The sequence below is a fragment of the Vulpes vulpes genome, chromosome 12 (assembly GCF_048418805.1).
Source record: "Vulpes vulpes isolate BD-2025 chromosome 12, VulVul3, whole genome shotgun sequence".
NCBI classification, from domain to species: domain Eukaryota; kingdom Metazoa; phylum Chordata; class Mammalia; order Carnivora; family Canidae; genus Vulpes; species Vulpes vulpes.
The window spans coordinates 30987727-31059815 of NC_132791.1; the positions used below are offsets into that span (position 1 = coordinate 30987727).

Sequence of the window (72089 nt, forward strand, 5' to 3'; positions counted from 1 at the left end):
ACAGTGCTTCCCAAATTTTGTCCATGATAAAAGAGAGAGAGAACTAGTGCACAAGAAAGAGTTTCTGAAGCCTTGGAAAAGAAGTAAAAGGATTTGCCTAAAATGCAACCAGAATATCAAGGGAAAGCTGAGATTCAAGTCCACATGCTCTGGCTAAAATTATCTCATTCTTCCCTTATGCCATGTTGCCACCATGAGGTAAGGGGCCGTGCAAGACCATAATGAGAAGAGACGCATAGGATACCTATGGGTTGGCAGAGGCCATCGATAAAGCTGGCTTGTATCTATGTTTGACTACAGTGAAACTTACACCATTTTAATAGAATATATTCCTTGAACAAACAAAATTCACAGGAAAATATATTTCAAAAGACTCATCATTTACTAATTACCCAATAATTTTTTAACTTTTTTTTAAGATTTTATTTTTTTTTACGAGAGAGAGAGAGAGAGAGAGAGAGAGAGAGGCAGAGACACAGGCAGAGGGAGAAGCCGGCTCCACGCAGGGAGCCTGATGTGGGACTGGATCCTGGGTCTCTAGGACCATACCCTGGGCTGAAGGTGGCGCTAAACTGCTGAGCCACCCAGGGATCCCCTACTACTTAACCAATAATTTTTAAAATATTTTTTCTAAGTGCCATTTCTACTTACTTGCACTATTGGTCAATAACTCAAAGTATTTAGAAAGCATTTTCAAGGGACACCTGTACACTACTTACAAGTTAGTGGTGCTATGCTTCTCATAAAAAAGACAGTTACCGTCTAACTTTGTGAAAATATACCATCCCAGTTTGTGGTCAAACACTTCATAAAATTGAATTTCTATGTAACAATCTTGCCATTAGTTTTGATCTATTTTCCTATTTAAAAAAAATAGTATCTTTCTTTTGATTGCCTTCTCCATATTTTTATCCCCATACTTATGCATTTCTGAAAGCAAGTATATATTTTTTATTTTAATAAGGTCAAGTCTAACTAATAAATAGAGATAAGCCCAAAAAGTAAATAACAGAGATGGTAAATTTCTGTTAATCTATCCATGTGTTTTTGAATCCTCTTTTTAGACAAAACTGGAGTGTGGAAGACATAGGTCATAAAATATTAAACACAAAAAGAAAACAAAACTGAGTAACTGGCATGTGGAAACCTTAATGGGGAAACCTGACCTCAGTGATCATGAGCTAGTCAGTTTTCTGGAGAAATGGCTATCCAGAGCAGAAGATATTCTGAAGCTTATCATACACCTAGTAAATGGTAGAATTTAAGTACCGAAAGGCGATTTCTTATCATCTGTCATTTCCATATTAATATTGTAGGTGTTAAAAATGAAGTTGTAACTATTTTTAGACACTAAATTGTTTGCCATAAATTTATTTTAATTCCACTGATATGTTGGTGGAGCCAAAAATATTCTGTTTATCCAACAGGATGAGAGTCAGACTGCTGCTTTTCAGCACTTAGTGTCTGTGTCCTCTGCTTGATCATATGTATTGGCAGATGCTCCAGTGCTACCCAGATGGAAGTCACCTAATATCTTGTAAATCTTATATCATTACCACTGACATCTGATAAATGTAGAACTGTCACTCTAGGCCAATAACAGGATTGCTACTAAAATTAATAGATACAATGGGAATAAGAAGTGTAATAAATACTTTTTTGTTTTGGAGCAAATAACATCACTGTATCATGACAATATTATAAACTATACAAAATGCTCATATGGTACACAGACTATATATCTTTATGTATATGTATAAAATGTGTATGTATAAAATATACATATGTAAAATATACATAAATGTATAAATATATATACATACATGTATAAATATAAATACATGTATAAATATATACATACATGTATAAATATAAATATATAAAATATATAAATATAAATATATAAAATATACATATGTAAAATATACATACATGTATAAATGTATAAAATGTGTATGTATAAAAATATAGATATATAAAAATGTCATATAAACTTTTTTTAATAATTAAAGCATTGGAACATCTAAAATCTATATGCTAGTATTCAGTACAGTAGGCCAAACTATGCTAAAAATTGTTGTTTTCATAGAAATATTTAGGTTTCCCTAAAAATAAAATTAGTTTTACATAACTGGCAATGATTTCCTAATATACTTCTGTGTAAATATATCTTACGCTTTTGTATTGATTGAAAACAAAATCCAGTCCTTTACATAGAGAAATCATCTAATATGAAATAGGGTGTAAAGTTTCTTAATTGCTATATGATTTATAGTAAGTTCATATTCATTATGGCTGTTATTACAGTGATAATCTCATAATATTAAATGACTTTACAGGGAAATCTAACTCATGCATATACATAGTTTCTTAACTTTTGGACAATGTTTATCACTAATTCTATTAACGATGTTTTTTTTTTATTTTCTCTATTTTATGATATCTTGACATTTGGGGCTGGGCAGACTCAGGCATGGGCTGCCCCTCTCACAGATAGCTAACTCCTAGAGATAACAAACAACTTGCCAGTAAGCCTGCCTTTTACTTTATTTTGAGAGAGCACGTGTGGGGGGCGGGAAAGGGGAAAGGGAGAGGGAAAGAGACATCTTAAGCAGTTTCACACCTGGCGCGGAGCCCAATGCAGGGTTGTTTCACCACCCTGAGATCCTGACCTGAGCTGAAATCAAGAACCGATTGCTTAACCAACTGAGCCGCTCAGGTGCCCCTCAGCAAACCAACCAATCTCAAATAACTTTCCCCAATCTGCATCCTCTTATCAGCCTCCTGCAATCCTAGGACACTACCCCCCAGCCCTAAATCTCCCCAGGGTCAGATATGGGACAATTGGCAACTGCCCATATGGTACAGACACCACTGGAATTATTCACTACTTCATCCTAATTCTGTTCAGGTGGCCTACCCTGTTTTCCCCTTTTCTTCCTTTGAAAATCATAAAAAATATCTTCGGTCACGCCATGCTCCTCTGACTCCTGCCTATTCCTGCTTCCCTCCTGCTTCCCTATGTGACCCTACGTAGTGTGGCATTCTCCTTTCTCTTGGGAATTGTAACAAATTATTCTTTTCAGTCACAATAGTCTCCTGGTTTGTTGGCCTTACCACACCGAATAAAAACAAAATTCTGAGTATATTTTAAAACACTAATCAAATCTACTTTCTTTCAATCGATTCTAAATCTACTTCTGTTCTATGCAATGGAAAGTTTGATGTACAGAATGTGAAACTTATGACTCTATGGAAGAGTTAGTAAGAAACAATGTAAAAAGCAAAGCATTCTTGAAGGGGGAGAAATATTTAGGTTCTCGTCCTGGCTCTGAAACTTATTCAGCAATTAAATATTTAGCAATATATTTATTTATTTTTTCTTTAAATTTTTATTTATTTATGATAGTCACAGAGAGAGAGAGAGAGGCAGAGACACAGGCAGAGGGAGAAGCAGGCTCCATGCACCGGGAGCCCGACGTGGGATTCGATCCCGGGTCTCCAGGATCGCGCCCTGGGCCAAAGGCAGGCGCCAAACCGCTGCGCCACCCAGGGATCCCCTTTAGCAATATATTTAATCATATATATTTTCTTACATACTTTCTCTCCTCAAAATGGTGATCTCTACTTGCAAGGAGAGCTGTTAATATACAAATTGTCAATTTACAAACACTAAGTTCTCAAAAAATGTAAATTTTTATTCCCAAGACAAGTAATTAACACTTGAAATTTGAGATTAATTTCCAATGCTCCTTAATTTTAATCACAACATTTATGTATGTTCAATTTATTGTAAGACAATAAAAATGTTATAAGGAAAAGTAAATCTTCCCCCACTCCACCCCCAGTTCATCTACCCCTCACGTTAATAGTAGGTAACAAATCCCTCAACACTTTTTTTCAAAGTAACAACTGATACTTTATATTTAAGAATCATAAAGTGTTCATCAGGAAAGGCTCTTCTTTACAGAGTAATGCCAGCAAATAAATGTAAAAAAATGACAGAATTATTAAATTACCAATATGCAACCCACTTTGTTTCAGACATGGTTCATCAGTGCATTGAAAACCATTAGATTAAAAAGATCTTGGGGGAAAAGATATTCCCACAGTGCCAAAATTGTCACCCTAGGGAATATTTGTAAACCACACAGGGAAAAAACTTCTAAAATGAGGAAACATATAGGTTGTCACTTTAAACAAGTGATCCAACTTACCATCAATAATACCATGACCACTTGACATGTGTGCCTCCTGATTTGATGCAATTATAAAATATCTCCTATGAAGAAAGTAGTATTGAGGGAGAGGAGGAATTTAAGAATGTAACGAAGTTAGTGCTATTTTTCTGTTCATAGAATATAAGGTAGGTAGAGTTATATATTACATAACACCACTGGAAATCAGACCAATCCATACTAGGGCATTCTGTAACTGCTTGGTTCCTTCAAAAGGCAATGTTGTTGGGGTCGGGGTAGGTTTTAGTTTAAAAGAGATTAAGATAAACTGATAAAATATATTTATTTGTAAAATATGTATTCTCTGTGTTTTCTGTTCAAATTTGTTATAAAACTAAAACTGGGGGATTCCTGGGTGGCTCAGCGGTTTAGTGCCTGCCATCCACCCAGGGCATGATCCTGGAGTCCCAGGAATGAGTCCCCCATCGGGCTCCCTACATGGAGCCTGCTTCTCCCTCTGCCTGTGTCTCTGCCTCTCCTCTCTCTCTCTCTCTCTCATGAATAGATAAATAAAATCTTTTAAAATAAATAAATAAAACTAAAACTCCTCTAAAATAATAAAATTTATTAATTAAAAATATAATATGTGGGCCTTGATTGAATTCTGATTCAGAAAATAAATCAAAGATAATCAAGAAATTTTGAATATTGTATAGATTTTTGGTGATTCTATCTAATTATTGTTAATTTTCTTAATTGTGTTCATTATATACCTAGTTAATTACATAGGAGAAAGTCCTTTTCCTTAGGATATACATAATGAAGTATTTAGGAATAAGTGTAATGATAGCTGCAACTTATTTTCATATAGTTCAGCAACAAAAATAACTAGCTCTGTGTGTAAGTATGGGTGTGGACAGAGATAAAAGCAAATAAGTAAGCATTCCAACTATTGTTAAATTGAAGTGGGGCATATAGGAATGTCTATAGTACTATTCTTTAAACTTTTCTGATTTCTGATTTTTTTTAAGTTTTTCTAATAAAAAGATGGGGAAAACCACCCTGCAAGTTTTCCTATCATAGTTGTTCAGACTTTGTGAGGACTGTAGCTCTACAGACTCACATCTTCAACCTGTATCTGTACTGCAAAAGTAAAAAACAAGCAAACAAAACAAATCAAAACAAAAGCAAACAGACAAAAGAAACAAACTACAGAAGATAAAAAAATAAATAAAAGAAACAAACTACAGGGGTGACTGGTTTCTCAGTCTCTGAGCTTCCAGACTCTTGATTTCAGCTCAGGTTATGATCTCAGGGTCCTGAGATCCAGCCCCATGACTCTGCTCAGGAGGGATTGTGCTGGAGATTCTCTCTTCCTCCTCTCTCTCTCTCTCTCTCTCTCTCTCTCTCTCTCTCTCTGAAATATATATATATATTTAAACCCACAACATCTGATTTCTATATATTTGGGGGCCTGGATGTTCTATATTGCTTATTTATATTTCAGTGACTTACTAATTCTCTTTTATTGCACCTACTGTTCTAAAGAAAATAGAGTCAGAGAGCTGTGGGGATGACTGAATCATCTTTGAGGGTCAGGGTATGCAACAGAAGTTGCTCTCTGCCTTGAATTCTACTAATATTTGGTTAAACTATGATAAAATAAATGTCACCAAGTTGAAATTATAAACTCTAAAAGCTGGGGACCATAGGTGTTTCCATCTTAATACAAGCGAGTACTGTTCCACTAGGTTTTTCATCTGCTTTAATAGCATGTTCAATCGCTTAGAGGAGTCTGACACATTATTTTCTGTGAGCGGTGTTTTATAAAAGTGACTATGTTTACATCCCTTAATTATGCAGAAATCCCTTCAAATTTGTGATCTCTTCCATAGAGTAGGACACTAATTGGTAGTTTTGTCAAGCAAGCGCTAGAATTTTTTTCCACTTCTTATTGAGACACAGCTCAGTTCTAGGCCAAGTTTGCATTCTTTGCTTCCTTTTCTTTTGTTTCCCTTGGATCTGGATACTGCAAGCATTAAGTCATTTGTCATTTTTACCAATTAAGACAATGATCTTTACCAAATTAAAAGGGCTGCTACACCTTTAAGTACATATTTAATAATTCATGCATGAAATCGGACTTTCCCTTCCCTGGCTGGAATGAACAAAATTTCCTCAGAGATTGCTTTAGTGTTATATCTAGATAATGCTTTAGGATTACAACCTAAATCATACTAGAATAACTGCATTAGAATTACTATGATACATCATTCTAATGTACAGGCCTACAGTATAATGTTAGTGCTGGAGTAATCCAATAAAACCAGTACGTCCCAGAACTAGAACTGCGTAAGAAAGGTCTTGAAGATTGCTGGAATATATATTGTTAGAGTGAAGAGAAGAATTTGTAGATTTGTAACCACATAAACATATAGACATTCTGCAGGGTAAATGGGAATAATTTTACAACTGGGGAGAAAAAGCAGGCTATGGTTATAAGTCCATGTCCAGAAATTGCAAATAATGCAAAAATCCTTGGTTGCTAAAAGCAAGTCATCTTGGCTTAATAAAACTGACATACATCCACTTGAATTTGAAATTTGGATCAATTATCCTTGGGTTAAATGATTCAGCTTCTCGCAATTGGCTAAGAGCATGACAGTAGGTAAGAGAAAGGTCTATATGTGGAGTTAAAGATTTGAGTTTTATATCCTGCTCACCCTGGAAACTGTGTAATGAGGGGCTACACATTATCACCCTGTAACTCGGTATTTTTACCTATAAGATGAAAATAACAAAAGTTAAATACTTTCTCAAAAAAACAGGGTTAAACAAAATAACTATAATTCTCCTGAGACTAGGCTTTCAATACATATATTTGAATTATTAATATTTGTGGGCACAATACTCCACCTACCTAAGGCAACTTCCTTAACACTCTGCTGCTTCCAAAAATGTCCATTATTTTTTTTCAGGAAATTCTTTGTTTACATGCAATACATTTCCTACTGAAAATTCTTCAATGACTGCCTATTGCCCTTAAAATTAAGTCATAGTTGGCTAACATCTTTAATATGATTTTTCAATATTGGGACTATTTATCTTTCTGGCTCTATTTTTTTTAATAATCTCTAGGGATATTCTAAACTTCTCTTTTCTATAGGATTCATACTCCTACTCAACTTCTTAATCCTTATATGACCCATGCTGTCTTTCAGCTTCAGACCTGGTCTGTCTCTCTAGAACTTTCTTGCCCACCTTATCCATTAGGCTAATGTCTACTTGTCCTTCAAATCTTTATTTAGATACAACTTAATTTGGGATCCCTTTTTTCATTCTCCAAGTCAAAATTGGGGTCCATTGCCATGATCCTCATCCATTTCAGATGTACTTAATATACTGAAATTATAATTATATGATTTATAGGTCAAGGACTTATTTCAGCATATAGTTCATCACCTAAATTTAATAAAGCATTTTCTTTGGCAAATTTAGCAAATTATTCAATGTTCCTTATTGCTTATGGTGTGTGTGTGTGTGCATGCATATGTATATTTAACCATGCTGTAACTAGTGCAGACTAACTTGCTACTTCCAAGCCAGTTGCATTCATAAGTTTTTAAAATTGAGCTTCCTTATAGACTCAGTTTCACTTATTTGCAATTAACAGGGCATGCCATTATAAATATACATGATGAAAATAAATGTTTTGTCCTTAAAATTTCTGATAATTAAAAATTTGTTGCAATCTCAAATGTTTGTATTTATATTAGGGCAATATTTTTTTTCCAGAGGCACCCAAAATCCTTAAATGAAAGTATATGGGAAATGAGTTTCCATATACATTATTTTTTTCACTGGAATTTTTCAAAAACATTCTTTAAAGTAGAAACTTAATTGTTTTCGGGCTGTCAAAACAGCTCTCTGTGGAAGCAATGTCTCCCGTTCTCTGGGAAGACTCTCCCTTTCTACATGGTCATAGGCAAACTCAGAATACTTGAATTTTTACTTTTGGGGTCCCAACTGGTTGTATATTTGATGTAAGTGTTACAACCAATGTTGGTTTGGAAATTTGCCATGTAGACTTAATTCATTCTATGCGACCACACACTTAAAGAGGAAAATTTTTAAAAAGTAAGACACTGAAAGTATCCATCTGGTCTATATGAAGAAAGAAGTATATGGTCTATAATAAAGAGAACAGGAGAGAAAGAGAGAGAGAGAGAGAGAGAGAGAGAAGGAAGAGAAGGAAGAGAAGAAAGAGATTGATTTTCCTAGGTTGCAAGCTAAAATCTGTCTCTATGGCTTAATTGTATCATGTCCCTTAGACAGATAGAGATAACTTCTTCTGTCCTAAGAAATTTAGATTTTGGGGTAAACTCCTACAATGTGTTCACTTTGAAACCAAGAGAACAAACAAAATCACTTCTAAGGCGACACATACCCATTTTGGAAGACAGGTTCTAAGTCCATCTAATTACTATGGCATTTGGTGCCCCTCCTAAGTCCCAAACTTTCATTCTGATTGTTCTATACAAGAATATCATAGAACAAAAAGGTGGCACATAAATTATTGCGTCTATAAAATACCTACAATTTTCCTGACAACTACAGATCTTGTGTAGGTCTCTCTTTATATGGAATTTTGAGTTGATAAAATTAGATAAAATGCATATTGCCTAAAAAAAAAAAAAGTGCACATTGCCTGACAATTCCCGGCACAGCCTCAGCGAAAAGTACCCCAAGAGAATAAGTTTGCAATTCAAGTAATTCCCATAAATCTTCATTGTCAACCAAGAAAAAAAAACTTGCAAAAAATAAAAAGTAATAACTAATAATTAATGCAGTTTCCTAATCTTCAAACATCTACAATTGCTCTATTAATACCTTACATCTCTCAACTCAGCATATTCTTACCATCGTCAGAGGATACTAAGTTTTACATTCACAGCTTGTGCAATACCTTTCTTCTCATTTTTATTCGTGGTTTTATTGTTGAAGATATCTGTTGAGTATTCAGTCCTCATCACTCAAACATGCACACTACTGCATATATAATAAGTATACACAGACTGCTAACATGCTTGATTTACAAACATCTTTAGTAGGCCTCTAGGTCACTGCAGAAAGCAACTACCTCCCCCCAGTGCTTCTGCTCTTTCATTTCCCATTACTTAATGGAGAAAACAGATTGATCTGTTGTCTGACAATTTGTCATCCTCCACAGCCTGCTGATGTCAATCAGGGCTAGGGGACAGACATTCATCAGAACAACCTGGACCCTGTCATTAAAAGTGGACGTGTATTTCCTGTAAAGTTAATCTAAAATTTGAGCACCCAGAAAAAGGCCATAACAGGACACCTTTAAAGGGCACTTGAAGGTAACTACCAGCTATTGAATAGCTATTAACTATTAGTAATTCTGTTCAAATCCATGGTTGTGTCTCTTTTAGATGAAAGGCAGAACAAGGAGATAAAGAAGGAAGAGGGGAGGGAAAACACATAACATCTAAGAACTGTGAACTGAAAAACTGCCAAATTCTTCAGTTTAAATATGACTATTATGGTGACATGCAGGGATGAACTGGTTATATTTCTAAATGGAAAAAAAAAATTCAGACCACTCTTATTACAAGGTTGTATTTTATGTTACTATTGCCAGATTATACTCTTTAATACAATAATATAGTAATGGTACAGGCCCAGCAAAACACCAGAAAAAAATTCCAAGGGAAAAATGAATTTAAATAGCTTAGAATTACATTTGCTTCAGAACAGAGTTGACAGTAGTTAACATTTGCAAAATATATGTAGTTGTGCATTACTTAGATCTCAAAACAGAGTTCATTAGCAATCAATTTTTTACTGCAATTACAATTACTTGGAAATTCCAATATTGCTACGAAAACAATCACTTTTCTTAAACTACATTTGGAAAATGCTTATTAAATTGATTAAATATTGTCATTGTGTAGTAGGTTTTCCAATAGTAATATATTATTCTTATTCTCCTGATTTTCTTATCTGGTTCAATGTCAATGAACAAGTCAATAACAAGATGAATTGAAAGAATACTACCCTATCATTGAGCTGGTGATTACTTGCTAAAATTGCATTTCATGTGGATGTTTCTTAATTATATAATTTATTGCCTAACCTAAAAAAAATAAACCTTGAAACTACAATGATTTTTGAAGGATTATATGATTATTTATATATGGTTAAAGTTTCATTTAGTAATTCATTGAAAAGAGAAACAGTCTCCTACCACCAATCATTCATTCATTCACACATTCATCGGCTCACCAATTCAGCAAATATTCACACACCCTTATTAACTTCTAGACACTGTACTAAGATCTGAATGCACAGTGATGAATGAAAAAGACAAGATGTCTTGGTCCTAAAGAAATTACAAACCTAAGGATCAAAACAGAAAATAAACAAGTCATAATAAATATATAATTAAATTTCACAAATTGTGGTGAATGAAGTGGAAAGGGGCTGTGAAAAACAAAAGTAATCTGGAAGAGGGGCTATTCTACATAGCAAATCAGGCTCATACCCTTTGAGATTTAAATTAAGCAGAGAGCTGAAGAATCAGAAAGATTCAGGACATAAAGAGTAAGGGAGAGCATGCCAGGTGAAAAAATAACCATGTCTGAAGACCCTGAAGCTTGGCCAGCAGTTAGTGAATAGGAGAAATAATTTCCCAAAATGACGTTAGGGAAGTGAGAAGGGTGAAGAATTCAGATTATCATTTATCTGTTATGTAAAGCAATGATAGTTGTTAAGTAAATGCCATTATCTCTCTCATACATATAGACATGCAGATATACATACCAGTGGATATATTAATTAGCACAAGCCTTTACCTGTTTTAAAAGCCAATAAAAAATGCATTATTACTAAGATAAAAATCTCTTATCTGGTAGAAAGAAAATGAAACATATCATAAAAATTCTTCCAAAGAGGGTTGTTGCAGCATTATTTATGAAGCCAGTAACTGGGAAATACAAAATCTTTCAAGTATTATTAAAAGATAATTTGAATAAAGTAAAATAAAAAGTACAATTGTTTTTTATATATTTGTATTTATTATTTATATCATAAAGTCAATAAAAATGCTTCATATTAACATTTATGAGGCATGGCCAATGTATATTCTTAAACAAATATATAGGGATAAATTATTACATTCTTTAAAACTAGAAAAAATGTGGAGTGCCTAAATGTTATTCAAATGAGACTGACCAAATAAATTATGATATATCCACCATAAAAAGTGTAATATGATATATATTTATGTTTATATTTCAAGTTTAAAAATAAAATGAAAATTTAGAAGATAAGGAGCAGCTTTTAACTGATCATGGAGAGTGGGAATTTAAAATTATGAATCCCAATAACCATTCCTGCTTCAATTTTGATTGAATTCAAATATAATTTGGGCCTCAACAAATAAAGAAGAATGACATCCAAGAACCAAAAAAATCTGTATTCAGTAGCACATGCAAGACAAAAATATAACCTCAGACTAGCTGTCCCCTTTTCTCTCTCTCTTTTGTAGATCTAGCATATTTGGATTATATAGGCAATAAAAACCTAAAATATCTTCTGAATGACAATTTCTCTTGCCTCTGTGTGTGCAGCTTTGAATTTGTGCAAGGTGTCTCATTAAAAGCTTCTACATTATAGTTGGGAGAAGAAAATGTGGTGGAATAGGATGAGTCTAGACTTGCCCATGAATACAACTAGATACCTATCAAATCACCTAATAACCCAGAAATTGATCTGAAGACTGGAAGAACAAATTCTGCAACTAAAGGTAGGGAAGATGCTGCATGAAAGAAGGTAAGAAATACAGAGATGTGGCTTGGAAGAAAGGCAAATCATGGCTGTACTAGTGGTAAGAGAGCTGTGATCATAGAAAAAACAAGAGAGACTTGTACACAGGAGAACACACAGGGATTTGTCTTCCCATAGCACTTGGCTTGGAAAACAAAAGGGCCTGAATTTTGTGAGTTCTTGCAACCAACAGGGCTTAAAGCTTGTAATTTTAAAGGTCAGTGGCCTTAGCTTGGGAGAATTAGGAGGCCATTGCACTGCTTTTGGAGAGAAGGCAGGCAAAAAGCCTGTGGACACACAGTGTGGAAACAGAGATCTGAAAAGTGCCTGGGGCACATAGTGGGGAGGTTATTTGCTTGTCCCAGAGAAGCAGTGATTGCAGAGAGACCCCTCCTAGAACAAAGAAACTGGCAGGTGTCATTTCTCTCCCCAACTCCTCCCCACAAACAGAGAGCCACCTGTGGGAATCAATGCAGCACTGACACTAACCAACTTGCTTACACCAAGCCTCACTCCCCTGCACTCTGGGAGAATGGCTTTTCCTTGTCACATTTGTCTCATTACACACTGTAGGATCCTCTCTCTGCAGACTGGCCCAAACTGCTGCTAATACTGCATCTCCCAAACTGGGAGTTTTGTACAGCCTTGAATTCTGGTGGCAGTGGTGACAGGTCTCATTTCACAAATAGACCAGGACACACCTAGTAAAAACATGCCACATTCAGGCCAAGGACCAAATACTACCTGCAACAGGCAAGGAGTGCCTCTGCAGACAACTGACCTGAAGGATAAAGTGGCCAGGCCGGGACACTCCAACAGAGTATATGTAGAATCCACTGGAAACACTGCCAGAAGCACCAGTCCCAAGGGAACAGGGGATATTATACTGCAGGGCACTACAGGACCTTTTGAAGCCATTACATTCAAGAACAGGAGATATAGTTGACTTTCCTAAAACAAATAAACAGGCACAGGAACTTAGATAAAATGAGAAGACAGAAGAATTTGTCCCAAATAAAAGAACAAACAAGGCCATGGCTGGAGATCTAAGTGAAACAGATGTAAGTAACATGCCTGATGGAGAATTTAAAGCAGTGATCATAAGGAAACTCACTGGACTTGGAAAAAAAAAAGTAGAAGACATCTGTGAGACCACTAACACAGAAATAAGGAATAACATAGCAGAGACAAACATTTTTATAAGCAAAATGACAAACATGTTTGATGGAATCAACAGAAGCCTGGAAAAAAGAAGAGGAATGAATTAACAACCTAGAAGACAGAGTAATGGAAAGTAATCAGGCTGAACAAAAGAGAAAAACATAAGTATGCAAAATGAGAATAGGGTTAGGGAATTAAGTCACTCCATCCAATGTAACAACATTTGTATTATAGGAGCCCCAGAAGAAGAAGAGAGAGGAAAGGAAGTAGATAATTTATTTGAAGAAATAATAGCTGAAAATTTCCTTAATCTGGGGAAGAAAGATCCAGGAGGCACAGAGAACTCCCAACAAAGTCAACAAAAGCAGGCCCACACCATGATATATTGTAATTAAAATAGCAGAGTATAGTGGTAAAGAAAAAATATATATTAAAAGCAGCAAGACAAAAGAAGACAGTTACATATGAAGGAAACCCCATAAGGCTATCAGCAGATTTTTCAGCAGAAAATTTTCAAGGCAGAAAGAAGTGGCATAATATATTCAAAGTGCTAAATGTAAAAAATCTGCAGCCAAGAATACTCTCTCCAGCAAGGCTATCATTCAAAATAGCAAGAGAGACATAGAGTTTCCTAAAGAAACAAAAACCAAAGAAGCTCATGACCATGAAACCAGCCCTGCAAAAAATATTAAAGGAGACTCTTTGAATGGAAAAAAGAGACCAAAAATGACACTATGAAGGTAAGAAACACGAAAGCAGTACAAATGAATATTTCTGTAAAAAATCAGTCAAGGCACGTACAAAATTAAAAAAGGATGTAAAATATGATACCATATACCTAAAATGTGGGGAAGAGAGGAGTAAAGAATGAGTTCTAAGTTAAATGACTATCAACTTAATATAGACTACTATATGCAGAAGAGGTTATATACAAACCTAATGGTAACCACAAATCAAAAACCAGTATGAAATATGCAAAGAACAAAAGAAAACCAGCAAACCACGAGAGAACAAGAAGGGATATGACAAAATCTTCAGAAACAACTACAAAATAAGTAATAAAATGGCAATAAATACATACCTACTAATAACTACTGTGAATGTAAATGGACTACATGCTCCAATCAAAAGACATAAGGTAATAGAATGAATAAAACACCAAGACCCATCTATATGCTGCCTGCAAGAAACTCATTTTAGACCTAAAGATACTCGCAGATTTAAAGTGAGGGGATGGAGAAGCATCCATCATGCAAATAGAAGTGAAAAGAAAGCTGGGTAGCAATACTTGTATTGAACAAAATAGACTTTAAAGTAAAGACTATAACAAGAGTCAAAGAACACTATATAAAAATAAAGAGGACAATCCAATAAGAAGATATAACAATTATAAATATTTGTGCAGCCAACATGAAGGACCCAAATATATAAAATGGTTAATAACAAACATAAAGATACTAATTGATAATAATTCAATAATAGGGGACTCTAACACCCCGCTTATATCAATGGGCAGATCATCTAAACAGAAAATCAACAATGGCTTTGAATGACACACTGGATGAGACAGATATTTTTTTCGGATAGATTTAATAGATACATTCAGAACATCAGAACATTCCATCCTAAAACAGCAGAATGCACATTCTTTTCATGTGCACATGGAACATTCTCAAGAATAAATCACATATTGGGCCACAAAACAAGCCTAAACAAATTTTAAAAGATCAGTGATGGCATACATCTTTTCTGACCACAACATAATGAAACTATAAGTCAATGACAAGAAAAAAATTTGAGAAGACTACTAATATATGGAGATTAAACAACATGCTATCAAACAATGAATGAGTCAACCAAGATATCAAAGAAGAAATTAAAAAGTACATCAAAGCACTGTGGTTCAAAACCTTTCCAATAGAGCAAAAACAATTCTAAGAAGGAACTTTACAGCAATACAGGCCTACCTCAAGAAGCAAAAACAAAAATACCAAAGAAATTATAGTTGGCAATCAGTCCATTGCACACAAAGGAAACTTGGCCCTAATATGTTATGAAGGGTGTTAAAAAGTTCAGGAATATGTAAGAATCTTGAAGAAGAAGGAGAAGGAGAAGAAGAAATAAATGCTAAACATGTAGTGTAATTCAATTAAGTTGAAATAAATTCAACCAATAATACCTGTAGAGATTAGGAAAATGCAATGCTCTCCACCTGATCAACCAACTTGTCCTTTAATTTCAGTTAAATGCCATCACTCTCCTAACACTCCAGTGTTACCTAAAAATGCCTTCAATTCATCCTGAACTGCTTTATATCATTTATCCTAATCACAAATTTATAAATTTTATTTGTTTTAATGGCTTTCATACTAAACTCTCACATTAGACTATGAGTAATTTAAGGGTTAATCCCATGGACATCAAGATGTTTCTTCTGATAAGTCCTTGATAACTCCTCCATACACTCCTTTTCAATTTTGCTTTTCAATTTCACTTTATATAATCCTTTTGCAGTACTTTTTTTTTTTTTTACCTCTACAGTGGAATCCAAAATTGGGTAGGTATAATTTGATGAATACTATCATACCATAGCATAGTTCCTGAACTGATGCTCTGTTCTACACGCATCTTTACCCCCAATAAAGCCTGTCAGTATAGAAACATACTAAAGTTCAACAGTACTTTAAGGTACATAATTTTCTTAATCTATTCTGCTTGAGTAGTATTCCAAGAGAAATGCATTCAGGGTGAGATGTCTAGTATTTAATGTCTCATTTGAAAACAAAAAATTAAGCACTGAAATAATAGCAGATAAGTCATCTATATGATATAAACGTGTTATCATGTCATTTGTGTCAGGTAGGCTCTTAAAACTCTTCAAATTAGTCAATGATCACTTGGTATTTTGTAGTCAGCCATGCATTGTTTAGGTTCAAGTCCTTAATAGTCCATTGCACTGTCCCTCTTACCATTCAATCAACACCCCTCAATACCCTCTGTAGGACAGTGCACTTTATGTTAAATTTACACAAATTTATAATCTCTACTTTATAAGCCTCATAGTCAATGGGTATGTTGTTCCCCTTGCTGATTTCCTGTACTGGCCTATTTTATATATTGTGATACAATCTCTAACTCACAACCTTAGTATAACCCAGCTCTTTTACTCCTACAGAGATGAGAACTCTATTTTATGCAAGAAATTGGGAACTCTACACTTTCATTGTAATAATTATCCTTTATTGTAATTTTCTTTTTTTTAAAAATTATTTATTCATGAGAGACACACACACAGAGAGAGACAGAGAGAGAGAGAGATGCAGAGGTATAGGCAGAGGAAGAAGCAGGCTCCCCACAGAAAGCCTGATGTGGGACTTGATCCCAGGACCCTAGGATCACACCCTGAACTGAAGGCAGATGCTCAACCACTGAGCCACCCAGGCATCTCTCCTTTATTGTAATTTTCATAAAAATATTTGTCCTGAGACTCTGAACACTTTTAGGTCAGGCAACATTTTATTCATTTCTTTTTTATACCCAGAGTCCAACACAATGCTTAAAAATGTTTGCTAAAGGAATAAACCCATATTTAAAAAAAAAAAATAAATATTTAGTTACTATACAAATATACTGTTCCCACTATATTATCACAGAATAGGCTATAAGCAATGAATGAATATGCATAATCTATCACTATTATGAAAGTATTGATAAACCAAAATAAAATCAAGCACTCAGAAGTTAAATAATCTTCAAATAAAATTAATCTGCACAAAAGAGTGTGCTAAGTGCATAAAAAGTAAATGTTGGGTAATATCAAATGTGAATCATGGCAATTTGAGGCATTTGTTAACTACAAACATACTTTAATAAAAACAAATCAGATGTAAAATGTTCAGAAGATTTTAACTTATTAAAAAAAACAGTACTGCCATTGTATTTATGCTTACTGAATATATATTATTTTAGATCAACTTACAGCAGATATCCCTAAATAAAGATAATTTAAAAATGCATGCAAAAACTGGAATTATTATGGGCAAAGTGATTTATAGCGGCAATAGTATACTCACAATTTATTCTCTTAAGAATACCTGCCACTAAAAAAAAAAAAGAATATCTGCCACTAAATTATTATGAGGAAATGACAAATTAGATAGTATTGAAGAAAAGTGCATTTCTATTTGCTTAACACAAATCTCCTTAAATTTTTTCATTTTTTTAAAATGTTGACTCAGGTATATATTAATTTAGGAAAAAGTAGATACATATACATACATACATACAGATACTGACTTCGGCTATTAAATGGCAAAAATTTCCTTTTTACCAGTTTAACTCCTTTTTGCCATATAAAAGGTCAATCTTGAGACATATTTATACTTCATAGTGCAAACTACAAGCCTGACTTATTGGAAAATAGCTAATTTATTGTCCTTGATTGAGCTATATAGCTGCCTGTAATTTGACAATAAATCAGTACAGTTTTTGTATTTTTTTAAAAAAAGAAAAGAAAATAGTTTAACACAGCACATTAGAATGTTAAAATGATTTCAAGGAAGATTAATAACATCCACATGATAGTTATTCTCTTGCTTTGAAAGAAAACACATTATCTATTCCATAACAATTGATTGCTTTTCTGAGGAATGTCCTTGATTTCAGTGGTATTTTTCAAGCTTTTGATACTAATCTGTAAGATGTTGTTAGGAAAGACTCTTACCTCATCAGACATTCTGTAAGAAACAAAAAATTCTGCACCTGATAAATCATCCATATTCTCAAAATGACAATTTTCACTTAAAGAACTGGTCTCCTCTGAATACTTCCAAAATAAAAAATCAGTGGTATGCTCTAGAATTAAAAAAAAAAAAAAAAAAAAAACTCTACAAAATTTATCCTCTTAAATAAGAGAAGTGTTATAAAAATAGAAAATCAAGTTGCCCTTTTCAAGTTTACTTTGTGACTTTGTGCCTTTTTCAGATGCACTTTCTATTTTTTACTGGCTTTAGGAACATGTGTTGATTTAAAAAGTGGACACAGAAAAATTTGTTGTCCATTATTAAATTTGTTCAATCTACTCAGCAAGTAAGCAACTTCGGAAATATAGGGATAGATTTCTTAACTTAAAAACAAACAGTTAACCAAACTTTTATATATTATTTATTTTATATTTGCATACACTTTTCCTGCTAAGCCATGTGCCTTTATAGGACTGCATGGTGTAGTGGAAGAAGCAAAGTTCTGCACTCAGAGATACTTGGGGGGCAAGGCTTTCTCCATTCCCCTCACAGAGGGACCTAGCATTATTAGTTAATTTGTATTCTGAATCTCATTTTACTTATTGATGAAAACTTAGTCAATAATTTGAATCACAAAGGCTGTTTGTGATGTTTAAATGAGAAACATATAAGCAGTAGGCCATATAATTTATCAATAAATATTGGTTTCCATTTTTTGGCAGTTATTTTTGACTATTTGAAAAATTTTTTTTACACTCTGATTAGCAAACTTTCCTACAGAGTTGTCAATAAATAAGTGGAAAAAATATTTTATTAAATCAATAAGTAGGCAGCCATTGCCACAACCACGATACCCAAACGAAAGAAGCAGAATCAGCAGCAGCCGCCTCCACCGCAACAGCCCCCGCTTGCAGAGCAGGAGGAGACAGGGGTGACGAGGAGGATGGGAGTCCCATCGGACCACCCAGCCCTCTGGGCCCTCCCCCCATGGCCAATGGAAAGCCTGGTGACCCCAAGTCAGCTCTTCACAGAGGTCCTCCAGGATCAAGGGGACCAATGATTCCACCTCTGCTGACCCTCCCACCTCCTCCCAGGGGCAGAGGCCCAACTCGGGGAGGCCTGGGCCCCAGGTGCAGCTCATATGGTCATGGCTGCTGGGGGGCCAATACTGAACCTCCTTTTCCTGGACCAGGCCAGGGGGGTCCTTCCAGAGGAGGCTTTCACAAAGAGCAGAGAAATCCCCGAAGGCTCAAAAGTTGGTCTCTTACCAAAAATACCTGCCCACCCAAGGATGGCCCCAAGTTATGGAAGACAAATCCAACCACCCTGTCTGCCGACATTTTGCCCAAAAGGGCTGCTGTCGATATGAGGACTTCTGTGCCTTCTACCACCCAGGTGTCAATGGACCTCCTCTGTGAGACTGTGCCTTCCCATCCAGGCTGGAAGGAGCCCTCTGATAGCGGCCATATATTTCCCTGTGGCCCTGTGACGGCCCTGTGACGGCTACTATGAGGCAGTTCCACCCACCACCCACAGTCAGTGACACCCACTCCTATCTGCCACCTCCCCCATTTGGGGTCCAGAGTTGTATCTCATCACTGGTGCCCAGCATGTGGGCTTTCTTCCGATCCAGCCTCCAGAGGCTCGCCTTCAGGACCCCACCTTTGCTCTCTTCAACTGCCTCCTGGATCCTCTACCCCTTCACCGATTGACTGATGAACAGGAAACCTCTTGGATGCTGTTTCTTGTGCATCTGTCCACCAAGCGCTCGGTACTGCCCTTGATTCCTAAGAGCCTTGGAGCAGTTTCCTACCATTCCCTTCTTCTAGCTGCTTGTTTTAAGTCCTTTTTATGTGACAAACCCTACCCCCAAAGTTGCCAGTTGCTCTGTGAAACTCACCAGGTTGACCTGGGGTCAAGTACGGATGACTGGGGCAGAGTTAATCCCTGAAAGGCCACTCTCCCTGCTTTTGGATTTTGGAGATCCTGCGTCAGTAGCATGATCCCCACCACTCTGGTCTGTGATCACTGTGCTTTGTGAAATTGTGCATCCCCTCGTATGTAGCCCTTCTCAGTGTCTGTGGCATCATTGTGACTTCCCAACACTAGAGTAAGTTTTTCTGCCAAAATGAGTAAGGCTCTTGATGCCCTCTAGACTTTCCATACCTCCCAACATGGGAGAATTTGAAACTTTCTGCAAGATTGCTTCCCAGGTCTCCCCGTTTGCCTGGTGTCAGTTTTTCGGGGTTTGACACAAGCCTATGAGATGTCCTCTAATGCCTCTTATGGGCTATCCTATCTCCTCTTCAGCCCACTTTAGTTAGAGTACATCATTGTGAGGCCACCAGCCCTTTCGTCTGAATCCTGTGAATCTTCACCTGGCCTACCCTTGGGTGGAACCTGGAAGGTACTATCGTCCTAGTCTAACCTTCTTCCCTACATCCCTGGCACTGGTTGTTTTCTGTGAAAATGGCAGTGAACAGGTTTGGTTTTGCACTGGCCCTGAGGAAATGCGTCAGGAGTTGTGGGGCAAGAGGGAAGGATGAGAGCCATTGGAGAACTGAGAATGATTTTTTTTTTCTTTTTAACATTTTTTATATTAGTAAGAAATGCAGTGGAAAAAAAATCAGTAAGTATTGTTTAAATACATATTATTGTCATACATCGTAATTGAATATACATTAAAACTTGAAAAGCACTATTCTAAAAGATTAACCATACCATATAGTAGGCTGAACTTGCTAATTAAATTAGAGAATAAATACAATTTGAAGGAATTCCAGACCCTGTGAACAATAACAGTCCTTAAATGTTGATTTTTCAGGAGGTTCTACCTAGCAACGCAGCTCAGAAAATCATAATGAGGCAATTGCCATTGTCACCAGGTATGTATTGATCTAGCATTGCTGGGTTTAACATATAGGCTAAGCTCTGTCTTCTTCCCAATAGCAGAAAAATACTATTCCTAAGTTATTAAACATATTCAACATTGTATGAATTTTAAAGTGCATATGACCATATTCAATTAAATCATTATATATTACTATCACTTAAATATACATGAGATATATATGTATATGTGTATTATCTTTTCATTTATATATCAATGGAAAACTAGAACAGAACTGAAATTCTATAACACTTATAAAATACTTTCAGAAAACTGGTTGCATGTCCATTATCTCAACTATTAATCCCTTCCTTCAACTTGAATATTTTCTGTGAGTATGGAAGATTAAGATGGCAGGAAGCTTCCTGCAATAGACCATCAGGGAGATCACAGAGACTGGTCGTGCTTGCACTATTATCAGAAGTACATGTATATAGACTTACTAAACTCAGGAGGATTAGGATTAATAAAAAGAAAACAGAGAATAGAGGATCAACAATAAAAGAACTGAAGAAAATGTAATAAGATTCAAGAACCTAAAGTATATTAATTTATGATCTAAGAATGGCCCATTTGGACTTTTATAAGTGTTGAATGTGTGTCAAACATTACATTCTTTGATAAATCAGGATGAGTACTGTTAAAAGCTATCATATTCATCATTTTTTTCTTCACTTCCCTCCCCAACTTTTTCTTCTTTTACTCCTACTTTTTTTCCCCTTCATCTTTGCCCAATTATACTTTTTTCCACTCCATTTTTATCTTAAGCAAGACTGATCCTGAATATCATTTTCTTGAGAACTAGTTTTTGAATTAAAACATTAAGTGAGGGAATATAAACAGAGCTGCTGCTATTCACTCCTGCAAAGGCAAATTTTCTGACCTTAATTTTATAGCATGAATCACAGCTGTTCCATTGATATTGGCAGTGATTGATAATAAGGGGGATGGGAGTAATTAAAGAGCATATGATGTGTTTGTTTGCATTTTGAGTGACTGCTATAGAGTATATGCAGTCAAAGGCATGGTACATTAAATAAATCAAATAGCTCAATAAATCAGTACAACCTGCCAAAAATGAGCAGAGGGAGCTTGCAATGCAGCAGGCCTACATGTCAGGCCTTAGGCAAGCTGTTTCCTCCAGGGTGAAGTCATCAAAAACAGTCTCAAACCCAGAGACATGAGTCCTTTGAAGGATTCAGAATCTAAGTAAGCTAAGCCCAACTGTAATGACAATGTTTTAACATTTGAGCAGGAATGTACAATTTGGGAACTTATATATTTTCAGTATATCTTCACATTTTATCCTCTAATAATTTTGGGAAATGCTATTTACAGATGTGAAAATGGAAGCTCACAGAGGAGAGATAATTTAGGGCCACACAGCTAAAGAAAAATCCTCCTGAAAAAAATCTTTCTCCATATTTCACATTCTTTCTTCTGTACAGAACATGTCATAAAGGATAATGCTTCTCTCCTGATATTATCACAATTGTTACAAGCTTAGCTTAAACCTCTTGAGAATTGGTGAGTCTGGGGGTGGTAGATTATTGACAAATCAGAAAAGTTCTAAAAATCCAAATGAAATAGATAAAGGGATTTAGAACATGAGCATAATGGTTTCAGTAGAGGAAAAAAACAATAATAGCACCAGGCTATATATAATGTAAACTAAAAAAGATACAAGAAAGTTTGTGTTACTTCACAGTATAAAAAGTGAAATGAAGTTAACACAATTAGAACAAGGCCTTAAGATACCCAGTCAAAGCAGAGGCTACCATAACTGGAAAACTGAAGTCTCATATTAAAATGGAGATCTAGCTCTAAGAGACATGTCAAAGTAAATTGATTGTAATTAAGATAGAATATACCTTAAAAACGACTGAGTCAATGAACCTGTATTCTACTATATGCCCTGTAAACATCTTCACTGATTTGCATCAATATAGCTATGAACTAACTTCAGAGTTGTCAGAAAGTTTAGACTCCAGGTTTTACCTAATACTTACTAAAGGAACATTCTGACTATGGACAGAGAACATTAGTGAGGTTTTGCAGATTGTTTCACCAGTGAGTGGTATTATTCACCATGATTCTGGAATTAATAAAATAATTTTCTGGCATGCAACTTTTGCTGCTGAGGTTCATAGTGGCTTGGGTGTAATGAGTATCTGAAAATGTGGAGAATTTTAAGAACTCTGTCAAGGAAAACACACATTCAACTCATGAAAACTTAATTATTATTGCATACAATTTAGAACCCCACTTGTTGACTTCCTCAGATTCCCAGGACTCCTGTTGAAAAACCCTGAAACAATAGCTCTTTCCTTTTATGAATATATGAATATACTTTTGTCTTTCTGTAAATATTGGTTCCAAATTTATTGACCATACTACCATACTATATATATATATAATATATATATATATATATTATATATATATAGCAGAACAATTAGGTTTAAAATAGTAAGCATATTGTCAAACTACCTCATATTTCTTATACTTTGCAATTTTAATGGGGCATACCTTTGGAACAAACAGAAATTCAGTGAGATTTTTAGTGTCAAGGAACATTGTGTACAAAACACACACATGTGAGTTAACATATTACAATAAACTGTCTTTTATGTCTCAGAAACTTACTCAAGAATTTACTTAAAATGCATTCAAAACAAAACAATCACTTATCATTTAGATTAAACAGTTGGAGCAGTTGGTTCTCAGTTTGACTAATCACCTATCAGCATACTTTTCAAAAATATTTGAAGAGCTAGTAAGGATTATAAGAACAGAGATTGTGCTTTGTTCTAATATATTCCCCAGAAACTGGGAAAATATTGTTTAAAATAAAAATTGGTTTTAAAAAGTCACAAGGCTTTTTTTAGCTGACACTGAATTTATAGCAAAAATAAACCACTTTTTGGAACTATCAGGAATGCAGAGTGAACAATAAACAAAGAGATTTCAAATCCTAATTACAGTTTTGAGCTCTAGTAAAAATGTAAATTTAGAACATGGGATATTGGACAGCTTTGAAACACATACATACACACACATATACAGAAGAAAATATGACTACGTCTTATTAGAGTAACTATTGTGATGAAGCTTGGAACATTCTGTAATGGCAAGTCAATGACTACAAGCATTATTAGAGCTACTACTAGCAGATATTCAAACTGAGAGGAAAGAGGCAAAAATAGAGAAATAGACAGTGTAACCCAGGAAGCTAGGTTTGGGATAAACAACCTCGTGAAATCTGTAATTCCAGAATATTGTTCCTCTTTGTATGTAGAAAAAGGGGAAGAGGAACAAATATTGTATGTAAGTGAGTATTTGTGAACTTCCACGGGGAGAGCAACTTTCTACATTCATCAAAGTAATATAGACTTTGAGTTCAATCATTTATTTACTCATTCAACAATACTCATTGGGTTTTTTTACCTACCTCTAGTCAAAGTATTGGTACTAGAATTAAAATGAAGACTAAGACTAAGATTTAGTAATTGTTCTGCAGACTCTCCAAGTTTATTGGGAGAGCAAAACATGAATGCATGTGTGGTGGGGATGGGTGATACAACACTACAACAAAAGAATAAATAATCTCCTAAGTTTAAGGGACCATCTCAAGGAGATTTTTCTTACCAAGATGACCACTGAAGTAGGTCATTATAAATAAATAGGAGATGGGCAGATATGTGAACAGGAAATCTATATACTAGCAAGGAAAATTGGGAGCTACATGGGAGAGCAAGGAAGACCTGATTTTGAGATCATGAAGTTCATTTGAACTGAGTATCTAGAATTAGATGTATAACACACATGCTGCAAATGTACCTGGTGACAGAAGCTTGCGCTTTAATATAGTATTCCAGAAAACATTGAAAATTCTGAAGGAGAAATGAGTTTACATAATTCTGTACCTCAGTACAATACTGTTAAAAGAAAAAGCAATCTAAATGTTTGTATATTTGGGGAAGAGGGAAGCAGTGTATTCAGCAAGTGCCCTCTATGCATAATTTCCTCAAATGCATAATAGATTATTAATACCACCTATGATTATTGTTGAGGATTTAATGAGATAATAGCTACAAAAGAGTGGTAGAAGGCATATAGTAATAATCAGAAGATCTAGCTGTTATTATAACCAATGCAATTAATGTGCTTTTAAATAATACACATGCATTCTAAATGCAGTGACATTATACACCATTCTGTTACCCTTCAAAAAATATAAACATGGGCATCTCTAAGGGATAGCTTATTAGAAGGGTTTTATTACTGACTCTCCAATAAAGTAGTTTTCACTCATATTTTACTGCAAATAATCTCTACCTTGCCAGGGCATTTGAAACACTAAATACCTTCGTCACTTGACATTATGAGTGAAACCTAACTTTGTATTTGCTTCCATTCTTTTTGTTCATTGCTTTGTCCAATTCTATCCAATAAGTAGATAAAAATGAGGGATCTTCAATCACTAAATGCTTTTAAAAACAGATGAAAAAATAACTTTACAGTAATATCATGATATCATGCAACATTTTATCAAAGCTCTATACAATGTGTAACTTTCAGAAAAGGCTTAGAAATAAGCAATACTGCAATGACTATTTTCAGTACTATGGGATTTGCAATTCTGTACAGTGATATTCAGGAAATGTATCTGGTAATTTCATTTAATATATCAGGTTTCATTCTAGTGAGATACATTGGTGGCAGGGAGGGGGAAAGCACAAAAACAAATTCCATTAAGTCTGCATCTTCCAAGCTGAGTATTTATAAGAGTCTACTAATTGAATATTTCCTTCTCCCCAAAGAGTTTGAAATATTATTATATGTAGAGGTTAAAAGCACTACAAACATTAAGAAAAAAATATTTTCCATTTATCAATTAGATTATATTCTCAAGTAACAAGTAAATGAGTGTGTATGCATGTGTGCATATATGTATGTGTATATGTTTAGGGAGAGAAAGAAGGAAGTACTTGTGTTATTTTACTAAGATAAAATATCTGGTTAAATGGGAGTTGAAATCTTTAGCATATGCCCAAATCAAATAACATCTATTTCCTATTTTTCACCATTAATTTTTGATTAACTGGCATGTGCCAATAAACAAATTGATAAGCACCAGGAAGGGAAGCCAGTTTTAACAGCATGGTATAACCACATAGGATATCATTCATGGGAATTAGATGTCTGAAAACTGATAAGCCATTTTCTATATTATCTCCATATATTTCACAGACTATGCAACAAATTTAAATAACCAAAACCTCCCTTGAAATAAATGCCACTCAGTTCTAGTGGATAACTACAGCCATTACTTCATATGTTAGCTGTAACCCAGAGAGAAAAATCTTTTCTCTGAAAGCAGCTTACCCAGAATAGAATCTGGCAGGCAGGTCTCATTTTGTTTGCTTGAAACTATGACATTGTACAGTTCAACAACAGCAACAATATAATGCACTGATCCACCTGTGTTTCCTCTTAATCACCAGAATTAAATAATATACAGGGCTTAATACTGTCTATCACTAGAAGACTATTATTATTCAAAAATTAAATTCAAACTTCAAAGTCCAAAAATATTGGGGTAGGAGAATATAAGAGCATATTAACAGTTATCTCCATAAGGAGACAGAAAAAGGCAAATGATAACTCACATACAGATATTTGGAAAACCTTGTTCTAGATTGAGCATAACAAATTCTAAATTCAATTAGATGCGATCTTGGGGTTGCACCATCATTTTAGTCATTTGATCCCATTAGTGAAGTGTGCTGATGCTACTTTTCCGGACCTATGATTCATTCAGGGCATCAGGAGATGAGTTAAGTGATATTTCGGGAATACTCTGTTGATTAATTGTCAACAAGGGAAATCCAGCTTGAAAGACTGGATTGACTTCCCATATGAACCACACAGGATAAAAAGCCTTTTGCTGTAGAAAAAAAAAGCCATAATAAACTTAGAATCTTTGAATGCTAATAGAAATTCTGAATCAGTACATTTTTGTGAAATTTTTAAATTATTCTTCCTTCAAAGTTTGACTTTTAAAAAAGCATGATAACATTTTATCATTTTGGAGCATCGGTGAGGCATCAGAAAGAAAAAAAAGCAAGTAACATTTATAAATGAGTCTATAATAGTAATACCCCTAATGACTGCTTAAACAATTCTACATTTCAAAAGAAAGGAAATCGATTACAAAAGCTTACAGGAAAGTATCAAACTTATGTAACATAAATATTCAGAAAAATGCTAGACTGTTTACAAAAGATAGTTTTCATATACTAGAAATTTTAGTGAATTACAGCAGAAACTTTATGGATTTTGTAATGTAAAGGAAAAAAATCTCATAAATCCTTTTCAATAGAAAACTTTTACACAGAGAACACCCAATAATTATCAGCAGTATAATCAGCTTTGGTCAGTTGTTTGAGAGGCTCAGACCCAGTTTATACCAATTCATTTTAATTCTGTTCTATGACAATATCATAAACTCCCACCCTCACCTATCTATCCCAAATGTAATTTGACAATAATGGTTAACAGTTCAATCACCAGACTATTTTGGTATAATTTGCCCTTTTCCCCCACTATCAGAGCAGTTGTTTTCATTATAAATAACAATAATCTTATTATTACCTTGTTTAGAAAAGCCCAAAGATTCCTCTTTGTCCTAGACACCAAATCAGACTACTTAACAACTGAAGAGTGCCTACCTGAGAAAAAACAACCAAACATGAAAATAAGATAGAAAAGGTATTTCCTGCCTTTTCAATGAAAATAAAGCACTAACAAGCCCATCTATGGGTTTTCTGGTTATACAAGCCCTGAAATTTTGTTCTTACTATTTATTATCAATATTATTACTTAAGGTTCAGATTACAAAGGAATGGAGATCTAAAAAATTGCTAACTTGCCACTAATTTTTGTTCACAGAGGTACAAGTTATTCTTGTTTGGTAGAAAATATTATGTTTTTATTGTTCTATAGAATTAACCAGTTCTACATTTAACGTTGCAATCTTATCCCAGTATTATTATACTGATGACAGATAGATAGATGCTAGATACAGATAGATAGATAGGTAGATGGGATGAATAGTTTTATTTTTAATTGTTTAAAAACTACAACCAAATTACAATTTGATATCTTCTATCTTTAAAGTTATCTTCCATTTTTTCACACAGAGATTTTCACATTTTCCCATGTGTGAACTTCTCTTGTGTCTCAAGAGGTCAGTGCCTACTGTACACTTTGCTTAGAATAGTTTTTTTCCCCATTAGTTCTTGCCAACTCATTTCATCTTTAAATATATAACTCACATCTCCTATGCAGCAGGGGTAGATGTACCATAAAGATAATGGAGTTTAATATTCAGAGCTCCTCACTTTCAAAGAGCCCCTTCCAAAGTCTTTGGGAGGAAGCTTAGAAGCATATTCTCAAAACCAGACAGAAGACAGACAGGTAGATAGATGATTGATTGATAGATGATAGATGATAGATAGATAGAAAAGTAAAATATTTTAACCACCTTTGGCTCAGGCTACTAGTCATTTTCACCTAAAGATATATGCCTGTACATATCCTTTTTGTTTTTGTTTTTGTTTAGTGGTTTTGAAAATAACCATCAACACTTTTAGGACCTGAATAAGGGAAAGTTGAGTTATAGAAATTTAGTGGAATATTTTTATGTGATGGGAAATTACCTTCATTTATAATGTATAATGATGCTATTGCTAGCCACCCAAATGAAAGAATAGTTTCTCACTATTCTGACTCACCCAGAAATATGAAAAATACACTCACCCATATGAGTGTATGCCAAGGTCTCCACATAGTGTGTAAGTTGTTGAAGAAAGAAAGGATGTATGGAGCTAGGCATTAACCTTGGAAACATTATTACCCAAGTTACAGAATGTGTAATTGGAATGGACATACTCAGCAAGTAGCACAACTCCACATCAAGTGGACTCAACTGAGTTGAAAACTCATGTCCATTAAAATAAAATCTTGAAGTAACCATTTGTAGAACTTCTATTAATAATCACCCAAACTGTGGAAGAAATCAGGATATCAATCAATTGCTAAATGTATAAACTGACTGGGCCACAACCATACAGTGAAATACTATTCAGCTATAGAATAAATACATATTAAATTTATTTTGCTGAGTATGAGAGAGCAGTCTAAAGAGGCTACATACTGTATGATTACATTTACATGACATTCTGAAAAAAGACAAAATAATAGAGATTGTAAACAGTTTAGTGTTTACTAAGGATTAGAAAGGAATAGAGAAGTGAATAAGTAAAATGTAGGAGATTTTTTTAGGGTAGAGTAACTACTCTGCATTATGCTATAATGGTAAATACATGACCCTATGCCTTGTCAGTATCTGTAGCAAAGTAAGTTAGTTTTATTGTGTGTATTTTTAAAACAAGTATCTAGAGGGGCTGAGGAATTCAATAATAGAATTTCAATGAATATTACAGAGGAATATAATTTTATTTCAAATATATAAGATAACCTCACTGGGGGGAGGGGGTTGCTGACCTAAGAAAATTGGAAATTATTGGATTTAATAAGATGAAAAGCAAAATTAACTGCATATCAGCACTGTACTATAGTTGCCAAAGTTGTTTCTTACAGGGATATCAATCAACAATTCAAAAACTACTATAAATGTACACTGGAATTTAAAAAACTGTAAATAGATGGTGGACTTACACGTTTACAGGTAATAGTGGCAAAAATAGAAAAATCCACATGTTAATGGACTACAGTTCAAGGTATCAGTATAAAATTATATTTGCCTTAATATAGAATCACCTGGATACATACAGAAATATTTATAGGTATGTGCATTATTATGGGCTGAATTGTGCCCTCTCAAATTCACGTGTTGAAGTCCAAACCTCCACCAACTCAAAATATTATTATATTTAGAGACAGGTCCTTTAAAGAGGTAATTACGTTCAATAGGATCATTAAAGTAGTCCTTAATCCAATAAGACCAGTGTCTTTATAAGAAGAGAATATTAGAATGTAGGGATTTGGGGAGGAAAAAGACCATGTGAAGACAGAGGAAGAAGGCAGCAATCTACAAGCCAAAAGGAGAGACCTCAGAAGAGATCAAACTTGCCAACATCTTCATCTTGGACTATAGCCTTTGGGACTTTTAAAAAATAAAGTTTCGTTGTTTAAACTACCCAGTCAGTTGTACTTTGTTATGGCAGTCCTCGCAAACCAATACATACATAAATATATATGTGTGTGTGTGTGTGTGTGTGTGTATATACATATATGTAATATATATTATATGTATAATATAACTAAATATATGGGTTAGTTATATCTCATGTACCAGCTTAGAAGACCTAAAAGCAATGACATATTTGGTAACAACAAGCACATCCAGAACGCATGCAGATCTCGGTTTCTAATATACCCCCTAATAACAAAACAGCAGGGCTTCCTGGAAAAATGGCTGATTCTAGAAAAAACATAACATAAATCTGAAATATTCATAGTGCCAGAAAGTAAAGAACTGCTCAAAAAGCACTGTGATGGAGCTATGTAGAAGAAACACAAGAGCCAACTGAAAGTATAAACAATGGCCAAATATGGACAATAAAATAAGAAGCACTGGGTCATAATCTAAAATATAAATATCCATAAGTTCATACGGATATAAATAAATTTAAATTTACAAATAAAAGAGGCAAATATCTCTTTAGTTACCACTCTGTAAGTGTGGGTTGTATGTAGTATATTCCTTCCAATAAGTATGGAAAAAATAGATAAAAAGAGTAAATTTACAGTAGAAAAATCTTACAACCATTACTTTAGCCAGGTGGTCAAGGTCAGCAACAACAGAGATAAATCATCTTAACAACATATACCCTTCATATGATGTGAGGGAAGGGATAGTTTTCCTTAAAAAAAAAAAATCACCATTTAATCATGATCAAAACATTAAAATGAACCACATAGGAACATTGTATAAAACATCTGACCAGAGATCCTCAAGCTATCAGGGCCATTAAAAATAAAGAGAAATGTGAACAACTGCCACAATTTAGAGGAGTCTAAGACTTGATGACTACATTATAATGTGTTATTCTGGGTAAGATCTTGGAACAGAAAAAGGGCATTAGGTAATGACTAAGGAAATATGAATAAAGGATGGGCGGACTTTTGTTAAAAATAACAAATCTATATTGGTTCACTAATTGTGAGAAAGTATCATAGTAACTCAAGACATTAAAAATAAGGGAATTGGATGTTGAGTTTATAGGAATTCTCTGGACTCTCTTTGAAACTTTCTATAATCTAAAACTATTCTAAAATAAAAAATTTGTATTAAAATAGATTCTCAAAAAATATATAGAAAATACAGAGAAAAATATGGTCATGTCAGGCACTGAATTAGTAAATATAAATGATAATTCACACTAATAGACAGGCTACTACCTAGAAAACCCTACCTCTATTCTTGGCTTCAATTGACATGGCTGAGTGGATCCATAAGTTCCATGTAGATTCTTTTCAAAGAATCCTCCACGTGAGGCTGGACGCTGAACTTTTGATTTTGTAGAGGCACTAGCCAGTAGTTGTCCAACCATATTCTTTTTTTTATTTATTTTTTTATTTATTTTTTTATTTATTTATTCATGAGAGACACAGATTGAGAGAGAGAGAGAGGCAGAGACACAGGCAGAGGGAGAAGCAGGCTCCATGCAAGGAGCCCGACATGGGACTCCATCCCGGGTCTCCAGGATCACACCCTGGGCTGAAGGTGGTGCTAAACCACTGAGCCACCCGGGCTGCCCTGTCCAACCATATTCTTGCAGAGCAGGCTAACCTAGCCATTAATCCCCTTAATTTCAGTGTCCTTTGCAATCTGGACAATATTCCAATTCATCAAGCCCTGGTTTATTTTTGCTTAAAAATATTCATTTAAAAATATGTCTTTCCTCTGGCATTTTACCATAAGCAGCAGGGAGGAATTGGTACTCTCCTCCATCACTTTGCTTGTAGATCTCCTCAACTAAATACCTAAGTTCCTCCCTTTAAAAGTCTGACTTCTACAAAACAGGAGGACACAATTCAGCTAAGTTTTCTACCTTCATATAAGTAGTCCCCTCTAGTTTCCAATAGCATGTTTCTTTTTTCCTTCTGATTCCTCACCAAAAGTGCCTTTAACATGCATATTTCTACATTCTGATAATACTGTACTGTCTTAGATAATATAGGCTTTCTCTACCATACTCCTCATTTTCTTCTGAGCCCTCAATGACTGAGTGATTAGCATCCATATTTCCAGGAACAATCTGTTAAAGTCAATGTAGACTTCTTAGATCATGCTGCTCAAAAGTCTTTCAGCCTCTACCCATTAGCAATTCAAAGGTCACTTCCACATTTTTCAGTATTTGTTGCAGCAGCATTCTACCTCTTAGTACAAAAATCTGTATTAGTTTCATATAGCCATAGTAACCAATCAGAATGCTGACGGTAATATAATTTAATGAAGGTCACCACAATTCTCATTATTTTGCCCCTTTTAGAGCCTGATACTAAAATCAAAACTAAATCCTATTTCTAGCAACTTGAGCCAATATCACTTTTTTTTTTAGTACTAACAGGGAACTTAAAGAGAAGGCTAATTTCAGAATAAATGACAGATTTGCACTTATGCAGATTGGATATTGAATAGAGCTTAAAATAAAAGTCAAAGGAAGGGATTCTACTGCAAAGTTAACCATTTAATTGTCTCATCAGAGCCTTAACTTTTATTCTTTCTCCCTCTTTTGAGGAACTGTGAAGTTCCTTAATCACATAGGCTATTCTCTCAGGTGTGATCACTTTTCCTGTGTCCCTGAGATATACAGGTGGCACAAAGTGGCATCTTGAAGTAACAGAAACAGTGCTGTACTGGGAATCCACAGACTTAGACTAAGCTCATTTTCTGTCATTTACTCTGTGTATGTTCTCAGGAAAGTGATAATAGTTCCAAGATAAAACGTACCATCTGTTGGACGAAAATAATAATAACTGCCTTATCTACCTCATAGAGTTACCATGAGGAAAAAACTAAAACAAATATATATTAAAGGGATTTATTAATGTGAAAGTGACAGGCAAATGAAACCTTACAAAATATTAGATAAATTAAATGTCTGTTCATTAAGAACTTCTGAGAATATAGGATGGTGAAAGTCAGATGAGCTAAAAAAAATTGAAAATTAAGAAATATGGGTCACAAAGCCTGAGAAAAGTTCTACAGTGGAATGCTTTGGCAAAAGCTTTCAATGGACAAGAACCTGGATCTCCAATAGAAAATGCCCTTGAAGTTGTACCATTAGGAAGCAGGAGAACTGAATTCATAATATCCAGGGCCATGAAATCTATGAGAACAATTTACCCAATCCATAAAAGTTGGAACAGTGGCAATTCAAATATAGGATTTTGCCTCCCATCCAAATTTCTGTATTGTCTTTAGTATAGGGACCTTATATGGAAGATGTCTCTTTTAGTGGTCAGACTAGGTCCTATATCAAACTCAATTTAGGTACAAATCGTTTCTCAAATTGTTAGCATTCTTTTTCTCTGTGATATAGAAAACTTTTAAGCAAGCCCAAAATTAAATTCACCTGAAACAATGTAAAGTAAGTTGTGAAGAATTTATCTGTATCAAGACAGTCTTGCAATGCCCCCAAATCTATAATTTTTCTCACTTTGGGCAGACTTTCAATTCTTTACTGTTATAGTGAAGTATGGCAAGTTGAAATGCATGTTCATAAAATCCATGTTTGTGCACATACATATTCATAGATTTCCCTGTACACTTTTATCCATTCTGAATGGTATGTATATTTCAAAATCTCTGAGAATGTCTTCTCTGATATATTCTAATTCTGATTAAGACTCATACTGGAGAAGGTTTTAAAATGAATTTAACCCACAATTGTTGACACTCTTCAGCATAAAGTACAAAAAAATAACAACATTTTATACTGAAGTTAGACCTCCTTATGCCCAGATTTTGTCACTCTTTGTTTTGTAAATTATATATCTTTTGCTGGTAGTACTTTGTCCAATGGACAATACTCATGGCATTGAGGAAAAGGAGCCTTGATCAACATTCAGATGCCTTGAAAGAAACCAATGAAATATAATGAAAACCCTCTGACATTGATAGATGTGTAAAAAGAAATCACTAATTTTGAGATCCAAATAGATTTTTTTTCAAAAGAAACTTGTTTTAAGGATCCTGTAATTCTGTACCTTTATGCAATGAAAATGACAATATTCTGCATACCTGATATACTTGTTCAACCAATTGATCTTCAATTTCATAGAGTGTGCAACCCCTTTAGAAAGGCTATTTGAAAAGATGGTTGTAACAATCCTGGTTCAAACATTTTTGGCCTCCCATGTGAGTGTGAGGTGAGAGTAAAGTTTATCAGAGACTTTGACTTGGGTTCTTTGAAGCTATAGCTAAAAAAGAGACTAAATGTGACAGTGTGGTCAGTAGTGGTAATTAGGAAAGAAGTGAAAGTTAATACTAAAATTTTTGAGATTTGATTTATTCATTATTTGACACTAAGCAGATCTGATCCCTGACTTCCTAAATGAGGACACCCAGAATGGCCGAATCAGAAGGCAGAAATAAACTGAGAAACATAGATTCGCAGAAAAAGTACAGAAGATATCCAAAAAAGAAAGGGATTCCTTATTTTTGTTTTTTCTATTAGTCTTTTGAACATGCCATAATATGAAATCCAAAACATCTGGAAGCAAGTTTTAAAGTTCTGTCAGTCATATAGGAATTAATTAATTTCTAAAATCTTAGTTCTGTAAAGTATATAATTCGGTGAATTTGTTGAACTTACCTTCAAATGTTTGACCTTGTTTATGTTCAAAAATATTAAACTAATTATGGCTAGTCAGAAAGGGGGGTACTATTAATAATCTGACATCAGATATTGTTTCAATGGGGCTATCCATTCCAATTCACCCTGAAAGAATCACAAATGCTCAGTCGTATAGTACTTTCATTAGCTGATCATTATTTCAGGCAGCCCTGCTGACAAAGAAAAATCTTTACCTGTTTTATTTTACAGCCTCCAAATTTTCTCTCCGCCAGATGGGTGCTTACCTAATTGCAAAGCAGATTGTGTCTGTGTCTACAAAAGCAAATTGAATTGGAGACTTGAACATTAATCTAGAGGCCATATGTGTGTGTGCTGTCCTAAGTAAATATGACAATAGCATCTAACCATCATTAAACTCTACTCATCTGACAGTAGAGCTCTATTTGCACTGATTCATCTATCCATCAGTATTTTTCTAAGTATAAAGTTAGATTACCTATATTAGAGTCACCTGGTGGCCTTAATGGCACATTTGTGGGCCACACTCAAGACCTACACTAGCAGAATTCCTGAAGTTGAACCCTGGAGAATTTGAATTTTTAACAAAGAGCTCCAGAGATTCTCTTGAACAGTGTTAGAGAAAAAAAAAAATTATTCAAGTCACTTGTTAAAGAACAGTAAGGCAGACTTTATTCATTCAGGGGACTACTGTGAAGGGATTTTGTAGTAGGGGAGAGAGCTTAATTCTGAATATAATATGGACAAGTAGAGATTTAAAGCCAAAGAGCAGGGGTGGAAGTCAGGATGGAAAATTACTAAGAGGGAACATAAAGGGTAAGAGAGATTCTGGCTAACTCACTTGACAGGATTTTTGCTGAAGGTAGGCCAGGGCAATAAGATATTGAGGGTAGAGAACTAGGAATTTGAACAAATAATTAAATTAGGAATTTGAGCAGGTATCAAGTGCAAGTTAGATACCAAGTGTGAAAGGTGGATAATTGCATCACATATCAAAGATGGAGGGTTTTCACTAAACTGAGCCAGCAAAATTCTCACTAAAGGGGCCCAAGAATGGAGCCCAGGAGTGAGATCTAGTCAGAAAGAGGATTCAGGGAAGCCGGACTCATGTTTGCTTTAGGAGAGACTCTTTATCAACAGTAAAGTCCAAAAATGAGCTAATATCTAAAACAGTGGTTCAGTGACTTTGCCCCTAAGAAAATACCTGACAATGTCATTTTCAATTGTCACAACTTTGGATGGGGGGGGGGGGGCAAGTACTGCTAGACAGAGGCCAAGGATGCTGCTAAACATAGTGCACAAGATCATCTCCACAACAAAGAATCATCTAGTCCAAATGTCAATACTGCCATGGTTGAGAAATCCTGCTCTATAGTGACCAATAGTTACTAATGGCAAACCTATAGAACAAAGTTTTGGCTTACTATCTGTCAAATACAGACCATATACCTGAATGGAACAGGGAATCAAATTTTAGCTTTAAATTCCCTGAAATTTGCCTATCGCCTCCTTCACATTTGAAGGCTTTGACTTTATTTTCTGTTTTAATAATTCTTTTATAGGTAATGGCAGGGCCAGCTTCCTGCTATACAAGAAGCTGTACAGTCGCAGAGGAACTTACCATAGAAGGGCCAGGCTCAGCCTAACAGTGTGCTGCTGTTACTCTTGGCTCTTAGTAATTGTCTAGCAAGAGGTCCCACATTTTTATTTTGTACCAGATCCTGCAGATTATGTAGCTTATTCTGAGGTGATGGTATATTTCTGTATAATTTTTTTAAATTGACTTTAAATTACTACTCTAACTGACATATATTTATATTACAAAGACCTTCTAAGAATTTATTTGCTAAGGTAAATTCAAAATTCTCTTAGAAAGCAGTCTGAAAAAATCAGATGGTGCTAAGAAAAAAAAATGTTATCAGGTGAGAAATTTGAATTCAGTTTATAAAAAACTCAACAAAGCTCAAAACTAAAATTAAATCAAAGCTAAATGGTCAAAAGAAAATAGTCTTTCTCATTCTTCTTTAAAAAAAACAATATAAGCTGGAAAATAAACTTGTCTGAGAAATATTTAGATGACTTATCCATATCTATCTGACTTTCTGTGCATGAAGAAAGAGTAAAAAGGTAAGAGAACTTTGGCAGAAATTATGTAAAAAAAACAACACAAGATATTGCCTTATGTTTTCATCTTATCATAGGTCCCCCTTTATCATATAATTGGGGGAGGCTATGAGTTACAATTCATGGCCACTTTGTGTAGAAAAATGTGAGCACTTAGACCAAGAACTTGGCTCTGCAAAATTCAAAGGGTTATTATATAGAATAAAATGTATGAGATCAGTATCAAGGGAGAAGGCAGAAGAAGTAATGGGTATGAAACACAAAAGTTACCAGAATATAACTTTACTTGGTATACATTTAATTAAAATCTACTCTAATATTTTCTTATATTTATATATAATGCTCTATGTTTGCAATACCTAAGTGATATAAATTTTTGTGTAAGAGTATTTAAAATAAGTGACAGGAATTTAACAACCTAGAAATTTAGTTTCTAGTTGTAAGTCCTACTACTATTTATAATCCTGTTTTCAACTTGTTCAAAGCTCAAAAACGTTCTGGTCTGAATGCCAACCAAATTTCCTTGATTTTTTTTTCTCTCTCTCCATTTTATTTTCTTTTCCTAGAAGAATTCTGGCATATTTGTGAGCCTATTCTGAAGATACTTTTAAAAGGACTTTCTTTCTTGGCTTATAGCTACTCTCCATTTCTACTCTGATTTTAAACTTTTGAATCACCACAATAAACTAAGAATATTTTCAGGATATTGATCTTTTCTACACTCTCAGGCCATGGACAGAGCTACATGAACAATCATGACAGCTTTCTTCTTTAGAGGGCCCAGACTCCTGCTCAAGGTCTTATGCTACTACCTACTTAAAGAATTCAAAGACTGAACATTTTACTTAAAATCTATAGGTGGCACTTACACTGGGCTTATATCTTAACAATCTACGTGAAGATTGCATGCCATTAATGCCTCACTAGCTACCAGCTGCATCTGGTGCTCCTTGCTGCATCCTCCATTTAAAATCCCAAAGAACAGGCTGCTTTTCTTGAAATTCTTGCCAATTGGCTTGATAATTAGAGAGTCACTCAGCAGTCTGCTACTGAACAGAGATAATCAATGGAAGCTTTCAGCTCTCCATCCAAAAAAGATATTTTTGGTTGCCTTTGGAACTTCTGGGTGCAAACTAAATGCTATATCACTTTTAAAACCAATTCTTATTTCTACAAAGACCTTGCCAAGTTTCCTATTATCATTGTGTCAATAGACATCCACTGAACATCTATCTACTTTGTACAAAGCACAAGAGGTAGCTATGTTTCCTAAAATACAGACAGAACACATGACATGACAAGAATGAACATATATTATTTAATATTAATGATGCAGTAGAATGACAGCAGTGAAATATTGGTAATAGAATTTAAACTGTACAATCTTTCTGAACAACAACAACAAAAAAACAATATGTATCAAATGCTTCAAAGAGCGATTCTTTTTTTTTTTTAGAGAAAAAGAGAGAGAGAACAGGGGAGAGGCAGAGGGAAAGAGAATCTTAAGCAGACTCCACACTCAGCACATAGTCTGAGGCAGGGCTAGACATGGGGCTTGGTCTCACCACCCTGAAATAATGACCTGAGCCAAAATCAAGAGTTGCCAATTAACTGACTGAGTGACCCAGGCACCCCAAGAGTTGCTCTTTGCTCTAGTGACTTTATTTCTGGATATTTGTTAAGGAAATAATCAGATATATAGACAAAAATAGTACTTGCTTTTGTAAATGTCAGCATTTTTGTTACTTATGAAAAATAGAATAATCTTACATGCCAAATATTGAAGAATAAATTAAAAGATGCCAAAGTAATTAAATATATAAACATTATTATTTTTTTAAATTTTATTTATTTGAGATGGCAAATGAGACAGAGAGAGAGAGACAGAGAGAGACAGAGAGAGACAGAGAGAGACAGAGAGAGCACAGGGAGCACAAGCCAATGAGGGGCAGAAGGAGAAGCCGACTCTCTGCTGAGCAGGGAGCCCAAAGTGGGGCTCTGTCCTGGGATGGGACCATGACCTGAGCCAAAGGCAGATGCTTAACCAACTGAGACACCCAGGTGCCCCTTTAAGAAATTACATGCGAATAATTCCTCAGCTTTACACATCCTGGAATGGTACTGCCAGAGGTGAGCACTGGCCCTCTGGGTCTCCAGGGCTAATAATAAGAATGTAGGGGAGAGCATTTAGAGGAGTCATTGAGCGATTTGCAACCTCTGATTCCTTATCTAGAAGAAAAAGGTGTTTGATTACTTGTTTTCAGATTTCTCTTCTAGCTCAAACATTCTGCGTCTCTGTGAATCCTTCACAGCCAGGAACTGGATGAAGTGCCAAATGTGGAATCACCATCTTCACTACCCCCCACCCCCACCCCTATCCCTCTTACTCTCCTCTTCCAGCTCTATCACCCTGAGGCCATATCCCAAAGCACCCTCTACTTGGGATTTTTCCAAGAGGCTTTTCTTACTGAGACTTCATCAGTTCAGTGTCTCTTCCATATCTAATATAATACATAATATGTGCTGCTGTGATGGTGTGAGCTAATGAGGTAAAGGCTTGCCAGATGGCATATTTGCATTTTAACAGGGGCCTTCTGGAAACAATGCCTTAGTACAAAGGAGTGCTATAATTGGTGAGAATGCTATCAAACAAGGTAGGCCTTTTAAGGAGAAAGACCATGTACAATAAAAGATAAGTCAATCAGAGTTTACCAAACTGAAACTGTATTCCTATTTTAAGCTCACAATACAATGACAGGGATAAGATTATTTTTAATCTTTAAGGCATTAGAATTATACCGAAATGAAAATATTTTCTCTCTTTCAGTGGCAAACGTTCACATTTTTAATGAAGCTAGTGGACACAGAGGACTATGTGAATGTCACACTCTGATTAAAGGGTAAACACAAGGCTAAGCCACTGCTAAAATAAAAGGCAACCAGTGGATATTTCCACGTGTACAAAAAGACATTTTCTGTATACTATGCTTCATTTTGATTCACTGACTAAAGTTGGTATATTATCTGAGGTGTTGCTTAAAACTTTGTGTAAAATTAACACAAGTACAAATGACAATGGTTTGGAATTCTGGTAGCATACAGTTAATTAGATACTAAAATTAAGGGGTGCCTGGGTGGTTCAGTAAGTTAAGCATCCAGCTCTTGATTTCAGCTCAGGTCATGATCTCAGGGTCCTGATATGTAGCCCCTCCTCAGGCTCTGCACTGGGAGTGAAGCCTGCTTAAGATTCTCTCCCTCTCCTTCTGTCCCTCCCCCCTGATCATGGGGGCACCTGCTCTCTCTCTCTCTCTCTCCTCTCTCTCCCTCAAAAAAGTATTGAAACTAATTTTGCATGTATATAAATGCCATCATTTATTTAGTAGCAGATATCCTCAAGTATTATATCATGAGTTAGTTTTGTTCTGAATTCTTTTCGGCAAAAATTTCTTAGAATGTGATTCTCAGGTATGCTGTAGTACTGCTCTGAGTTGGAGTGAAGATGAGCAGGATAAATATGAGGCAGTATATGAAGGTTCTGAATTCAATCTAATCCCTTCAGTCCCTGTTTTATTGTATTCTCTCTGAGCAGGTCTTTTTCTTTCCCAGAAGGGATTTTTCTTTCCTAAGTCAGGGTCTTCTACATTAACTATATGATCCGTTTCTCCTTGAAACAAAAGAACATCAACTTCATCAACCACTATAGTATGGTCAAGGCACTTGTGTTTTCCAGAGAAAAATCTCAGTTAAATGTAAGAATTGAGAAGGTCTTGAAAGAGCATGCATGAGTCAGTGTCCCTACTGCCTGAGCAGAAGGAACATTACTTTAAGGATAGTAATACTTAGCTCTAAGCCCTAATAAAGACTATAAGGGAGAACAGGTCATGCTGGCCTCCTCTGTCTAAAATAATCTATCTAAAGCCTTGCAAATCACTTATTTGTCTGTCACATTTCTTCTCAGTTATTGACTGTCCTAGAAACATTTTTTGAATAGCTTTTAGCATTATTTTAAAAAAATGGATATGATGTCTTCCTCCTATCAAATTCATAGATGGAGATTCTTTTCGAATGATGTTTATATGGTTTTCTTAATCAATAAATTCTGTTCATTCATGCACTAATAAAATCACATTAATTTTCTAATTCATTTCATAAATATGGCCCACATGGCTGAATCTGTGCCAGGCCAGTGAGTCTGAACTTTTCTTGCAATTTGTTTCAGAATTCCTCCTATGTCTCTTTAAAACTCATTGATGCTTTTAAAAAAAGTTATAAGATGATAAAAACTTAGAATATATTTTAGTTTTGAGGTAATGATAAAATAATACATAAAAGATATGTGCCTTAAACATTTTGAGTTAACTGGTTCAGTGGCTTTCCAACTATTGCGTTATTCAATATTAATCAAGAAATGAGGAACTACTTTGGGAATTGCCATAATACACTTTATAACTCCTGTTTAGACAGTTGCTAGTCTTGGTGCTGATGTAAACTGGTGACAATTCTCCCATGTCAGATACAAATTATATCTTATCCAATAAGGCAGGAATATTTTCCTCTCCTGACAGAAGCATAGATTAGTATTTCTAAAATTTTCCCAAAGAGGAGGAGGCTGAACAACTTGACTAGGGAACTCAGAGATCTTTTGAGGAGAGAATGAGGACTCATTCTAAATTATCATCATCTATCAGGTTAAAGCAGGAGATTTTAGCACAGGGAAAAGAAAAAGTAAAGTATGAAAAATCACCATGGAGGTAAAAAGCAAAACAATCATTGGTTGATTCTACCTCAAGTCTAGTTGTGAAAGAAGCACCTTTTGGGGGCCATGAAATTGCAGACTCTGAATTATATTTAGCCACAGCCTACCAAACAACATACTCTCTCCCTGATGGAGTATTCATGTGACTAAATCTATTGTGCTGCTATGAAGGAAATCCAGGATAATGTGACAACGTAAGGCAGCTAAAAAGAGAATAATGGGTTTAGACCAAATGTTCCTTCCAAGAGCCTGAAGGATTCATGGTAGCCTGAGAAGGAAACATTCAATCCCCAAAGTAGACAATTGAAACAAGCAGCTCAGGCCTACCACCAGTCCTGGGATGTAATTCCCATGGCAGTGCAATGAGCTCTTAGACAGCATTAACAGTGCCATATATCATTAAGAGTGAGATGAAGGTAGTGGCAGAAATGGCAAAAATGGGTAAGCTGAAGTTGTCTTTGAATAGTTTGGATAGTTAGCAGCAAATAGCACTCCTTCTTTGAATGTAAGGAAGCAATGAGGCTTGACATCTCAGGAGAAAAAAAGACTACTAAACGTTTTGACAGTTTTGACAGTGTTTTAGACAGTTGGGGTGGAGCATGCTACATTCTGGAATACCTTTGGGGATAGCATTTTACACACCTATACACTAAAATAGAACACTCCAGATTCCTGTATATGTAGCTATTTTGCTAGTCATAATAACAGAGTTATTAGAACAAAGCAAATACTCAAGTTTCATTAACTTAAACTTGGACTTTACCAATAATTTAAATTACAGATTTTCTACAGTGCCGTGAACAATAAATAACATCATAGGTATACTCTGAACTTTGCCTCCTTAGAGGTTTTATGAGAGAAAGAGATACCAAGCAAAGGATTCTTTGACAAGCAAATATGAGGTGACTCTCCTGCAGTGAGATAGATACTAACATTTTGGGTCATTTGGGGGGTTACTAACATATTTAGGTTCAGTGATGGACCCATATATCAAACCACCATCCCTGACAAAGTTAAAATGAAATGGATCCAATACTGTCACATCAATCACTGTGGTCAGTTCTGCATTTTTAAAACAAATACTCCTTCAAGTAAATGAAACTTAGTTAAAATATATTTTTCAGAATACTTTGTCAAAACTTCTATTTGTATTCTAATGTGTTCTTGTCGCTTATGTGCATATATTTATTGACCTCTTTTATGGAGGGGGAAAAAGCATTTACCATATTTGCTAGCAGAAAGATCAGGATCAGCTTTCTTTCTTTCTTTCTTTTTTTTTTTTTTTTCTTTTTTGCTGGGCCTTAAAACTAAAATAGAATTTTTACCCCTTTCAAAAAATGTTAGTAACTATCTCCTCATGCCAGGAGAGCCACTTCACGTTTATTTGTCAAAGGATGTTTTGCTTAGTGTCTGTTCCTCTGATAAAACCTCCAAGGAGACAAAAGTTCAAGGTGTACCTATGATGTTATTTATCATGCATGACACCACAGAAAATCTATAAATTCATTGGCAAAGTCTAAGTAGCAAGTACATGAAGATACAACATACATTTTATGATCGTGATACATTCTTCCCACAGACACAAAAATACACTCATTGCTTTTTGTAGCCAACCAAAGGCAGCTTTGGTTATCTAGGCTTCCTGAAGAAGTATGTGATATGACTGAACACATTGATTCCTTTTATATTAATCACATTTTTTTCAAAGCACAATAACTGCTCTGTGATCACTTTTTTCCTTACTCACTCTACACATATTAGTAACTTAACAGATCATGAACATCAGTTGATTCATCAAGCTGTATATACATTTTATGAAGACAAGCTTTGATAACCTAGCACAATAAATCTTGTTAACCTTATGAAGGGAACAAAGGAACAAAAGAACAAAGAATCCCTTATTCTTATCAGTGGGATTCTTTGATAAGAATCCAAGGATAACAACAAGGGATTCCACTGAAGCTTAGGCCGTGCAACTGATGTCAATAAAATTTTTAATTGCATAAAGCCTTACTGATTTTGTTGCTTGAACAAAATATATATATAATGACTGGCTTGATGTTACGAATCATTTAAGTAACAAAAAATCAAATGACCTTAAGATTCTACACTTTGCAAAACTATTAATGCTAGTGTCAAGGTCATGCCAAGTTGCACTACTAGATAGTTCCTGCCAATTTTGTAGCATATTTGATCGCTGGAGATGCATAATAACACTGTGGTCATTGAGTTGTATCATTTTTTAATATACAAGAGCAAAAGTAGTGAACATAGCTATAATTTAATTTTATATGGTTCACAGAAGTATTCTGATTGCCAGATTTTGGTGTGGAAGAACCATATAAGCAAAACTCACGTAGCAGTTAATGATTAACTATATACTATTCCTGAACTATCCTATAACACAGTGGTGCCAATTTAGACTATGATAGAACAATTCAAAACAAGCGATTTTCTACTGTGTAAAATTTGACAATGTACTAACCTATTGGCTTACATTTTTAATCACCAGGTTGTACACAAGGAAATAGAGGCATAGAAAGATTAAACTGTTTAAAGGATAACAACTGAGATTTGAGTACAGGAAGTTTAACCCTATACCACTACACCCTACTGTCTCTCAATGTACTGAGAAGTTAGATACCATCAAACTGTAATTTATAGGTTTTTTCCCTTCAAGCCATGGTTTAATCTGTGTATTTGAAGCCTTTTAAACAAGTCTAGAATAATTCATATCCCAGAAGAAAAATTTAGCAACTATTTTCAGTACACAAAGATCTATTAAAGAATGAACAGATACAGTCACTGCCTTCAGTGAATTAACATTTTAGCAGAGAAATAGACAATCAAATAATAATAAAAAAAATACAATAGAAATCAAGAGGCAGAATAGTCTGAAGGCTTTTTCCATAACTAATAACTGATAAATCTAGACTAAAATATGTCCCTACCATCTTTTAAACACTTCCTCCCAATACCTACTACTTGATCATTATATTGTCCTGTATTTATGAGCAGGGAACCCTCCATGTCTAGTCTACTTGTCCAGTATTCACCTAGGTAAGGTTTCTAATTTCTACAGCTTATATTGCATCATCAGAATTGTCCTACAATTCAGTTAAACAGAGCAATTCCTTCATCATCAAAGCTCTGCTGTACATAAAGATTACTGTTGAGTGCAGAAGCAGCTAATAAGAGTTTTAGTCGTTTTAAAACCTTCTAGTTAAATCAGGAATACACTGGGACAATTGTAGGTTGTCATTTTCGCAATTCATTACAAAAATGTTTTCAAAATTCTTCACACTATATAATGTAATAATTGGCCTTATTTTAACAGTTGTACCTTCACTTTTGCTTCTTTTGATTCAATTTTTTGCTATGTATTCACTTCATATTCTTATGGCTCTAAGGAGATAAGCAATTGATGGATGGATGAAAATTGATAAAAAAAAATTTATCTATAAAATAAAATCATATCATGGCAGGATTTTTGTAAGGATGAGTCTTCAAATAACATTGGTTTACTATCACATCTACTATGAAAATGAAATCTTTATTCAATGTTCTCTGAATTTGTAAGAGTGGTTTGTAAACTTCTCACTGCCTCCTTTTCCTTATCCCCACACCAAGTAAACAATTGGAATTTAATAAAAAAAAGTAAAAAGTGATGATTTAAAGTATTTTTTCTGAGTTTAGTATGAATTTTAGGTCACATCTCTACCTTCCAAATTAAATAAACAAGAACACATTTTCTCCTTCTCATCAACTTTGCATTTGTTGAGTTTATTGCACCATATATTGTATCATAAACACTACAGAATAATCAAATGTTTTTGATTTTATAGTTCTTAGCTCCTATAAATAAAATATGCTTAAAAAGAAAAAATATAAGAAATTATAAAATGAAGACTTTTTTCCTAGCAGTTATTCAGAAACAAGTAATAAATATCACCACAATATCATCACTATCTAGTGCATAGATAGTCTACTTATCATTAATTAGCTTCCTTGCAGAATTCAATTGAGTATGGAGCCCACTTGGAACTCTTATGAAACCTCCATAATTAAATGTGATCCTTAGAATTGTGAAAATAAAAATATTTTAGTTCTAGATAATAGGAGCATCCATCATCCATTAATTTTTGATTCACAACCCCTATGCTTTTTCCAAAAAGGCATAGCAAATGGCCACTCAAATAGAATTGTTGTAAACTCTGTGCAAGAGCATTTGAAGTAATAGGGTAAAAATGTATTTCAAAAATAAAAGAGAAGGTTTTTCTCCTTTTCATTCTTCCTTCTTTCCTCCCTCCCTCACTCTCTTCCTTTTTCCCCCTTATTTTCTTGCTTCATTCCTTCAACTTTCTTTGACCAGATTAAATTATAACAAGAAGTCAACATGAATTCAAAGATAACAGAAATTGATGTCAAGACACCTAGACTGAACATTGAAATCTTAATACTTAAAGGCATTATTCTTCAGAATACCCTAAGTTCTAGAAACTAAGTTGGAATAAATGAATTTTATAGTCACAGATGTGCTGTATAATCTTAATATAATTTATAACCTCTAACCTAAATTGCACAAATCCTCACATTTTTCTCTGACATGTATATATTTTGCACATTATTGCTATCTCACCACCAAGTATATTCAAGACAATAATTTGTTAGTCTCTTAAATTTTTGAGGAAGCAATACTGCTCTGATTGCTTATGGACAGATCACTGACTAGTAAGAGATGGGTTGTGCTCTTTAAGTAACATGTTGGATTAATTTAAGTTAGATTCAGCTGTAACTCCTAGAGCATGTTGCTTTTTTCTTGTGGTAAAGGAACTACTTAGTATCTTGACTATTATGATGAGTACATGAACCTAGACTTATAATAAAATTGCATGGATCTATAATACATCACACATAAAAACACATACACTTTCACATACACACACATATGCCTATGCAAATGCATACACACACAAATGAGTACCACTGGAGAAATCTGAATAAGATAGCTGCATTGTGTCAATGCCAATATCCCAGTTTCTATATTTTACTATAGTTTTCCAAGTCATTGCTATTAGTGGAAACTGGGTAGACCTTTGTATTATCTCTTATAACTACATGGAATCTACATTGTCTCTAAATAAAATCTTTCACTTTAAAGACATTACTTGTGATTTGGTAATTCTAGACTATATCCACACAGGTATAAAAACAAAAAAAAAGGTGAATAAAATAAAATTTATTTGGCATTGTTCAAAATAGCCAAAGATTGAAAAACAACCTAAAAATCCATCAAAAATAGGAACAGTACATTTTTGCATCTTGCACAATGGGGTTATTCACAAGTAAAAAAGTATCTCTTATGAAGGGATATGGAAAGATCTGCCAGATATGTTAAAGAACAAAAACCTTTTATATAGTGAGCCATTATTTATTTTGGCAGGAAGATGGTAAGGAGGAAAACAGTGTTAGGGAAACTGACAAGAAGAGGATTCTTTGTTGTTGTTTTACTGTGAAATTGTGACAACCATAGAAAGATGTCACTCAGATCTGTTGGAACAGGAAGCACGGTAAACCGATGGCCCCAGATGCCACCTTCTGGATATACAACTAGATTCATACACATTGTGCTTTCCCCAATTGCTCAGAGCCAATGATTGAGTGCCACAGTGGTTCTAATGGCATCTCCACTAAGGTATTACTTACTACTTGAACAATTCTGGCTACAGGACTTCCCATCAGCCTGGCTAAAATTTTCTTAAAATTACTCTGTAATCGAAATCTTAGCAAATCACCTTTCCTCTTTCATAGCTTTATCAGCCCTGCACAGTGGACTGATGTGTCTCCCTACCTACTATGGCTGTCTTCTCTATCCTTCATTGCTGTTTTGCCTCATTAATATTTTTCACAAATAATTCCATCTAAGGATCTGCTTTTTGGAGGACCCTAACTAAAATAAAATTGTTTTGCACCATAGCCATATATTAGTTGTAAGAATATTAAAGTCACATATTTCAATTTAAAGTAACCATGTATTTATTTCAGTACCTGGCTCCTAAAAAGTTTTTTTTTTTTAACATACTTGCAAAAATACCTCAGGTTTCTTAAATTTTCTTTGAGTAAACTGCTCACTTTACACCTCATACAAACTTGGTAGGATTATTAGTCAAGGTTCCCCAATCAACCACCTCTGGACCTGACTCTTTGAGAAGGGAAACTTAAAGAGGTTACCTTTTAGTTGTTGGTACTTGAATCTTTAAAGCTCCTCTCATTCTTGGGCTTCTGGAGGTTTAGCTTCCAAATTATTCTGTAAGTCTATGAGTTGCACTCATATCTTTCCAAGAACTTTATTTTTCTATGGAAAAAAATAAAGGTTTAGAAACTAAAGTTTCATGAATACCAAATTAATGTTTTTCTAGAAGAATAAGATATTACTGATTTTTTTTAACCTGCTTATTTCAGTCTATGCACATACTCATGACCACTGAATGTTCTCATAACAAAGACTATGGAGTACACAGCAATCTGTGAGGAAGCCTTACTTCAATCTAAATAAAATGTCCTTCCTCCTGTTTATTATCTAAAGGAAAAAGACTTATGTCTTTGAAAGCCAAAACCACATAAAGTGAATTTTATTAAAACATATATTCTACACGTCAAGATTCTTATATGATCTACCTCTATCCATACCACACCCACACTCAGTGGGGCATTATACCAGCATTCTTCTTTCCCTTATTTAAGGATGCTTAGCTTAATCAATGCTTCCCAGAAGTCTGATGCTGTCTAACATTCTCATTTGTTTTAAATCATTTTCTAAATTAACGAGTGCCTACTATATGCCTTCAAGGTACCTTGCCTTTTTAGTGCGATACTAATACCATGTTACTTGTAACATTGAAAATGAGATACTCTTAGTCCCATTTTAAATAGTCAGAGACTGTGGCTTATAGAAGTTAAATAGCTTAGCAAAAGTTACTGGAAAGTAAGTAGAAAAAAATGAGACTAAAATCAATCTTTAATTCCAAATTTCATTCTATTTCAACTCTAGTAGACTACATTTCATAAAATTTAGATACTTACAGGAAGGTTATTAATCCATTTAATCAACGTTTACTGACCACCAAGACTGTGGACAGTTCTATACTTTAGATTCTAAGCAAAGTATAGGGGCTCCAAAAATCTTTCCTCTTTGATAGCAGTATATCTCTAAAACTTACCGCCACTCAATAAATGTGAATTAATACTTTCTTCCCAATAACTAGCTTTGAGAATTGGAGTGTAATTGGGGAGAGGGAATAGAATACTGCTGTTACAAGGCAGGTCTATGGCAGCCAGTATTGGCAAAGAGTCTTAACAATTTATTTGGATAAAGACCAGGATAGGAGATTCCCACTGTGCTTGATGGTTGAGGAGAGAAGGTGTAAACGAGAGGAAGTGGATGAAGATGGAAATTTGTGAGAATTCTAGAAACCAAAATCCTTTAAACTAAATACATATAAGACATCTAATCATTGTTTCCTTCCTATAAAAATAAGGGGCTGGTTGTTGCCACATCTCTGAAATGTTAGGTCTGCTTCCTAAACCTCAAGCTTTCCTTTACTAAATAACAAGCTCCATGAAGGCAAGGCCCATACTTCTTCACTGTTGAATTCTTAGCATTTACTGTAGTGTTTAGCACACAGTAGTCATTCAACAAATATTTAAAAGTATGAATCTGAATCAATCAAAACATAAATGTATGACTCACCTTCATAATTTGATAATATGGTAAAAAAAAAAAAAAAACATTCTAAAACCTTACCCTGGACATCTTTTTCTTTTTTATATTTTATTTATTTGAGAGAGAGAAAGTGAAATAGAGAGGAAGAGCACAAGCAGTAAGCGGAGATCCAGAAGGAGAGGGAGAAGCAGAATCCCCACTGAGCAAGGAGCCCGATGCAGGGCTTGAAACCAGGACCCTGGGATCATGACCTGAGCTGAAGGCAGACCTCAACTGACTGAGCCACCCAGGTGGCTCACCACCCTGGACATCTTAATTGCATCAAGGTAAATGATATACTCACTGATATTGGTAATTTCCAGTTGATCTCTATATGTCTTTGTGTACTTTTTTCAGTAAAATAATGTTGAGTATAAACCTCCAAAATATACTTATCTATTTTAATTTACATATACAAAATGGGTCTGTATATTAAATATTAATACCTAGATTTCTTATTTTTAGTTAGTAAGAGTTTAATTTTTTCTTCCTGTACCCGTGTATACCTTTTTGAGCTGCACAAAGTTCTATATTGGAGCCACTGATATGAATTCTGGACACCAAGTCATCCAGAAGAGTCAATTAGCTTTTTTAGGATTCATTGAGCACACAGCACGATTATCACGGCTCACTTTCCTATTCCTAGGGCACTGCTGCCAACATCAAAAAGAATCACCACTTTGTTCCAATGCCGCAATGTTATTCCACTTAGCGATTGCTCCATTCATAACAAACTGGATAGTGCAATAGAAACGTACTAGCTGAGAATCAGGGGACTTGAGCTTTACTTATGACTGATTAGTTAAGAAACCTTCAGCAAGGTCCTTATATCTCTGGGCTCTGGTTTATGATTTTGTAAGTGACAAGAAACGATAATCAATCCTTGTATACCTTAAGGAAATAAAAAAATATAGCATCTTGTGATATGTTTGTTGACAAAAGAACACAAAACTACTTCAAGAGAGGCCTGGTATAGGAATGTATGATTCGGTCATTGCTAAGACAGCCAAATAAATGTAATTAGTTCTCTGGTGCAACCTCTTGGCATCCCTCTCTCTAAACTACAATGCTCGGTAAATGACTGATAATTTGGTAATAACTAGTCTCTGCAGAGCAGTTTTTTAGAAAGAAAATTGATGGTTTGCACAATTGTAATAATTAAGCATAAACATTATTAAACACCTATTTATCAATTTTAAACATTAAAGACTTTTCTTCCATAATTTAGGACTTGAGAGGACTTTAAAAATCCAGGTTAACAGTGTCAGTGTTTTCAAGTATGGATTCATCCAAAATCAGGTTTCTGTACATTAAAGACTATTAGGCAAAAATATGCAAAAATTCTCATTTTAGTATATTCTACCAAGTTGATCTAACTCTTATCTTATTTTTTATTTTAAGTAGGCTCCATGCCCCAAGTGGAGCCCAACATGAGGCTTGACCTCATGACCCTGATAACAAGACCTGAGCTGAGATTAAGAATTAGATGCTTAACTGACCGAGCCACCCAGGGGACCCAATTAAACTGTCTTTTAAAAGGTTCACCATTCATTAAGAATCTTGTTATGACTTAAACTAACGTAACTAATTAAAATATATTTGCTTATATCATTATATAACAATAATACAACAAAACCCTTATATTGCATTCTGAATTCTTCAAAGTGCTTTCATACAATTCCTCTCAATTTTAGGGACTCACATAAGAAATAGCTAGTAAATTAACCAGAAACCAGGTTTATAGACTTAACTCTCTGTCAAAACTCAACTGTATTCAAAACCAACCCAATTTCAATCTTAAAAGTACAGGCTATCTTGTATAATAACTGCTGGGGGCTGAGAGATATTTATCTCATTATTTAATTGTTTGAAATAAGATGTGACTAAAAATTAGAAAGACAATTCTTCATAGAGATTCACATTTCCTGTTTTGGAGAATTATTTTTCATGCTAAAATCTTGTTGTGGGAACAGTAATCTTTTGCTTTATAGATATTTTTTCATCTAGAAACCTTACCCCTATCCTTTACAATTTCCTTATGTACTGCATCTTTTTGGATCTCAGGCAAAACTATACATTGTCATTCTGCATTTTTTTTTTGTCGTCTGGCCAACTGTTTTTATTTCTTCAGCCACACTTCAGTACTGCTGGCAATTACTTACATTACAGTGGAGGCTACATTATTTTAACATGGGAAAACCCTGGTTTGGGGTGTGATGATGCAACAAACAATGATATTACATTTTCCACAAGAGGGTGGATATTTTATTTCTACAGAAAGAATTTTAAGTTTAAATACCTTAAAATACGACTCTCAGAATCTATACATTATACATTCAATGATATACTAGGGCTTTCATGTTGATGTCTCTCTGAACTTTATTTTTCATTAAAGTGTTAGTTTTCCTCAAAAATTTCAACAAGTTGACACTTTTGTCTGGCACTGGTGCTTTACCTACCAGATTAATAAAGAGGCAATTTACATACCTTTTTACACCTGCCAGAGCTGGGGGCAACATCAATAGCAGAGTGGCTAGGATAAGGAAAGGAGTCTATTATCATAATTTATGACCTAGCAATATGAGAAAGCTTCAGATAATCTACATCATTTCCCTTTAGAGTACATCATAGAATTTTAGCAAATTTACTAAACCAGGGAATCTATCAGTTTTTTTATATAACAGGTATACATTTTCCTAATTATAAAACAGTTTATGTTGATTGTTGAAATATGCAAGAAACACAATAAAGCTCAAATAAGTCACTTGCACAATCATTATACAAAGAAAACAAAGGCCCCCACAATTCTACTAACCAATTCTATGAACCATTCCATTAAGAGTTCTCTACTTTCTTAGGGATTTCCTTCATATTCAGCCTTATTCCTTTAATTAGAATTCCTTTAAAATTCAAAAATTTTCTATACTTTCTTCCTTTGAGCACCTATTGCTTCCTTACAGTTATTGACATGTTCTTAACATCCTTTACCAGCTCTCAATGCTGATGAAGACTTGCCCTATTATTTATTTCTCCTTAGTCATTTCAGCCAGGTTAGAAAGAGACAAATATATGTTTATATCACAATCTTCTCCAGAAATCTGTAAAGATGCTATGCTTTGAAAAATGAAAATTAAATCAGTAATTTCAGCATTTTAAGAAAATTATTTTTGAACTAAAGATGAACAGCATCAACAACAAAAAACTCTGCTAGGGGCAGATACTTGCAACAGAATGAAACTGGACCACTTTGTTAAACTGTATATATATAAAAAAAAAAAAAACTCAAAATGAGCTAAGGACCTAAATGTGAGACCTGAAGCCATAAAACTCCTAGAAGAGAGCATAAGCAGTAATTTTTCTCAACATTTTCACAACATTTTTCTAGATATGTGTCCTGAAGGCAAGGGAAACAAAAGCAAAAAACAAACTATTAGGATTACATCAAAATAAAAAGCTTCTGCACAGTGAAGGAAAGAATCAACAAAACCAAAAGAAAACCTACTGAATGGGAGAAGATATTTGCAAGCGACATATCTGATAAAGGGTTAATGTCGAAAATATAAAGAATTTATGTAACTCAACACCAAAATAACAAACAGCCTGATTTTAAAAATGGGCAGAATACATGAAGAGACATTTCTCCAAAGACATACAGATGGCCAACAGACACAGGTAATGTAAATCAAACCACAATGAGATACGACTTTATACCTGTCATAATGGCTAAAATCCAAAACACAAGAAATAACAAATGTTGGTAAAGATGTGGAAAAAAAGGAACCATCATGCACTAGTGGGAGTGCAAAGTAGTGCAGCCACTGTGGAAAACAGAATGGAGGTTCCCCCAAAATATGAAAAATAGAACTACTCTGTGATCCAGTTATTGCAATATGGGGTATTTATGCAAAGAATACAAAAATACTAAAGATACATGCATCCCAATGTTTATTGCAACATTAATTACAGTAGCCAAATTGTGGAAGCAGCCCAAGAGACCATCAGAAGATGTATGGATAAAGAAGATATATGTGTCTATATATATCGTGTGTGTATATATATATCTTCTATATATACATACATATATATACACAATGGGAATATTACTCAACCATAAAGAATGAAATTTTGCCATTTGCAACAACATGGATGGATGTAGAGACTATAACACTAAGTGAAATAAGTCAGAGAAAGACATATATCATATGATTTCACTCACATATGTAATTTAAGTAACAAAACAAATGAACAAAGAAAAAATTAGACAAATCAGAAAACAGACTCTTAATTATTGAGAACAAACTGATGGCTACTAGAGGACAGGTGGGTGGGAGAATGAGTGAAACAGGTGAAGGGGATTATGAGTACCCTTATGAGCACTGAGTAATGTATAGAATTTTGAATCACTATATTGTGCACCTGAAACTAATATAACATAAGGTTAACTATACCGGAACTGGAAAAAAAAAACTTCTGTTAATAACAGTAAGGATTAATAACATTTTTACCATAGAAATATATTTTAAAAATTAAAGATAAAGAGATTGTGCCAAATAAGTAAAATAAATATGTTAATACAGGTGACAAGAACAGCTCAAAGTCAAATAAGGAATGAAAAAAGAAATCAGAGAAAGAGGATTAAGATAGATCATTATAGTATAATTGGCTTATATATTCTCAGGAGTGTTAATGTGTCTTGGAAATTCCAGTCTTTATAAAGGAAATAAGAAAAACCAGAACATATGTGAATTTTTATTTCGTTTTACACAGAAACTTTCAACAAGAGCAAAGAAAGGGATCACAATCACCTATTAAAAACTTGATGAGCAGGTTCTCCAAAAACCTGTCTATCAAATATTCTGAATTATTCCTCAGTAAAAAAGTCACAATGTTCTTTTTAGTTATGTTTCTTGCAGTGTTATCCCTCACAATGTCTATTTTACAAGAAACTTAAAATTAAAATGGATGTGTACAGTCAATATGCACCTGTGTCTACAGGAAAAATGAGCCATAGAGGTTTTAAGAATAGCTTAGCAAGGAGGCCCTAAAGCGGAAACCAGATAATGTGTCAACTGCAGCACTTTAGCAAATCAAGGAGATTGAACACATGTTCTTATGAGGTATTCTTTTAGCCCTAAAATATGGTTACACAAACACTGAAACCTAAAATAATAAGATAGATAATAAAGGTAATTGGAAGAGGGATTCTATATGCACCTAAAACTGGGGGAGGAGGGAGAGAGTTCTATGAGGTCATAATCTTTAAATTAAGGTTACAATAACATATTTATTTCTGTCAGATATTAGAAGTGTTTTTAAATTCTATTAACAGAAGTTTCTATAGCTGAACTGGTACTTTTTTAGAGTATGGCGATTTAGATGGCAATTCAATTTCTACCTATGTAAAGAATGTCTTCATTTTTTAAATAACACAATAGATATATTTAATCTTAGCTTCAGCCTTCTTAAAACCACATGTTTATACAAATCATATTCCCCATAAAATTAAATTAAAACTGTTTTTCTAACAAAAATACATATTTCCCTTTCTTGATATGCTACTGTCTAACTAAGTAGACACTTGATGAAAAGCACCTTCCCACCACTCCACCAATCAAACCACACACACACACACACACACACACACACACACACACACACAGGGTTTGTCACTCTCTCCCTCTGTATCTCTTTCCTCTTCTAACATTCATACACGTACATCATTTAGGTGCTAAGAAACTGGCTGCTGCCCTGGTAGAAATGCCATGTTTGAAAAGATTTCCAAAAACTGCTATTCTATAAAGTATTATTTTTCACTAGCAAGATCACCAAATCACTGGCATTTGAGACGTTGTCTTGGAATTTTTATATAATAAGAAAGCAAAAAACCCACACCAAAACGCTTCCTCCACATATTCTAGGTGCCATACCTGGAGAGAGAAGTCCAAAAGACCTTGTCAGAGCACGAAATAATTATGGAATTTCACTCTTTAAATCATTAACAACATAAATTCTAAACCCATTGTGCTATTTTTAAGTCTTATTATTATCATCTTGGAAATGATTTTTAAGATATATCCAACAATATGATTGGGTACCATTGCAATTTTACATATTCCAGGACAATGTTTTATAATTATTTGAAAATTTAGAGTATGACTATATTTGCATGGTAATTTCAAAACATCATATATTCTAGAACTTAATAGAAAGTATACAGAATCCTACAGAATGCAAGATATTAAGTATGAGTTGTAAGAAATGTGACATTACTCATGGCACAAATACCTACTCCATATCACTGTATTATTCTTTTTTTTTTTTTGAGTTTTACAGAAACCAATTTCTTTATTGCCATGCCACATATGACACCAACTTGAATAGTAAACTATTACATAAATGTAAGGTGTTTTGAATTCCCAGTGACTTCTCTGGAGAACATAATCAAAGAAAGCTTAAAAGCTTTCTTTCTTGTTGCATAATTATTTTTGTTTTTTTTTAATTAATTTTTATTGGTGTTCAATTTACCAACATACAGAAAAACACCCAGTGCTCATCCTGTCAAGTGTCCACCTCAGTATTTCATATTTTTCTATTTGAAATCAGAATTAATCAACCTTTTCTGACATATATATTCCCAGAATTTTGTCCCAGTCATTTAGGATGTTAAACTATAACAGTATGGGTAAGCACAAAAGTCAAGCAAACATCTTACTCCACAGTGTATATCTGTTTGAGGGACTTAATGGGTAATGGAATGTTATCTGTACTAGAAGGGTAGGTGATGAGTAAACTAATATTGGCAGGGATTCTCTGAAGGACATTAGGCCTGAAAACAATTTCATTTGCTGCAAAATGTCACAAAGAGGGTCAAATATTTTAGTTTGGTGAAAAATGGAAAGCAGAACAAAAAAACTGAAAAGCTACTAGAGATAAAAAAAAAATCTGTTGCCATTAAAAAAAACACTAATTATTAAAATATTCACTAGGCATACATGGGGCTTAGAAGTGATGGACACAAGATCCGGCTTCCAGAACAGTAGCAGAACACTATTTGGTCTTCTTTACAGTGTTCAAACATTTGTGAATTTGCAATAAGGACAACCAATCCCCATTGGTTGCCTGGGTGGCTCAGCGGTTGAGCATCTGCCTTTGGCTCATGACATGATCCCGGGGTCTGGGATCGAGTCCCTCATTGGGCTCCCTGTGGGGAGCCTGCTTCTCCCTTTCCTGTGTCTCTGCCTCCTCTGTCTCTCATGAATAAATAAATAAAACTTAAAAAAAAAGCCAACCAATGTCAGAGAAAAAATTTAACATACATGTATATTCCTCATATATGGTATTTGGCATACATAATATACATTTTTTGGTAATCTTTAATAGAATTTGGTTAGGACTTTGTTCTGGGTTGAAGACAGCTCCCTCAAAATTTACATCTACTTGGAATTTCAGAATGTGACTTTATTTGAAAATAAGAGGTACGCAATTGTACTTAGCAAGATGAAGTCAGACAATTAAATCCAATGGCCACTGTCCATTTATCTTATGAAAACACAAAGATACATGGAGGAAAGAACATCATGTGAAGATGGAGAAGGAGATTGAAGTAATTCATCTATAAACCAAGAAGCACCAAGGATCTAGAAGTCCTCAGAAAGTAGAATAGCATAGAGAATAGATTCTCCCTCACAACTTCCAGAAGGAACCAACTCTGCCAACCTTGATGTCAGACCTCTCTGCTCCATAATTTCAAAAGAACAAAAAAAAATTCAAAAGAACAAATTCTGATGTCTTACACTATCAAGTTTGTGCTGTTTTGTTATGTCAGTCCTAGGAAATTAATATGGAGTTCTTGCAATGTGTTAAAACACAATACTCTCTATACTATATAGCAAAAATGCTCAGGAGTATTGGGCCACAGGACCATTAGACCAGTGATGTTTCTAAATTAATTTCTATTTTTTTAAGATTTTATTTACTTATTCATGAGAGACACAGAGAGAAAGAGAGAGAGGCAGAGACACAGGCAGAAGGAGAAGCAGGCTCCATGCAGGGACCCGATCCTGGGTCTCCAGGATAACACCCTGGGCTGAAGGCAGCACTAAACTGCTGAGCCACCGGTACTGCCCTCTAAATTAATTTCTAAGGAACTAGTTTATAGGAATTTCTAAGGAACTAGTTACAAGAATGTTTCACTGATGTGCCATAATCACCTAATAGAATGCTTGTGTTCAAATATAATATTTTCAGAATAATGATGTCTAATGGTTGCATTAAAAAATTTTGACATCTTTTTCTAAGCCCAGCCAAGTATATACCACAATCTCTCTCCATCTTTTGTCACAGGAATTTTCTCCTGTAATCACTAATATGACTTATTTTAGGACATATAATTCCCAGCACTCCTAGATATGGCCAAAATAATAGAAAATTATCAAAAAAAATTTTAATACACAGAGAATACTCTACCTGTGACAATTTGGAAATTATTTGAGTCAATTGATGTGTGAATCCCTGTGTGAACGAACAAACAGAAACTTGGCACCCACAAGTATTCAGCTTCATCAGGCCTCAAATATAAGTGCTGCCCTCCGACACTTCACTGCCCCAGATGAATACATCCTTGCTGAAGTCAGTGACTTGGTCCTCCCCCTCCCCCCAACCTCCCCACTGGCCAATCCCTTATATGCTTCTTAAGTCAATGACTAAAGCCAGAGAGATAAAATCAGTAGCATTTTTGTTATCTTTTTGCAAGTCCTGGGAAACAAATGGCAATTCAGTCTGTTGATTTCTTATCCAGTCTCCTCTTCTGGCCCTGTGGATCCAAATCTCAGAATCTGGCCAATTCTTCAATGAAAAGAACAAATAACTTTATTTTTTTTTCCCGTTGTGATCAAAAACTGTTTCCTTAAAAAAAAACAAAAACAAAAACAAAACAAAACAAAAACAAACAAACAAAAACCTTTCAAATGTCCAATTTCCACTTTCCTTTTGTCATATTCATGTCATGTCTAGTAATACTTGGGACCTGCTATTCAGGTAGTATTATACCAGAGATTATCATTATAGTGTATTTCTATAATGTAAATGTCTATAATATATCAGTATACAGTAGATATGATATTATAGTTAGATAATGCTTTTAAGACAGGTATTGCTAAAATATTTTAAATACAAAATAAAAATAAAATTAATAATATCTGGAAGAATTTAAAATAATTTAAAAAAATACTTTACCCTTTCCTACCCTTATCTCTCCTTAAACTATTAAAAAATAGATACTGTAGTATGCTTTACTAAATACAAATTTGTTTGTTCATGTAAAGTCATATTTCTACATTTCTATCAATAAAAGGATTTATAAAATACAGTAACAAATAGTTCTTCAATGTAGAAAGCAATTGTGATAAGCATGGAAAATATCTTAATAGCTACTAGGGCAGAAGAAAGCACTGTCCTTTATGAGAATAATTGTGGAGAGGGAATGAAAAAAGATTTGGGGAAGAGAGAGGGAAGCAGAAAATGGAAGAGAGGAGAAAAGAGAAAGGAAGAATAGTGAAGGAGATGTGAGGGAAGGGAAAGGGATGGGAGGAAAAAGAAAAGTCAGGAACAAAACAGGAAGGAAAGAGGGAAGAAGGAAGTAAAAGGAGAAGAAAAGAGAAAGTAGTACACCACTTAGAAATATTTCTGGTCTCTATTTTAAAAAGTGGGGTAGCAGATAGAAAAAGGAATTGTTATGCCCAAGATTAGCTAGTTAAGATCTCCATTACGTATAACTTGGGACAGACTGCAAGACAAGGGGGCTGTAGTTCACAGATAAAGATACACAATAAATGAAGGTAAGATTCTCTATTCACTATGGGGTTCACTTTTCATGGTAATAGAATTAAAGAATATTTAAACAAATGATTTTCCAAATGTGGTCCTCCAGATCTGAAACAGCATTACCAGGGAACATGGCAGAAATGCAGATTCTTAGGTCTCATAGAAAACCTGCAAAATCAGAAATTCTGGGAGTTGGGTCCAGAAATTTGTGTTTTAAATGTTTCTAAAACATGTTGAAGTTTCAAAACCTCTGATTGAAAACATATCTTTTTAGGTAGAGCAATCTGCATGTTTTGTTCAGATGGTAGTGTGATAATGTTTGCTGAAAGGGCACAGGACACAGATCAACTAGTGTTGATTTAAGTGATTGCTAGTGAACCAACTCTTCTAAAACAAAAAACTAAAGCTACAGACATATTCTTCCCTTTTTTCCTTGCATTTTTCAATAACATGTGAACTCATTTACAGCTGTACCTTCTAATTCTTCTCTGCCCAACATCCTCAATTCTATCAGGGTCCTGCAGTCAGGGCCCCCAAGGCTGAACCTCCTGGGGACTGGAATTTCAGGGATGACACACTTTGAGGACTTATGTCTGAGTCTCCACATGGTTCATACTCTGGGCATTCAGAACTATAGTCCTCCTAGAATTTGGAACAGAGGTTTTCTACCATGAAGCAAAATCAAGCACTTTAGTCTCAGGACTGCTAGAGAGTTAAGAAAGGCTTGTAAGCTTTTACTGAAAATTTGCTGCTGTCTCTTTTTGACTACCGTGAGCTGGAACTGAGCCACACTTTTTCCTCAGGACTGACTAATGTTTAAGAAACTCCACAAGCCAGGGCACCTTACTGGCATAATTGGTTGAGTGTCCAGCTCTTGGTTTCTGCTCAGGTCATGATTGTAGGGTGGTGAGATCAGCCCCACATTGAGCTCCATGCTCAGCACAGGGTCTGCTTGAGTTTCTCTCTCTCTCCTTCCCTCTGCCCTCCCCACCCCCAACCCCACATGCTTACTCGTGCACACACTCCTTCTTAAATAAAAAGATAAATCTTTAAAAAAAACTTTTAAGGAACTCCATATGCCAGCTACTTATTGGAATATATATGAGTAAATATGGTAATTAAAAATAAAAGGTCTATATATACTGAAACACACACACACTGAAATATATACTGAATATATATATATGGTTTACTATCATCTGTGATTTAGGATCATCTACATCAATTGTATGCAAATATCATAACACTAGGTAATGATGTGCACTGCACATTTCCTGCCAATTCTGCATTTAGTGACATCATGTTTTTGGTCCGCAGTGGTCACGAGGAAGTATTTATACCATGAAAATTGACAAACATGACACATCATGATGCTTTTTTTCCCTCTCTCTGGAGAATCAGTTGTTAAATATTTACCTGCACATCACTGGCTATAACTGAAGATTTCTAGAAGTCCTATTAAAAATTACATTTGAGGAACAGACAGCAGAGACTGTGGAAAACTACCATAAACAGAGAAAATGTCATGTAGTTCTTTAAAAGCCAAAGTTACTCAGCTAAAAATTTTCTTATTCAACTGATTATAAGATAAAAATAAAACATTGGCATTTTTTCATATAATCAAAAACTTACTGTACAAAAGAAAAGGTAAGTGGCTAAAATGCAAACTTTTGTTAAAAGTCTAAGATTTCCTTTTGTGTTTAATAAAGCTCCAAATAGAATGGTATTACTTTCTCTCTTGGTTGATTTTCATCCATTTGTTTTTCCCTTGCTATGATGATACTCTCATTCTCTTTAAATGATACCTCTGCAGCTTCTTTTCTGAAAATGTGAAATGTCCTTTTGAAAATCAGCTCTTACTAGTGAGTGTGAAGTAAATGGTTTCTTTTTGTCAACGTTTTAAAAAGGCAAAAATAAAAGGATAGGGCACAGTGAAATTATTGAAGCAATTGAACTGGCATGTTTCATACTTCAAATTAGTATTGTTAGGTGACTCTGAAGATAAAATCTCCAGCCTTGAGAAATTTGTATTGTGAAATGGTTTCCTTATCAGTGAGGTTAATGAAGATGTCAGCAAATGGGATGAGGCTTTGCCAAATGGAATTACTTTCACCTCTAGTCCAACTTGGAAAAGGTGTTAATCAGTATATTAATCTTATCAGCAGCTGAGAAGGAGGATTTGGATGTGGCCATTTCTTCTGTTCATTAGAAAACCCTGAAAAGATAATTATTCTCAAAATCCATATTATCTATACTATGAAAAAAAAAAAAACCTTTTGCTAAAGCAAAGTCCTTTGTAAAGCAAAGACAAAGATGGATAGATGGGCCAGAATAGTTTTGAAAGAATTTAGATAGGAACATATCTAAAAAGTGTTTAAAGTTTTCTAGAGTATTCAAGAAATAACCAAGGAAAGTATGTCAACTAAACATAATCATCAACAGAACCATCACACCACAGAAAAATTACTTGATTGAGCATTATCAATATCATAACTGAAAATGATACGCATGCTTGCAAATAGGTGTAAAATAGAAGCAAAGTATGATTGGATACACAATCTGGATATTAAAAGTGGATAAAAACCCCTACCTCACACTATATAAAAAAACAAATTCTAGTAGGACCAAAGACCTGTCAAAGGTAAAATGATAAATGTTCTAGAAAATAAAATAGCAGAACATTTTCCTGACATACGGTATTCAGAGATTTTTTTTTTAATACAACACAGAATCATCCAACCATAAAGGAAACAATTGATATTTTGGGTTGTATCAAAGTTAAGAACATCTGTTCATAAAAAATAAACATTAAGAGAGTGAAAAGGCAAAACACTGAATGAAGAAGATTTAAGAAATACATATAATAAATAATAAAATAGGTAAAGAATTCCCATAGATCAATAATAAAAGACAGGAAGATTAACTTTTAAAAAATGGGGGAAAGATTTGAACAAGTATTTCACGCAGAAGGTATTCTAACTTCCAATAAGTTTGTGAAAAGCCACTCATTATGATTAATTATTGGGGAAATATAAATTAAAACTAAATGAGATACTATTATTCAACAAGCTGAGTAAAAATTAAAAGATTCCTAGTACAAAGTGCAGATGAGGATGCAGAGTAACTAGAATTCTCATGCATTGCTTTTATCTACATTTTTCCACATACTGGTGATGGAAATGTAAAATTATAGAACTATTTAGAAAAACTGGGAATATTTAACAAGCATCCAAAGTAATTTTTCTTTTACTTTATATCCCAGAATGCCAATGGCTACTAGGTCTCAAACTACTAGCTTGGATCAATTGGTAATTGTGATTCAAAAGTAATGTTATTAATTTTACAATGTGACTCTGTTTACAGTTGATTTCTTCATGAAACTAAGTTCTTAAGGAGATAAAATGAAGTAAAATACATTTGAATGACACCTACATATGCCCTTGAGTTATGTATAATCTTTGCAACACAACCTTGCATTTTCTGAATCGATATTCATTAACAGAAAATCATGTGGATCACTTGCCTCCCAGAGATGGCATCTTCATTTTTTAAAAGGGCTACTTTAATGTGGCTACCTGGAAAACTCTGGTGAATATTTTAGGATGATTAGGCTTTCCTTTGTCCACCACATCATATGACATGCGGTCACCTCTGACTCCTGTGGGTCTAACGATTGAGAAAGAATCAGAAGTAAGCTATAGTCTACAGGTGGGCCTTGTTTGCCTAAGATCACAAAAGCATGATCCCAATCCAGAATAATGGAGTTCTAAATCATTAATTTATTGAAATACCTTAGTTTTAGAAAAATCAGACAATACTGACTTTTCTATGATGGCTTTATTCTTGTGCCAGCCTTAGAGTTTTGTTTATTTGTTTGTTTGTTTTTCTTTCTCTGGGATCAAAACAAAACAAAACAAAAACAAAACAAAAGAAATAAAAAAGGGCAGGAAAGTTAAGGTAGAAGAGAATAAGCCCAATGGATGTGGCTGTATATCATACAAAAACTTAGCCAAGGGTTAAGTAGCAACTGCAAGCTATTATACAAGCCTGATTCCTGACTCTGGGTCATGTCAACCCAGAGGAAAAGATGTTTTTTTCTTCATACAAAAGTACCTTTCATTCTCTTAGCCATGTTCCCTAGAGCTGCAATCTAGAACGGCAGACCTTTTGTTATTTGTCCTTTTTCTAGCGAAACCTTAATATCTCACTCTTTTTTAATAAAATCAAATATTCACTATAACTCTGGAATTGGATAAGAAGCTAGTATCTCTAGACCCAAGTATACTCTGAATTTATACCATAAAGTGATTGTATACTGCAAATTTAAAAGAAAAAAAAGAGTCCAAAAACCTAAGTCCTAGTTCTGATATTTTCAATACTCAAATAACCTATTTGAATCTTAAACTCCTTTATCAACAAAAGATGATGACAATGAAACCAGAGGTCCATCACAGTTTACAATAATGAAATGACAGATGAAAAAGTGCTTTGAAAGTGTTGCAGGGGAGCCTGGGTGACACAGTTGGCTAAGCATTCAACTCTTAGTTTTAGCTCAGGTCATGATCTAGGGGTTCTGAGATCAAGTCCTGTGCTGGCTCTGTGCTTAGCATGGAGTCTGCTTGAGATCCTCTGTCCCTCTCTCTCTGCCCCTCCTGTTCTGCTGTCTTTCTCTCTTTCTCTCTAAAATAAATAAATAAGTCAAGAAGAAAGAAAGAAAGAAAGAAAGAAAGAAAGAAAGAAAGAAAGAAAGAAAGAAAGAAAGAAAGAAAGAAAGAAAAGAAAGAAAGAAAGAAAGAAAGGAAAGAAAGAAGAAAGAGAGAGAGAGAAAGAAAGAAAGAAAGAAAGAAAGAAAGAAAGAAAGAAAGAAAGAAAAAGAAAAAATGTTGCAAACATTATCCAAATGTAAACAGTGACCACTAGATTTTGTTGTTTTGTTTTGTTCTTTATGACATACTTTTTGACTCTGGCTTTTTGTCTGCTTCACATCATCTTCCTTCCTGCTCCCAATATTGCAGTAAGGGTTTAAAACCACAGTCACTTTTCCCATCAGTAGTCACAGGATGTTTAAGTTTGTTGTTGATTTTCTTTTTAATTTAATTAGAATTTTAATGAAATAATTGCAACTCTACATACTTCGCATGGTGATTTAGAGGATTATGTTTACTTTGAGGATTTTTTTGAAGTCTTCAGAGGAGAACAGACAATAAACAAAATATGAATAAAAATCATCACAGCAATGCATTGAGAATAGTGAAAAGGAAAATGCCTGAGAAATTCCATTTGAACGTCAATGTGTGGGGTATTCTCAAATATCCTCAATAAAGCCATTCAGTCATTTGTTACAACATTATAAGCAGATCTCCTGAGCCTTGCCATTTTGCTTGTCAAATCATCTACTCTATATTCCTCAAAACCACTGAAAAACTCCATCATAATCTCTGAGGTACTGTTTCCCTTCACACCCTTGTTCTGTAATTCCCTCCTTTGGTTAGAGATTAATTAATTTTGTTTATTTGAGCATTCTTTTGTACTAGGAAACAAGTGGATCATAAAGGAATATACACACACACAACCATATACAGTATATTTGTTAAGTATAAAATATTATATACATTAATATACTTAATGATGATGAAAGTCAACAATGTATTATTTTTTAAATAGATGCATGCGCTGATTTTTTTACCATGCTCTAGGATGTGTACTTTACCTATATCAATCATATTGTTTCTCACAACAATCCTATAAGAAAGGAATAATTATCTTTGTCTTTAATATTTTATACAGAAATAAGGTGAAGTGCTTGTAAGGAGATCATGGGACAAAAAGTCTGGACTCTTAAGTATCACTCAGTAAAGAAATTTGCACTGGCAACTACTCCAGACTATACAAGTGGACATAGTCTATGGGGTTAACATGTCTTGGAGCCCTGAGTTTACCTCAAATCCCTCACTTCAACCCCACCTGTCATGCTTACTTCACCGCCAAGTCCTCTCTGCCAACTGAAGAAATGGGGTTTCATAATTTTTAATATTCCTTCCAGCTAGAACAGTTCATGAGTCAATGGGGAATATGCCTATAACTTTATGAAAAATCAGTTTAAATGTTTTATTTTTCTGAGCATCTTACAAACTATGCACAAAAGTTTTATAAGCCAAAATTATGTATACATTTTAGGAAATCTCCATAGATTTTATTTCCACAGATTGATTCTTAGTTTTCATGGAAATTAAAGTGGAAAGCAGCTCATATTTGCAAGTTAGACTTCCAATTACAGACTTTGTAATGCAAATTTAAAGTTCAATTCTGGAAACTGAAAAGGATAAAAAGGAAAACCAAGGCCTTACAAAGGAGGATTCCTTTTTGGTTTCGTGAAACGTAATGATTTCTAGAAAGCAAAATAAGTAACAGCATTCTGATTTATCTTCACCTCCTTTTATCCAGATCCCACTCAGTTTCTTTCCCTAGCATGTTGTGCTTGGATATAGCAAATTCATTTTTGGCACATTCCACTTCTAATAATAAACCAAAAAAGGAGTAACTAGATTTCCTTACTTGCTTGAAAAAGTTTATGTATGTTGTTTTTAATGAAGTGGCAACCAAAACTCAGTAATAGAAGCTTAATAAAAATTATTACGTATTCTGCACTTTGTTCCAAGCAAAGTATAACTTTTCATTTAGAATGAATAAAATCAGTGCCCCTGGCAGTAAGATAGCAGGATCAAGTTGCACCCTCTGCCTGTTTATTACTCTTTCATTCAGGACCTTATGCCTGGCAGTTAGCAATCTGGGCAGACAGAAGTACCTAAACCTATCAACCTGTATGCCCTCCATCTCCAAGTCTGCTTTCCAAAGGATTAGCAGTTGGCTAAATTCTGAGAGTAGGAAATACAAGGTTCTGACTTGTAGGACTCCTTTCACACCCTCTCAACTTTTCTTTCACCTGCGGTCAAAGACCTCTAATCTCTAGTACCAGGAACAAACTTAATCAATTCTTCTTGCTCACTCACTTTCACTTGGGCAACTCTGGTTAATTATTCTAGGTCCAGTTTAAGCCTCACCTCTTCTGGGAAAGAGCCCCTGGAACCAGCAAAGAAACATTATTTTATCTTTGCCTCTATGGTGTTTTGAATAAACAGGATCTTGTATTGCCATTGATCTGGCAAATATTGAGTGTAGTGGTCAGTGGGAATACAGGTATAAAAAAGATAGGGTTTTTAGCCTCATGCAATTTGATGTACCTTATATATAAGTAACAACAACAACAAAATCGTATGCAAATAAATAAAATACAAAGTTAGTGAATGACGTAATACCAAAAAGGGGTGGGGGGCAGCACAAGGGGAGAGAATCTTCATTTGAAAGTGAGGGTTTCTTTGAAGAGGTGAGAGTAATTTATTTTTTTAAATATTTTATTTATTTATTCATGAGAGACAGAGAGACAGAGAGAGAGAGAGGCAGAGACACAGGCAGAGGGAGAAGCAGGCTCCATGCAGGGAGCCTGACGTGGGACTCGATCCTGGGTCTCAAGGATCATGCCCTGGGCCGAAGGCAGGTGCTAAACCGCTGAGCCACCCGGGCTGCCCAAGGTGAGAGTAATTTAAAATATATGTTTAATTCTCCCACTAGTTTTAGAAAATGGAGGATACTTATCTATGGTTTATATATGGCTCTATCTCTATCACTTTTCAAAAGGCTTAATATTTACTATGACCTAAATAAGTATTAAATAATGAAATGAATCAGTGATGTAGTCGCATTTATTTGTGAAAGCTATGATGAGTTATATTTCCAGCTCACCTTAGTTACTTAGATGAGGGATCTTGCATAAAATGTACTTCCTGTTGGAGGCTCTGTTTCCTTTATGTTCACGTAGGAATAATAATATCTATCTTAGGGATGCCTGGGTGGCTCAGCAGTTGAGCATCTGCCTTCAGCTCAGGGCTTGATCCCGAAACCCAGGGATCAAGTCTCGCATCAGGCTCGCTGCTCACTGAGGAGCCTGCTTCTCTCTCTGCCTATGTCTCTGCCTCTCTCTCTATGTCTCTCATGAATAAATAAAATCTTTATAAAAATATCTATCTTGAGGAAAATATTTGGGGAGTTATAAAGCACCACATGTTGAAAGTATTTGACAACTACTATGTATTTAAAAATATGGTTTCAGATGGGGCACCTGGGTGGTTCAGTTGGTTAAACAACCATCCAACACTGGATCTCAGTTCAGGTCTTGATCTCAGGGTCGTGAGTTCAAGCTCCACATTGGGCTCCACACTGGGAATGGAGACTACTTTAAAAAATAAATAAATAAAAATGCGGTTTCTCTATCTTGTAGTTTTTAGCATCCAAATTATTATTACATGACAACACTCATGTGGTATCTTGCTTTTTCTCTTAACTATGTTGTTTCTGGGCTCCATTGCTTTAAGTTAAATAGCATTCAAGATTGGTCCTTTTTTAACATTCCTGCAGATTCCATGAGCAATTAAAAATCCTGAGTGATCAAAATTCATTTCCACTTTAATCATTACGTCATGCTATGTAGTTGGATTCACGGGTCCTCATTTTCAATTGATGCAATTGAAGCTTAGAAATGTAAAGCTCCCCTGTCCAAGGTCCACAATTATGACATGCAAAACCTGTATGTTATCCTGAATCTCCTGACCTGAAAGCTTAGATGAAAACTCCTCATTATAAATACATCCCATTCATTTACTCTGTACTCATGATTTCTACAACTATAGAATTATCATGAACAGTGGCAAGCATAATAAACTGACCCAAGTTCCTAACAGAATCATGCATAAATGTGAATCCTATCTCTCCTTGAGCATTTCCGATGATATATTGTTTTTTTTGCTCCTGGAGTATCTGATCCATGTATATGTACGTGGTATGTTTATGTGTATTATATGCATTTTTATAGAAATATAGAATTTATTTAATATATAATTCTATTAAATATTATATACAATATATATTTCTACATACAGATTATCATATTTATACTTATATGATATTGTTTTTATAGTATATAATAGTTTATAACATTATATAAAGTTAATGTTCATTAAATAGTTCATTATATATAATAAAATGATTTATATTAAATATGAAGTTGACATTTAAAAAGTACTTGTTCTAAAAAAAAAGTACTTGTTCTCCCTCCCAAAAAAAGTGGAAAAGTAAAAATAATGATAATAATAACTTGTTTTCCCAAAAGCATTTTAAGGTGAAATAATGAAAAAAACTCAAACTTGGAGAGCTCAAATACCTTCAGAAATACCACTCAGCTGATAGGTAAAGCAAAAACATTTCTAGGACCAATGTCCACTATTTACATTTTGCCATCAGACTGTGTTTTATACTGAGTCAAGACATCTTTATAATTCCTAACCTTTGATCCTTATCCTCAACTTAAGGGCAATCCTCGATGCTTACTCTCTGCACAATGGAAGGCATTAAAAATACAGATTTTGGATGTTGAAGAACATTCATTTGAAAGCAACTGTTTTCCAAGCAAAGTAATCTCTGCTTCTTCACTTTCTACATTCAAGTGGACATAATACTTTGAAAGTCATCATCCAAAGGTCTCTGAGCTGCTTGATAAGAGTAGAAGTTGTAAGAAGTATAAGAGACAGACCCAATCTCACTATTCACTATGTGAATAGAACTTATTTAAAAAAAAATAACTGATTTCAATATATTTCCTTGCATGCTCCTCATCTTACAAAATTGGTGAAAGTGTTTAAAAATCCTGGTTACAAAAAATAATTTGCCTTCATATCTAAGAAAAAACACTGGTTATAAAGAGTTATCACATATGGAATATGGGTTAATTTTTCCTTTTATGGATCTCTGACTAGAATAAAGTTATACAAGGTAGGTTTTCACAAAGGTAGGGGGCAGAGAGTTTTGTTTGTTTCAGAACACCCTACGTGAAAGGCTGTGTGTCTGAGGGAAGAAAAAACCCTCCAATCCTATACAGTACATCAACAGCAACCGCTTTGGCCATTTGTTTCTTAGATGGGAACTCTGGAGGCTAAAGGCAACAAAATTTCTGTGAATCTGGACATTTCTCCTTGAATTCCCTGAGCCCAGTGCTCTGTGAAGGTGCGTGAGCGTACTCAGTTCTTACAGATAGATGAAAGGCTTCCTTTCAAACTGCAGTTGCCTGTACAGCACTTTCCCTTACAATATGGTAAATCAACCAGTCAATGAAAGAAGTAGTAGTATCCCAAACAGCACAGCCCTCATGTTCAAAGAAGTCTATTTCTCTGTTTTGTATCCTGGAGTTCCAATACAGATTGTGACAACAGGATGATTTTGCTGACTTCACAGAAAACAAAGTAACAAAAGGAAAATAATCAGATTTGTTGTGCAGGATGCCAGCAGATGCTGTGAATAAAAACAGAACAGCAGCAGTCAGCCATGTTCTGCTACCAGTGAAGTTTAGCTAATCAATAAGGGGTTGTGTCTCAGAGTGCCTGATCCAGGCATGGATTCAGCAAGACACATTAGGAAAATTTCTCCTTCATTATATTTACCCTATTCCTAAAGCTAAGAAACAAAGTATGGTCCGTAAATAGTATAATTTGTGGATTTTAGATTTAACCCATTTCCCACTTTTGTTACTTTATTTATTGCTGTACAAAACAAAGCAAAACAAAAATAACCTTGAGTTTCCTCCCCAGTTTTTATTACAAATTGAGTAGTAAAATTTTACATGCAACCCTTTGATCGTAAAATATCTAAAGGATATGTGTCTGCAAAGGGTCTATATACTTCCCTCGTCTCAGAAGAAAGGGATTAGTTTTGATTTTTCTTTAAATATATATGTTGAATGCTCCTTAACAAACTTTAAAAACAGTAAGCAAATTAAACTTAAAACTATACATATAGTGATTTTTCCTCATTGGCAGGAAGAAGTAGGCATTACAATTTAAGACTAAGAACTGTAATTTTAGATTTAATCTGCATAAACTGGCAATTAGTACACCTTGGAAGTTTTTAAAAGTCTATATGATCCACTCCACAGAAATTCCAGTTGGGTCAGTAGTACAGTGTGGCTGCCCTCATCTCAAACAATGTCAAGATCCTCAACAATACTATTAGTGAATATATAAAGCAATGAGAATTTTGATACATGCCTAGAGTGGATGCAAATTGATAAATCACTTTGGAAAACAATTTGGTGTTAGCTAGTTAATTTAAAAATTCACCTGGCTTTTGTCCTAGCTATCTGACTCCTGATGTATATACCCTCAAGAAATCAGTGATTGTTGCATATGTGTAAAAGTGTCCAGCAACATTGTTCATAATGGCTCCAACTTGGAATGACTCAAGTAGCCATCACTAAAATGAATAAAATGTAATAAAATCATATAGTTGAATACTATATGAAATGAAGAGGAACAAACTACTACTAACACATAGCAAATCAGTATCAAAAACATAAGGTGAAGCTAAAGAAACAGGTACAAAACAATATGCACAGTGTAACTCCATTCATATAAGTCTCATCTTCAGGTAAATCTCATTATGTGGTTAAAATACAGGTATATAAAGAAAATGAGAAATTAGTATCACAAAACTAAGGATATGATTACATCAAAGGAAGATAATGTATTGTTTACTATTTGGTTGCCCCTACTTTTATTCTAAGGGCTTTTTTTTTTTTCATTTCTCTTTAGCTACTTGCAGCCTTCTCCTTGATTCCTATTTCCTATTATGAACCATATTCAACTAGAAAAATTACTTGGTGCTGCCTACATACTGCTCAATACTAATATCTTCTCTTTCTGTATTATTTCATACAGTCCATTGCCTTATTCACCTGCCAGGGAATGAAAAGTAATGCTGGATCCCACTATGTGAAATCACACCAAATAGCACTTTTAGATGAAATAAACAAAACACCCACCACTTTAGCTGGAATTTGTGCCAGCCTCCAAATAGCCTTTCTGAATTTCGGTACCTTCTCTGTGTCTGAGAAATGTAGAATCAATATAAAATATATCACATGATCTGTCACCTTTCTCTCTTTAAGATTGCTGGAAAGGTACTAGGGAGAAGCTAGAGTAGTTTCTTTTTAAAGTGAACATACATGGGGCATTTGATGTTATCTTCTTGCTGTGGCTGATTAACACGCTGGGGAAGAAATGTGCAAAATGAGCAGTCAGGATTGTTTCCATGGTTGCCAAGCTCTTTGCATAGAACAAAAGGAAGGAGGCCTTGGAAGTCCCGCAGTCCTGGAGTTCAGCATGATTGAGTCCTGGAACTGCAGATGAAGGGGGTATGCATTGCAAAAGGCAGTCCACATACACTAATAATCTCGCAACCTCATTAAGCCAAATAGGCCATAAACAATAATTTTGGGTACGACACATAACAACATTATTGCAATACCAGAGTATAGTAGAATTTTATACAAAACTTCATGGGGAAGCAAACTGACCTTTACTCAGTGCCTTGTACACACTTGGAACTAGCTAGCCTACCTTTATACCAGAAGACATAATTATACTTTCCCTTAATCTAACAGATGAGAGACTAAGACTCAAAGAGATCAAAGTAACCTTCCCAAGACAAACACCTGAGCCTTTTTCTCTCCAATCCAAAGCCAGTGCTGCATCTACCGTAATACAGACTGGCATCACGCAGTTGGTCTATGCAAGACATTTTATGGAGTATTCTGACAAAATGTGTTGCTGTATAATATTTACACTAAGGAAGCTTTATTTTTAAAAGTTTTTTTTTTAATATTTATTTATTCATGAGAGATGCAGAGATGGAGGCAGAAACATAGTCAGAGGGAGAAGCAGGCTCCCCAGTAAGCAGGGAGCCCGATGCTGGACTCACACCCTGAGCCAAAGGCAGAGCCACCCAAG

At 34.6% G+C, this 72089-nt stretch overlaps 1 pseudogene; it reads left to right on the forward strand.

The window, feature by feature from the left end:
- The first annotated feature begins 13063 nt into the window (after window positions 1–13063).
- LOC112927602 (proline-rich protein 3-like) lies at window positions 13064–19383 on the forward strand (annotated as a pseudogene).
- Window positions 19384–72089: the final 52706 nt, after the last annotated feature.